This window comes from Tasmannia lanceolata, unplaced genomic scaffold, assembly GCF_043159265.1.
Source record: "Tasmannia lanceolata isolate RefF3 unplaced genomic scaffold, GAP_Taslan_0.1 ptg000007l, whole genome shotgun sequence".
NCBI classification, from domain to species: Eukaryota; Viridiplantae; Streptophyta; class Magnoliopsida; order Canellales; family Winteraceae; genus Tasmannia; species Tasmannia lanceolata.
Window position 1 is genome coordinate 17,971,783 of NW_027518684.1, and position 71,629 is coordinate 18,043,411.

A 71,629-nucleotide genomic window follows, 5' to 3' on the forward strand; every position below is an offset into this window, starting at 1 on the left:
CCCACAAAACATTAAAAACAACAGACCCCATGAATAGGAGATTAGACTCCCACTTCCAAATTCCAAGCCTCAATGTTGATAGATAATGTAATGTATTTGTAGGCCTTCTAGGAAGAATGGTTTGAATATAGGAAAGGTGCGTTGAGGGCGGGAAGTCAATGGGTAGGTTTTATTCTAATTGAATACGTCTTGCTTATAGCTTTTCGATAACAACATGAGCAACGATAAATGCGCCACCTGTCCTTATGATATTTTTGGGGTTGACAGATATGATGAGGTGAGGGTGACGTTAACCACCGACACGTGCCCCTCCCCACCGACACGTGCACCTCACCCACCGACTTCTTTGCTTAAAGACAAAACCATTGACGACGTTTCTCTCTGTGACTCCGCCGAAAGTGGAACGTAACACGAGACACACGCACGAAGACAACAGAGAAATGAGACCATCGTGTGTCCTCGTTGGATTTCAATAATTACCCTCACACGTGTCTTAAGCTTTGTAATTTAAACTAGCTCCTTCAATTTTATAAAATCTCCTAAATGCCCTTGGCTTTAGTAAGTACCCAAGCTTTTTGTACATGGCAGTAGTTACTATAGTTACTTAGTTAGCATGGAAATGCCAGCACTGAGTGAACTTGATGCCCATGATCATCCATGAAGTCTATCATCTTCTGACTCAACTTAATGAGTCACTGGTTCTTCCTCAACTTCTGATTGTTTGTTCTTCGTGGTTTGTCCTGACCCAGCTTCCTGTTTCTCTAGCTCTTCCATGGAGGACGGTGGGCTTTTGAGGGGAGATAGTATGAGTGTCTTCTTCTCTGATTGCCACTCATCAGCAGAGTCCTCGGTGCTAGCATTGAGAATATTATGCTAATTATTTTATAAAATGACCATATTTCAAACTGGCTTTGCTTTTTTCAATTCAAACATTTTTGTACAGTGACGATTTCACCTGGCAACAACTCGGGTTGATTTTTTAGAATTCTTGTTGACCTTTTACCATAAAATCAGGTGGGGGTTTGGGTTGGTTCTAATTCTTGTTTTAGCAAAAGCTCAACTTAACCCAAATTGCACCCCTACCAGGTAATGGCACTTTTAGAATTGTGTATAACATTGAGGGCTCAGTACATTCTCAGGTTTGAAAGGATATAATTTTAATGAGGAATGCTAAACTTTAGGGCACCCTTGCAAAAACCCAACTATATGGGTGCCCCATTGGGTCCATGTCACCCAACTACCTGTAAATTGAATTGGGTGACATGGATCAAATGAGACACCCATTCTTTTGCGTCTTTACAAGGGCACCCTTTAGTTTAGCATTCCTGTATTTTAATATAAAAAGTTTATGTAGACTCCCTTCTAAAGAAAAACAATATAAAAGAAACATAGGGATGTATCTACAAGGTTTGAATGATTATCAACAGAATTTAATACTTATGCCATTGATTAAGTTGATGGGAACTTATGTACAAATATATGTATTTTTAAATAAAGAATCTAAATAAAGTCTTGGGAATATTCTAAATTTTATTATTTGAAGTTTGCTAGTAAGATGAACACAGGGCATGTAGTCATAAGCCGTCCTGGCCTCCATCCCCATCTCGCATCCTTTTTGAAAGGAAATTATGTCACTACAACTACATATATGGGCTTTTATTAGGGTTAAGACAAAAATTAATGCATATTGCTATTACAGAGCTACGAGGATGACACCCTTTTTAAAGATTCCTAGCCGGATTTCCATCGGGTCACGTCCAAAAGCCCTATTTTCTCATAAAATGACAAAAAAATTCCCTTAATTTAGTACACATGGCAGCATTAGAGTGACTGTTTAGGGACAATATGTAATAAAACAAGGGAGATGATATTTTCACCCCCTCTGCAGTACACATTCGCCCCCTTGTAGCGTGAACATGGGCAACTGTAACGCTTTTTGACGTCAAACAACGTTAAAAGAGGGGCGAATGCGCACTGCATGGGGGTGAGAGGTAAGAATACAGCCATTTTTAGAAAAATAAAAGAGGTACGGGAAATGCTAAAATAAAAAACAGGAGTGGAAATATCATTTATCGAGTTTTTATATGTTGTATGACCTTTTAGTCCCATATTATTCAAAAAGTTCTGTACTAACTTATCATTTCTCGCACTTTTTCCTGTTGCATGTGAGAGCAACCACACAGGCTCAGATTTTGTCCTATTCATTTTCACATGCAATAGCCGAGACACGAAATGTCTTCTTCGATGGTCTCTAGCAAATCCCTATTATTATTATTAGGGCGATGATATTTTCAGCCTCATTCGCCCGCTTAAAACGTGAACACCCACTTTAACGCTTTTTGACGACAAATCACATTACGAGTGGCGTGAATGCGTACTAAGGGGGTGAAAATATCATCGCCCTTATTACTATTAGAGGAATTCTAGACTGAAGAGAGCCCTTGCAGAAAAGAGGTGAAAGGGCTCTCCCATTGGCTACACATCACCACCATGCATTAATTACAACTGAAAAGTCAAACATGATGGTGATGTGCAGCCAACGGGGGAAGCCCTTTCACCTCTTTTTGCAAGGGCTCCCTTCAGTTTAGACTTCCTCTTATTTTATTATTATTATTATTAATTAAGGGAAATGATATTTACGCCCCTTTTATCACCGGGGACACTCATTTGCCGGTGTACTTTTCAATCAAAGCCACTGGATTTTTCTGATATAAAGTACATTAGCCTCCTTTTTGGCATTGATACACTGACGCTGGGTGTCCCTGGTGATCAAAAGGGGCGTAAATATAATTTTCGTTAATTAAACGATGTGAAGTTCTAAGATTAAAGTGTTAATGTTAGATTAGACTAATTGAGAAGCCTTTCTAATACGGTAACTGAAATTCAAGGTTATGACTTATGACGCTCTCCGTTGTATTTACTGCAATTATAGCCTATAGAAGCGAGACGCGTGTCCATTCTTTGGCGTAGAAAAAGAAGAACGGTTGAGGTTGAAGAAAGAGATCTTGTACCGGTATAAGTAAAGTAGCACGCGCGAGTACATCGATCATTTCATCTGTGTTAGGTGTCGGAATTGGAGTGGAAGCAAGGAAATCAAAACACGGAAAAAAAGTGGTCAAACAAGTGGGTGTGGGCTCCATTTTGCTATATTTTTCCACGCTCTCATCGTTCCTCAATCTTTTGCTCCTCTTATAACTCTTCTCCCTCCCCCTCCCTCACACTACATGTTAAGATCCCTCTCCTTTCTCCTCTTTTTTTTTTTTGAAATCATCAAAATTTCACCATTTCTCAATCTCCCCAACACCTCCTTTTTCTCAATCTCTGCCCGCTCTCACAAATCTTCTCTTGTGTTTTTTTTTCCTCTGTTGGGACTTGGAATGGGCTTTTTCAATAACCCATAAACAGATTATTCAGTTTACCCATGTCCCAACAATTGTTTTCTCTTCTTCTTCTGAAACTTCTCTTCTTTCCTTTTAGTTTTTCATTTGTTTTCAATTCTTGAGGAGTTTAGGACTACATATCCAGTTTAGATTTGAAAATTTGGATTCCTTTTTCACTTTTGAGGGCCTAATTTTTATCTGGGTCATGTTTTCCCAATTTCTCTTTGTTTTTTTCTTTCTAGGTTTTAATTCTTCTTTTAATTGGTGAGAGCGGGCAGCTGACAGTTTTTTTGAATCATCCTCGGTTGGTTTTTATTTCATTCATCATCTATTTCTTTCTTTCTTTCTTTTCTCCTTTTAATCTTTCAATGTCAGAGTCTACAAGCAGTACCAGGTCCCAAAAGGGGAAGGATAGGGATAGAAAGAAACAAAAGCTGAAGGATCATCATCTTGGCATGGAGAGGCATCCATGGAAGCCCATTTTTGAAGAGGCTTCCACATCCCCAAGCCCCATCCAAACCCAAATCCCACCACCACCTCATCAAAACCCTTTTAATTCCTTCTCTATACCTACTACTACCTCCACCCACCTCCCTACGCCCCCTCCCTCTTCTAGGATAGTATTTCCTTTTGCTTATGATGGGTCATCTCACCCTATACAAATTCCCCATCCACCCGCACCCCTGTTTCATCCACAACAACAGCAACAGCAGCAGCAGCAACAACAAATGATCTCTTTCGAACCTCAAATTGCTTACCCTCAACCCCAATTCCCATTATTCTTCACACCTGCACCAGCATCAGCATCGAATCCTCAGCATCAGGTCCTCCAATACTGGAGTGACGCTCTATGTCTGAGCCCCCGCGGGCAATCTATGATGATGAGCAGGTTAGGAGATACTAATAGTCGGAGATCCGCCTCTTTGGCCTTCCTAAGGCCTCCCACTAAGCTCTACCGAGGGGTTCGGCAGCGCCATTGGGGGAAATGGGTTGCAGAGATCCGCCTCCCGCGCAACCGCACTCGTCTCTGGTTAGGCACCTTTGACACCGCAGAGGATGCTGCACTTGCCTATGATCGTGAGGCCTTCAAGTTGAGAGGCGAGAATGCCCGCCTCAATTTCCCTCATCTCTTCCTCGGCTCCCATAATAATAATAGTAATGCCACTGCTCCCCCTCTTCCTCCTCCTGTAGACAATCCCCAACAAGCATCTACACTGCCTCAAGTGATAGAAGATGATTCCGAAAAGCAACTTCCTGTTCAGGGAGGATCTCAGCCGTCCGATGAATCGGGTTCAGTTGAGATTGCTAGTGAGGGATCTCAGCCACTTGAGACGATGGTTGCGGTGGCAGGAACAAGTCAAGGAGGAGGAGGAGGAGGAGGAGGAGGAGTTCATGAATCATCTGAAATAGTTTGGGGGGATATGGAAGAGGGTTGGTTCAATTCCATAGCAACTGGTTGGGGTCCTGGAAGTCCTGTTTGGGACGACCTTGATGCGAACAACATGTTGTTGCAGGGGACCCATTTTCCTGATTATCATCATCCCATTCCCATACCAAAACCAGAAATGGATTGGTCAGATTCCCAGAAGACACAAGAGATCTTTGCATCCTCCTCTTCTACTTCTACTTCTGCTTCATCTTCTTCGCTCGCCACAAACATCTTTGCGTGGAGAGAATTCTAAGAAGATAACCCATCTAGACCATTGAGTCATTCATGCTCTCTGGTCCATCGGTCTATTTTCCTTCTTCCTACCAATCATCTCTTTCTCTCTCTCTTGAATTTTCTTTCCATGATCTCACTGGTTGCGGATTTTTAAGGTCAGCCGTGATTTCTTATTAGGTGAAAGAGGATTGAAGCCTTCTTCTATTTCCATTTTCCAATTTTCTTGTTTTCCCTTCCAACTCTACTTAGCTAGTAGTCTCACACATTGTTTGGTTGAGTTTTTTTTTTTACAATACCTCAGCCTCACAACACAAAAGGGGTGTCTCCCTTTAAGCTTCCCATTTCATTTCTACTTTTCCTTTTCATTTTCTGCCTTGATCCTTTTCTTTTTCTTGATTCTATTTTTCAAAGAATCGATTCGGTTTTTAGTTTAGTTAGTTAGTTGGCTAGTTGGAGATAGTTACCTTTTAGTGCTGCCTCTTCTGTTCTATACCCATCCTTGAGAAAGATTAGTTGTAGTTGGAATGTAAGATGATGAAGAGGACAGAAGAAAGCCAAGTGAAGACAGTTAATATGTAATGTGATGTAATGTAATGTGGAGGTAGAGACGGTTTTGTGCTCTCTGCCATCCATCTCCTTGGTTTTGTTTTTACTTCTTTTGTACATCTTTTTATCTTCTTGTGGATTGTGTATATGCCACATATGTGATCTATATCTATCTCCTTTAGATTTAGGTAAAAAAATAAAATAGATATGTGCATCTTCTTCTTAACTTCTTTTTCTTACTAAATAAGAAACAATCAGTAAATAAGTAAACCTTAAACTAGGCCTGGGTTAAATTACAAAATATGAGATGGGAGAGGAGAGATGGTGTTTGATAGAGGAATGAAGGTATTTGTGAATATGTATAAGAAGAAGAACCCAAATATCTACCTCAATCCCTATGATCAAAATTCGAACCTGAACTATACTCATTATTGTTAAATTGTTTAACTGGAGCTCAGCAAAGTAAAAACAAATAGGAAATAGGAGAGCCGAAGTGAGTGTTGAGATGCACACAACTTGATTTAAACAGGGGTTACAAGACTTAGTTGATCGCAATAGCACCTCTTATATGCATGAGGATTGCTATGATCAAGTGGCAAACCTAGCCTCCTGAAAGACTAGGGACACCAGCCCACACAGCTCCAGCATGGTAGAAAAGTAACTCCCACTTCTTCGTCAGCTGCTTCTCTTCTCTGTTTTCTGCCAGAGAGCCCCAAGAAGAGGAGAAGAAGAGGAAGGAGGCGTAAAAAAAACCCGCAGCAGCGAAGGAAGGACTGCCCAATTGTCGGATTTCTACCTTGTTGAATCATGATTCTTCCTTTGCTAAATTTTGGTATTTCAGATCTTGTTTTAAATATCATTTGGATGTCCTGAAAGTTCTAAAACAGCAACTTAGATCCATCCGAATCATTTCATGTTCTATTATTTTAAAGATCAGCTTCCAAGCTTTCTTGACAGCCTCAGAATATAGGTAGATGATCTAAATGTTTAAAAACCTGAAAAAAAAATTGACTTCTTTGGTTTGGCCTAGGATATTAAGAATGAAAATTAAGTGAGCAATGCATTTATATTTTTAAATAATGAGCTTTCAAGTTTATAGGGTCCAAAATCTAATCAATGATTCTACGGAGCCTTGAATAGTCAGCTAAGAGTGATCTTCACCCGTCTTAATGTTTTACGTAGAAAGAACATTTCCAGTTGGTTCAAGGTTCGTTGACACGACCGAAGCATACAGAAAGAAGGTGAAGATCACCGTGTCCCTTTGATGAAAACCCTTGAATCCACAAGGAAAAGGATAACAAATTGAAATCATATAATCTATATGTAAAACATAATCCTGGACGACGTGGATGCGTCACATGGCACCCCTTCTATTCCCCATTTCCTTTTCTCTTAGCATTCTGTATCCCATATTTCAATTTTACCAATTTTTTTAAAATTTTCCACAAAATCTATCTCCTAAAATCAGCAAAGTTCACAAGAATATTCATGATTCCTCATCCCGTGTGGCAATCTCCTTGTCTAAAAAGTCTCTAACTAGGCTATTTTCTCTCACTAAAAACGCATACAAACTAAAACCTTGGAGATGTTTCCTATTTTTTCTCTCTTAAAATTTCGGGGAGTGTTTCCTACTCTCTCTCTCTCTCTCATAAACGCATAAAATCTTTGAGAATTGGTTCCTATTTTTTCTCAGCCAACTACTCCCTTTATTCACTTTCCGATGCAAAAAAATCAGCGTTATTCTCCTACCTATCAATTCCCTCTCTTAGATATGTTATCATCTATTTTTTACATATCATCCACCTTTTCTTTTTCACCACGTGCATTGCACGGGTTGCCCACTAGTAGGTTGCCCACTAGTATATGTTATTATTCATTGAAATATCTAACTTGCTATACCACATATGACCTCATATTTATAGATTTTCAATCCTCTCCTATTCAATCTATATCTTACTCATAATGCAACCCCTGATAGCGATAGGATTTTCTAAGGAATCTCTAACTTCGAAAAAAAACAAAGACTCCTAAACAAGAAATCCTAACTAATCAATAAACTATCGTACATCATATTTCCCCCACTTGAATGAAACTCATCCTCAAGTTTAGTTCCGGTTGCTCCTTCGTGAAGGAGGTTGATATCAGCATGGGGAGTACAAATGAGTGTGGTCACAAACAATATTTGTCTCCCTCTGACTTCGAATTGAAGTCCCTTCCCACAGATCAAGTATGAGTGGACGAGTGGTGGGACTTGATTCGACTGAAAATCATGCCTTCGATTAATCTAGGGTAGCTGAGAAATAACATATCATTCACTACGCTCGGTATGAAGCATAGGTTTACTTAGGTAGGGCAAGTCTATATCTATCTTCTCTCTGCTCACAGAAAAAAAAAAAATGAAAGAACGCTACCAAATCCTCGAACTTACACCGAAGTTCTCATAAGTATTGCTCTGTGCCCTAATACAATTCTCGTTCTTCATACAACTGGCGTGTCAATTCTTCTACCTGACATTCTAGTTTGTTGTTTTTGTCTTGAAGATCTTATGTGAGCGGATCTGGAAGCTCACACGAACCCCGTCGAGTGATTCGGGCTCTTTAGGTGTGCTGGATTATGTTAGCAGTGATGCGTACACAATCGTCTCGGGCAATCTTCTGATGTGATCCGACCGTTGGATCGCCACTTTCATTGCATAGCATATTTTTTTGTTATTATTTTGAGGATTATGGACTATTTCTCTGTTTTATTTGAGACCTAGATGTGGGGGATGTCCACGTCATCTAGGGCCACCCTTGCACACACAATTTTTGCCTTTTTCTTTTTGTTTAGTTAGTTTTTTTTATTATGCCCTTATGCTACTAACTTCTTTTCCTTTGTGAATAAGAGTATGACGGTCTTTTCACTTTCATTTAAGTAAGCTAGCAAAGGGATTCACCAAGAATAGAATATAATTGAGAACACAAGAGAAGAAAGCTCTAGATTTTGATGATTTGAGAAAAACTAAGAAAAAGAGGAGCTGACGGCCTCCCCCTCCCAAGACGCCATAGGTGCCTCCCCCCCTCTCTCTCTCTCTCTCTAACGTGGGAGGTTTCTCTCTCTCCGTACCTCTCTTATGTCATTCCTCTCCTCTCTCACCCCTCTCTCTCTCTCTCTCTCTCTCTCTCTCTCTCTCTCTCTCTCTCTCTCTCTCTCTCTCTCTCTCTCTTCTTTTCGATATCTCTCTTTCTTTCCCTCTTATTCTTCTTTCTTTTTCCTTCTACTTTCTTTTCTCCTATCCCTCCTTGGAACCTGTGGGAGCCAGTTTTTTCCCGAGCACGTTAGGGCAGCAGGGGATCACCACATCGGGTTTTATGGGAGTGTTTGTTGATCTGCGTTTCTTGTGAACTAAAGATCGTGGTCCGGATTTCATGAGAAAGAGAAACCCAGAGTCGCCACCTAGGTTAGGGCCTAGGACCTATGTCTGCTCTTCCGATGTAACATCGATGGATACCCGAGTTTCATTGGAGGAGCAGTAGCCAAAGTAGTTCTCTTGCTCTGGGCCTAGAACCCATAATTTTGCTCTGTTTGTTAAGGCATGGTCCTTACAAATACCTGGGTAAGGGTTATGGTTACATTCGGGGAAGGTGTTAGGCACCCCTCATGCCTAGGTAAACCCGGTCTCTTGACTTGATTTGGCATTTTTGAAGAATTTAATCAGAAAACTTATCTTTTTATCATTTGTTTGGATTAGGCTTAATTCCAGAATATAAATAAAATGAATTTTGAAAGGAAAGAAAATAAGCGGTTCAGGTCATTATCCTGATTGAAGTCGTATGTTGTAGTATAAGTCTCGGAAAGATCTCACAGCTGACCACAATCAGGATAACTAAATCAAAGGGAAAAAGACAATATATAAGGGAAAGAAAACTCTAGGTTTATGATTCCCTCCGTTTATCCAACACCGTGGAGCACCAGGGCTCTCGTCTCTGTCTCTTTTGCCTATGGTAGGACTGGAGACAGAGTGGCATGATAAGGAAAGGGAACGTAGCCCTATTTACAAAGAGAGGAGAGGGGTTTACGTTACAGGATCTAGGGTAATAGGTACAAATCCCATAACTACCCTGCACCGATTTTTTGTAACAGAAGTGCAGAAAGCAGGGAAATAAATGTAATTTTACTAGAAAGGGTGTGAGGATTTCTTTTAAGAAATCGGCAGCGTAACGACGCTAGTTGGACGAAGGGGCCTCTAGTTTGCCGAGATTTTAGCAGAACAACGGCGCTATCTGGACAAAGAGGCCTCGAGTTTGCCAAGATTTTAAAACAACGACGCTATCTGGACGAAGGGACCTTGAGTTTGCCGAGATTTCGACAGAATAACGGCGCTATCTAGACGAATTGGCCTCGAGTTTGCAGAGATTTCGGTAGAACAACGGCGCTATCTAGACAAAGAGGCCTCGAGCTTGCTGAGATTTTGGCAAGACGACAATGCTATCTGGACGAAGGGACCTTGAACTTGCCGAGATTTCGATATAACAACGGCGCTATCTAGACAAATTAGCCTCGAGTTTGCCGAGATTTCGGCAGAACAACGGCGCTATTTGGACGAAGGGGCCTCGAGTTTGCCGAGGTTTCGGTAGAACAAAGGCGTTATTTGGACGAAGGGGCCTCGAGTTTGCTGAGATTTCGGCAGACCAACGGCGCTATTATGGAAAAATAGCTCAAAGTTTTGCGAAATTCAACAGAATAACGAGGCTAGTCGAATGATGTAGTTCCGAGTCTTTGGAAATTCGGTATAGTGCCAACGCTCAGTGTGAGCTACCTAAGAATTTCTTTACTTTCTTCTTCTAAAGTACAGAAACTAGGGTTTTCAGAAAATCGGAAGGTAAAAAACCAAGAAAAATCCTTCTAAAAATAACTTCTGAAGTTAAAATCTGATTTGAAAAATTCTTCTGAAAATAACTTCTGAAATTAAAATCTGATTTTACTCTTACCCCTATTTATAAGAAACCGGGGTGGTATTTACGTAAATTGCGAAATTGGAATTTTCCAACTTCGCAATTTGCAAAATCAGCAACATTTTGGAAAATGTGAGTTTTTGTCTTTTTTGATAATTTTGGCAGAATTTCGGCGTGCCGTAACTCCTCCGTTTGGACTCTGAATTGCGCGCAGTCAGATTATTTCAGGGAGATTCTAACGAGTCTAACATCGCTAGCTTTCCGGACATGAAGTGTTTTTGGGTAAAAATGGATGCCTTTGACTCAAAGCTAACTTCTTGGCTGAAATGCCGTGTGAAAACGGGCTTTTTTTGTTGTGCCGTGAAAGGCGAGTACTGTGTAAAGACAGGCTTTTGTCGCATCTCTGGAACAGAAGTCATTTTTTAAAAGTATTTTCCTGTTTCAATAACCTAGAGAGAGATTGAGAGAAAATAATAGTGCTTTAGGACTCGTCATGAGACTCTTCCTTACGACAACCTATCATTAGTTCCACCTTGACAAAATTGGGTGTCTACAGAACCTTCCCATAAATATTATTTTTTGGAGGATTGTTGCAGCCCGGACTTTGGATCACGCCCACGGGCTTCTTCCCCACTCTCTTGGACCTCTTGTTAAGCACGGATTTGAGGTGGAAAGACTGTTGCGTTTTTCCGGTGAGATTTTTCCACCATTTTCGACCCCTTTTGAACCCTTTTTTCTCTTTTGAAACCCATAGAAACTTTACCAATAATTCACTCTATCCTATTTTAGGACTCTACCTTTATTTAGTGAAATTTTGGGGCCCTAGATATTTATGTCTTTGCATGGACAGCAGTTAGACATCCTTAATATAATAAAGTTGAGGCATTTATTTCAATATTTTGCTTTATTCCTATTGTTAATGTAGTAACTTTTTTCATTGTTGGACTATCTTTAATGCTAATTTCGTGATTCCCTATGCTGACATTTATCATAGAATGTTTGCTTATCTGTTTATGGACTTAGTTCGACTACGCGAATGTGAATTTTTGGTCCCTTTGAGCTCCTAAAGTTTCTGGAAGTAATCGTGAGCCTTTCAGGTTTGCAACAAAGTGGTATCAGAACCCAAAGCTCAAGTCTGTCATCTTCAGTCCGCCAAGTGTTCGATAAAAGTTTTGAAAGAGTCCTTCTTTGATTGTAGGTCCTAGTTGACTCATCTAGTGCACACCAAGTGTTCGGTTAAATTCCTGGTAGAGTCTAGATTAGCCAATCTTGTTTGTTTGGGTATATTTAAGTCGTAGGATCTGTCCTAGGATAGTTAATGTCAAACTTGTAGTATAGCTTCGTCATTTTTCTTATTTTGGTGTCCTGGTATGTCTCGGTCTCTATTGGATTGTCATGCACATAGAACACACATCCAAGCTATGGCTTATAGGGCTAATGCTTCACATCATGGGCAAAGCCGAGTCCAACCTCGAGCAGCCTGGGAACTATACACTCAGTCTACGTTGGATAAACACTGGAACATGTTGGCCGGGATGAGAGTTACTCTTAATCGCATTAGCAAACACCTTGGTATTATGTGGTTTGGCCAAGATGCCTACGTCCACGAGCAAGAACATTAATGTCCACGACAGGAAGAACAATGTACAAAGATTACAATGGATTAACCCAAACCTGCAACCCTTTCCTTGCCCTCTCAACCAAGTACGAACGCAGGTAACCCAAGGGAAAACACAAGAGGAACTTTGAGAAAAAAAACTCTTGAGAGAAAACCTAAGAACACTTCTCTCTCTCTCTCTCTCTCTCTCTCTCTCTCTCTTCCCCACCCAACAGCCCTAGCTGTCACCCTTTTGTTCGTGTGATCAAGAGCATCTTTTATTCCTATGTTTTCCTAAAGGGAAACGATATCATCAATCCAATGTTTTGATATTTCTGCTCAAGTCTCTTCTCTTTTAGTTATTAACGAGCTGTCAAAAGGTTATTATAGTTCCCTAAAAGTTCTCCCAAGCCCTTTAAATACTTAAAGACAAGAAACTTGAGCGTAAATATCAAAATATTTGAGCGTTGATATCATTTCCCTTCCTAAAACCCAAAAGAACATGGTTTCTAATTTTTCTTCCTAGCTACTATGGGAAACAAGGCAACTTTCCCAACAATCTCCCACCTTTGCTTGTTTCCAACCACCTAAAGATTTTTCCATTGATGTCGACACCAGTCTATTGTCACTGCAAACCACCATTGGTTTTCCGAAATACTAGGTACACCTTGGTTTTGACTCTTCCTGATTCGATCAACACGGCCAATGCACATGTGTAGCTGCCAACCCATTGACTCACCTAGTCAACCATGGAGAGAGATTTCGATCTGTCCTCCCATCACAGACACTACCATCACCTTCTCACCATCCTCTGCAATCTGGAAACCTGTCTCTGCACCAACTGCGAAATAGACCCTATTTGTGCATGCGCTACCACTCGGTTGTTTTACTAATACCAGTGTATTATATTTTTACCAATAGTTGTTTTAGTAATAACGGTGAAACATTATAAGGGATTTGCTAGGCAAGAGAAAGGAGAAGAGAAGCAGAGCTGCGACACCGATAGCAAATCGCCCAAGAGGCGAAAGCGTTGGAAGTCGCTCGAGAGATGGAGATAGGCGAGCCAAGCGAGTCGGCCAGCATCTCTATCCGAGAAGGAGGGAGTGGGTTGTTCAGGTCGGACACTACCCACTAAGGAAGTCGCCGAGAGAATCCTACAGAAATGAAGGCGACGATGAATGTTTCTGTGGAGGGGCTACTAAAAGAGAGAATCAAAGGATGGCTCAGCCACCCCCTGTAGAAGACGCCGACCATTGTCGAGGGCGAAGTACAATCCGCAATTTTGCTGAAAGCCATTGTTTAGTCAATTTTTGCATGAGAGAAAAACCACCGCAGATTAGTTAAATGAATGAGACAAAATCTGCTAAAAAAAACAACCCGTGTGGCTCCTCTCTCATGCAAAAGTGAGCCGTGAAATGGCTTTCGGCAAAATTGCCTAGCAAATCCCACACTATAAATATATAAACATGGGATTTGCTAGCATCCATCGCAAAACGCATTTTGAGGATGGTCTGTTGCATGTGAGAGCAGCCACGTGAGATGAATAAATGAATGAAGACAGAATATGTTGAAAAGTGAGCCTGTGTGGCTGCTCTCACATACAGCCGACCATCCGCGAAAAGATGGACGCTAGCAAATCCCTATAAACATTAATAGAAAATCGGTGTTATATGTTTGTTTACAAGAGTAAATAGCCCTAGAAACTTCACGGAGTACCCAATTTTTTTCAATTGTTTTTACCAGCAATTTGGAGCTATCTCTAAATGGCATTTATACCAGTGGTCCTTAGAAAATAGTGTAATCAAACACCTATCTCATCTCTCTCTCTCTCTCTAAACAACGATCTTCAAATTTAACTATTTTCTAATCAAGGGGTTAGGATCGCGTGTTTCTATGTGGGACCAATGGTTAAAATGGATCAGTAGATAGACTGGCTAGGCATGTTTACGAGGATGCTCCAAAATGGGGCACACACCATTTGTTCAATTGCCAAACCCTCCATCCGTACTTGCATTCCACGTGCTTGCATTTTATCTATACTCAATAATACTAATTCACGATCATATCTCTCCTAATAACTAATTGTTGTTAGCCAGTGATGATTCCACTTTCTCTGTTTTTCTTTTGTTTTTGTCTAAGAGGAACAACAACAACATGATGGAATTGGAATCCCTCTTTTTCTCCCGCGGAAACAGGCTGTTTAGAATCAACCCACGCGGGTGTCTTTGTCGCCCTCCTCTAAACCCTTGAATAAATGTTGGGAGATGATTCATTCGCACCCCCAGCAGGATAATTCGCACCCTTTTTAACGTGAATTGACGTCAAAAGGCGTTACAGTCTGCCCACAATTCACATTAAAAGCGATGCGTGCGCGCGCTCGTGTGCACGTGTGAGAGAGAGAGAGCTAACTGGTGAGCAAAAGTCGTTGACCTTGGAAATTTTTCCATGAAGACTATTATTTTTTTGATAATTTTCATTAATTCTCTAAATCTAAACGCCCCATAAATGACTAATGATCACATTAATGAGCAATGCAATTTTTTCCATGATCGGCCGAGACATTGAATTTGGGTCATGTCGGCATTGCTTTTATGAGCAACTGGGGTGAACCTTCACTCGTTGCTCCTTGAAGCAACCAAGAGAGGTGGCCCTAAACCATTGACTGTCTCATCATTGCTCTCTGGTTTTGCTTTCCCCCAGCTCATTTTCCATTTCGTGATTTCTCCTAAATGTATTCTTATATGTCTACGCACATATTTTCCCATTTCGTGATTACTCTATGACCCATTTATAATAGAGGAAGTCTAAACTGCACATGGGAGAGCCCTTTCACCTCTTTTTTGCAAGGGCTCCCTTCAGTTTAGACTTCCTTTATTATAAATGGGTCATAGAGTACATCTGTGCCCTTTGAATAATTTTAACACTCCAATTTATAGGCACTAAATAAAGAGTGAGATAATATAAAAGCAATGGTCTTTATTTAGGGGAGTGATCAATCAACCCCCATATATCTTAAATCGACCGCCCTTTCTATCTATCTCGCTCCTCTTTCTCTCTCTAACCCAGAGGAGAGAGAAAGACACATAGGGGGTCGATTTAAGATATTTGGGGGTTCGATTTGTCACTGCCCTTTATTTATCAATAAAGTATTAGTAAATTACAGGTCTTAAAAAATGAACTAAATTAGGGTTCCCACCTTGTTCAACCTAAGTTGGGCATTTTTCTGTCAGCCCAGCAAAAGTTTCATAATATTAAATTTACTAAGTTCATCAAAGCTTAGCATTTCCGAACTACGGAATGGATTAAATGGGCAGAACAAAATTTGCTTAGAGAATTTAGCATAAATTCAAGCCATGCATATTCCATTGGAGTCAGAAATCGGAAAAATAAGCATTGAGGGTCAGATTTGCCGAACGCCATTCTCCACAATGAAAAAAATGCAGAAATGCCACAGAGAATGGTTTATAGAACACTACCTAATTGAATCCCAATTTTTTAAATTAGACCATGAAAATTTTTACCCTAAGGAGCTGTTTGGATATGATGTAAGGAAAATAGTTTTCGGAAGTTTTCCATGGAAGATTAATTTCCAATTGTTTGGCAAGCTCATTTTCCATATATTTTTTCCAAAATAAAATTTTCCTCATTTTTCAAGGAAAACTACAAATGTACGAGACCGTCGAGACCCTAGAAGGTTTTTTTTTTTTCAATGGAATAATTTTCATGGAAAATTTTATTTTCTATAATTTTCTTTTGCCTATATCCGACTAAATCTATGGTAAAAAAAATTCTCAGAAAAAAATTTAATTCATTTTTCATAGAAAAGTTTTTTTTAGAATAAAAAACTTCCACTTTTTCTTAGGAGAATATCAACCTTATTAGACCCTGGATTTTCTTTTCTTTTTGGAATGATAACATGAATTTCTTTTTCTCCTCAGTAAGGTGATTTTTTAGTAATAAAAAATAAGGGAAATGATATATTTGCCTCTTTTCTTCACGAGGCCATCCTCTTGTTCTGTCAAAAGAGTAGTCGAAAGCAAGGTTTAAAATTTCGGTTTCGGTACCGGTTTCGGACCCTGAAAATTTGAAATTTCGGTTGTACAAAAGTCGAAATCAATATTTTATTCAATATTAAATTTTGGTCGAAATTTCGGTGAAATATTAAATTAATTTAAAAAAAAAACAGATTTTTTGGGTCAAATTTCGGAAAAACCGAAATTCCGAAATTTCGTAGAAATAAATGACCATTTCGGTTTTTAGTGGTTTCGGTGTCGGTCTTGGTCGAAATTTAAAACCATGGTCGAAAGTAAGGTTTTATATTTCTACTGAAATCCGAAATTTCAGGTTTCTGTCGAGACCGAAACCGAAATTGGGTAAACTCGAAACGTTACAAAACTTACACCAAAATTTCAATGAAATTTCATTTTCCCCGAAATTCCGGTCCGAAATTTAAGGAATATCACCACAAAATCTGGATTGTATTCATTATTTAATATTATCCAGAAATTTCGGCCAAAATTTAGGTAATTTCGTCCAAATTTTGTACGGGATAAAATATTACGTTAATTTCGATAGATTCGTTCAAAAATTTGAAATTACGGCTGAAATTTCGGTTTCGGAGAGGACCGAAACGCATTCCGGAACCGAAATTTAAAACCTAGGTCAAAAGTACAGTAGAGGAGGCTAGCCCAAGAAGAAAATGGAGGAAATATATCACTTCCCAAAATTGAGAAATTATATGGTGGCCGACCGTCAAATCTGCAAGGGCTAGGTGGCACCTAGCCCTTGATTTTTGATCTAGTCAGTTTTGACCAGATAAAAAATCAAGGGCTAGGTCCACCTAGCCCTTGTTACTTTGACGGTCGGGCATCATATAAAAACTCCCCAAAATTAATGATAAATATTAGTCAATTTGGCAATGAGGGTGGTATGCATGTCTAATGATCATGCTGTCAATTTGATTAGACTTCCATAGTTTACTCCATTTCTATGGGTGACACTCTGAATACGTGATCCTCCTTAACCTCTTCCTCTATAATTCCAAACAACGGGTAACCCTAAAGGTGAGCTACTAATCTTGTGTTGATGATGATGTCGTTGTCCATCCTGTTACTTGGTGATCGTAGCAATCCGACATGCATTATCGATCTCTCTACATGATTTGTACTATCGAATGGATTTGAAATGTGATAGTGCAACACTTTTAACTCGAAAAAGAGTTTATTGATAAGAATCAGAGCATATAAGAGGTCCTTAAAGGGGTTTAAATAGAAGACTAGAAAGATAAACAGGACAATTCTGACTAATCTCTTCAAAGAATAGGAGTGCCTTTATCAAAAGAAAGTAGTGCCTTTTGTCATAAGAAAACAAGAGAGTGGCAATGGTTATTAATCTCTTCAGAGAATACAATATAGGCAGTAAAAGGTAAAGATTAGGTTCAATGAAACATAATGATGGGCATGTCGATGGGGATTTTCCATGTTCCTTCCTTTAAAATTGTAGGATTACATCCGTACCGACAGAATTAGGCAACATAATATTTTCCTTTCTTTTCCAAACATAAGATAATCTTTCAAGATTCACAACACTCTTTTCCTCTCCTTCTCTTCCATCTTAAACTACTAAATCTACGGGAGAGGCCCTCTGCTTTTGTTTTAGAGGTTAAGTTCATAAATGTGATGCGAAATATAGGTTCCTCAACTGCCACACAACTATGACCCTTTAGCCACCCTTTTGTCTACGTCGACTTCCTTTTGGACTTTAGCTTCCAAATTGGGGCCATTCATGTGATAGCTGACCCAGTGAGTTTTTTATGAGCCAGACCAAGTTGGGATTTTATTTGAGAGCCAACAGGTCCATCGAGGCCTAGCAATTTCGCACCATAAATTGTAGCCTAGGTAGGCTAGTCTAAAGTTTAAAAAACAAGACCCATAGTCAAGGATGCTTTAGATTGTACATTAGTAAGTACAACATAGCCCAATGGTTGAGGCTTTGTTTCTCAATGTCAGGTTCGGTCCCAGCATTAGTCCAACATAGGATGCTTTGTATTGTACATTAGCAAGTCCAACATCGAGGATGCTTTATATCGTATTGTACAATATAGTAAAAAGTATACAATCTGTATGCCTCTTACCAAGGCCCTGCTTATCTAACAAAAAGAGAGATATTAATTATTCCTCATGCAAGAAGATTGGCTGATAAACTAGCTAGGGAGGGAGTCTAGCAAAATTTTGTTAATGAGTTTTATACTGTTGGATCAATAAGGGTAAATAATAAAACGGAACTGCAATAATATGAACTTAGATAGAAGCAAAAAGACCAAACTGAGTATAGAATCCTCAAAGATAGAAGTAGAGCTGTTGTATGTCCTCGAATGCTTTACTTAAGACATTATTCAGCCCTATTCCGGTGCAAGGATCTAACGACTGAATCGTCTCCGGGTTCAGCAACTGAGTGTTGGTGTGCACTTACCAAACACTTAAAGGCAAAGCTCCGAGACTCTCTAAACAACACAAATTAGGCTCTACAATATTCTGTTGTGGAACGTAATCTCACAAATTGAACCGTGGACCAATGTGTAGAGGCTTAGTATGTGGACCTTAATCTCACAAGAAAATGGCCGGCTTTTCTCTCAACTTGAAATGTTCTCTCAACTTTTGGTTATATCAAATGCTTCACCTAAGGCACCTATTTATAGGGTCCTAGGAGCAAGCCAAGAGCCTCCATTAATGGATTAAACCAAAGGTCACCACTAATGAGATCACTCAAAGGCAAGAGTCTCCACTAATGAGAGCACTCAAAGGACACCTAGGTTAAGCTAAGAGTCTTCATTAATGGATTAAACCAAAGGCCACCATTAATGAAAGAATTCAAGGGACATCTAGGTTAAGACAAAAGTCACCATTAATGGTGAATATGAAGAGTTTGGCATTCAAAGAGACATAGCCATCATAAACCTGTTAATGTATGCCATTAAATATATTCATTCATCAAACTAATTCATTCATCCATTTATGTCACAACTATTGGAATTTCAATGAATATGAAAAGCCACCATTAAAGCCTCAAGCTTCAGTATTTGAAACTATTCATTGGATTAAAATTCAACATATACTAGCGGCTGTATTTTAAAAAAACTGAATTAATCTACTTTCCTTTGCAAGTTTAGAGCCAGAATTTCACATTCCTTTGCAAGTTTAGAGCCATAATTTCACAGAAAATCAGATAGTGCAGATGAACTATCATTACTTGATCCTTGAATTACATGGACTCAATCTTCTATGATGATTTCACACTTTGCTGGGGAAGACTTTTCCATTTACCATAATCTTTACCATAATTCTTCCCTGGATAACTTATTCTGCATCTTGATTCAAAAAATTAACTAGAGGAGGCAAACGTTATTTTATAACTTTTATAGACCACTTTTCTAAATATACATATGTGTATTTACTAAGGACTCAAGATGAAGCATTTGATAAATTTATTATCTTTAAAGAAGAGATTGAAAATAAAACCGAAAAGAAAGTTAAAAGGATTAGATCAGATAGAGGTGGTGAATTTCACCCTAATGAATTTGTATCCTTCTGTGAGCAAAATGGTATTGTTAGAGAAGTTTCTGCTCCTAATTCTCCTCCTCAAAATGGAGTAGCGGAAAGGAAGAATAGGACCTTACTAGAGATGGTAAATGCTATGCTTTTACATTCTAATTTTGCATTTAGTTTTTTGGGTGAAGCTTTATATACATCTTGTTATATTTATAACAGAATTTTGCATAAGAATAATGATAAATCACCTCATGAGTTATCATATGGTAGAAAACCAAATATTGATTATTTTAAAGTTTGGGGATGTATTGCATATATGTTAGATGCTACTATTAAAAGACCTAAGTTAGGAAGTGAAGCTGTTAAATCTGTTTTCTTGGGTTATGCTACGCATAGTAAAGTTTCTAGATTTCTTAATCTTAAAAACTAATAGTGTTATTGAATCTGTTCATGATATTTGCTTTAAACATTTAACTATTAAAGATGCTGATAAGTTAGAATTAGAAAAAGAACTATAAGTGGATTAGAAATTGATACTGATGTTGTTTATGGTGATTCGTCCATAGTACAAAATGCTAATCATGATCATATTTCTGATAATTTACTTAGTTCGAGTCATGAAAGTAGTTCATCTCATATGCATGAAACTGTTAATGGAGAAAATGATTCTAAGCGTGTATTGAGAAGAAGTAAGAGACGTAGGATTGAAAAAGATCTAGGACCTGGAATATTTACATTCTTATTAGAAGATGATCCTAAATCATTTCAAGAAGCTATGTCTTTACCTGATTCTAAATTATGGAAAATGGCTATGGATGATGAGATCAAATCCATATATGATAATAATACATGGACTCTTGTGGATCTTCCTCCAAATACTAAACACATTAGCTGTAAGTGGGTTTTGAAAAAGAAACTCAAACCTGATGGTAGTATTTAAAAATACAAAGCAAGGTTAGTAGCCAAGGGTTATAGTAAAAAAGAAGGATTAGAATATTTTAAACTATTTTCTCCTGTTACTAAATTTACTTTTATTAGAACTATGTTTGCTATAGCTTCCATTTACAATCTTAAAATACATCAAATGGATGTCAAGACTACATTTCTCAATGGAGATCTTAATGAGGAAATTTACATTCATCAGCCGGAATGGTATGTTTTCAAAGGTCAAGAAAACAAGGTATGCAAACTAAACAAATCTCTTTATGGTCTTAAACAAGCACCTAGACAGTGGTATAAGAAATTCAGAAAAGTGATAAAAAAATTTAGTTTTAAAAGAAGTAAAGTAGAAAGTTGTATTTTTTCTAAGAGCACAAAAGATTTTAATGTGTTGATTACTCTTTATGTTGATGATTTATTGATTTTTAGTTCCAACATAGATTGCATTAATGAGACTAGGAGATATTTGACATTAAAGACTTAGGTCTAGCTAATGTTATTTTAGGAGTTAAAATTATCAGAAGAGATGTCAAATATATTTTAACTCAATCTTATTACATTGAAAATTATTAAGGAAGTTTAATCATTTTGATTGCAAACCTAGTAAGACTCATTTTGATCCCCATTGTAAATTAATATCCAACACTAGGTCTCCTGTAAATAAAAAAGAATATGCTAAAATCATTGGTAGCTTAATGTATGCCATGAATTATGCTAGACTAGACATTGCATGTTCGGTTGGTATGTTAAGTAGATTTACTAGTAATCCAAGTGTTGAACATTAGAATGAAATTAGTAGAGTTCTGAGATATCTAAAACATACCATGAATTATGGCTTGCATTATAATTGTACAACTTCTGTTTTAGAATGCTATAGTGATGCTAATTGGGCTTCTGATAGACTTACTTCTAAGTCAACTAGTGGCTGGTTTTTTACTATGGGTGGTTGCATAATTGCTTTGTGCTTTAAGAAACAGACATGTGTAGCATTATCTCAATAGAGTCTGAATTCATTGCTATGTCTCTTGAATGCAAAGAGATATTTTGGATTAAAAGATTTTTAAGATGTATTCCATTTACAGATTTTACTAAAGGACCAATCACTTTATACTGTGATAATCAAGCAGCAATTTACAACACCATAAATAAAAGAATATCAAATAATAGCAAGCATATTGCTATGGGATATAATAACATACGAAGAGTTGTGAAAAAGGGTAAGTGACACTTCAATACTTACCTACTGATCAAATGTTGGCAGACCCCCTTACTAAACCTTTATCATATCATAAGATCAGTAAAACCATGGGAGGTATGGGGCTATTACCGGTTTAAAGAGATAATAGTGGTTGAAACCCACTCTATCATATTGATGTCAATTGAAGTTTAATACTTTAATTTGAAAATCATGTGCATAAGAGTTCAATGGCACGTTCCTTATGAGTATGCCTTTACAAGTAAGAAAGTGAGAGGCCGCTTTCTATAGATCTCTTCGAATAAATCGTAGAGTACTTGTTAAAACAAGATCAATGCAAGGCCCATTAACGCGCTGTCATTTGAGAGAATCAAGAACCCATGTATAGTATGAATATGTTTCCTTGTGTCTCATATTCAATCCTAAGGTTCAAGCCTAGGCTACTTTTGGACTTACACTATACTTATACCTAGTTTACTTTTAGTTTTGCATTTCATGCCTTGTATAATCATAATTAGTAATAAGTGGGGGATTGTTATATTATACATTATATTATATTACTAATAATGTATTTTATATTATAAATTATATTATATTATTAATAATATATTTTGAAGGGAAAAGTCAAAGTCTTGAGATTTGTCAAAGTTCCCTCCATTATTTTGAAGGGAAAATCAAAATCTTGGGAGTAGTGAAAGTTTCCTCCATTTTTTCATTTTGGAATCGTTTTAAATATTTTGGTGGGAATCATTTGAAATTTGTAGCATCCCACATGGAGATTTAGGATTCAAACTCCTTCACTCCTTCACCTATAAATAGGTGATGAATTCACTCGTCTCATTCAAGTTCTTTGGAGCTCTTTCTCTTTGATAGAGCATCATGAATGAACTTCAAGTAGTAGTAATAATAATAATTATTATATATATATATATATATATATATATATATATATATATATATATAGCTTATATGAGCTTGAGGGCCCAAACACATGGGTCCCACATTTTTTGTGGTGATCCAAACCATTCATTTGCAAGGCCCCATCATAGATAGGGTGTGTACCAAAAATCAGCTCCGTTGGATCATCCTAACCACTCCAAAAGGGGAGGGCAAAAATGGGCAGATTTGTGGCAAACGGTGTCTGTCCATTTTGCCCTCCACTTTTGGATGGGTTAGGATGATCCTATGGAGCTGATTTTTTATACACACCCTATCTATGTAAAGGCCTTTCAAATGAATGCGTTGGATCATCCTAACAATGTGGGCCCACATGTGTTTGGGCCCTCAAGCTCATATAAGCTATATGAGCTTCAAGCTCACAATCATTTTCCTCTCTCTCTCTCTCTCTCTCTATATATATATATATATATATATATATATATATATATATATATATAAGAAGAAGAAAAATGAAGAAAGAAGAAGAAGAAATATAAAGACGGTTAAGCTTAACGGCTATAACTGTCATTTAAACAAAACAGTTTAAATTATAATTGTCGAGATAGTTAACTGTTAAACGGCTATAAACGAAGAGCTGCGCCTCTTCTATAAAGGGTGCAAGTCTCTTCGTGAGAGGGTGTCTTTGCACCGATTCAGAGTCTATAAAAAGACTCGATCCGTGTTTGTTAAGTATCTTCTTCTTCTTATATTCTCTTCTTTCTTTCATATAAGTTTAAAGTTTTTCTAAGTGGGTTATGGTTCGTGAGAATACAAGAAGTGCAGTCTTGTTAAAATTCTCAGTGTTGGGCATTGTATCCTGGAGATAGAAGAGTCCATCTGCAACTATACATGGGAAATTACTATCTTAAAGATAGCTTCTTGGAAGTGCCTTGTCCAACAAATTCATTTGTTCCATTTTCTACATTCTGTTATGTTATTATCTACAACAATGACAAGCATATATAGTTGGTCTGAGAGTCTACAACTCGATTTGCAACCCTTAAGTATGAGAGAGAGATTCATGCTTCGGCTCCAATATAAGTGAAATTAGCTCATGCCAATAAAATTTGGGAGAAGATATTCCCCCCCCCCTTCACGGATAAAATCCACCCCTTTAACGTTTACCGTGAGAATGGTTCACATCTTGATGATAAATTCACCCCCTTTAACGTTTCCCTTTTACCTTTGAAAGTTAACGGATAACGTTAAAGGTGGGGATTTTATCTGTGAAAGGAGGGGGGAATATCATTCCCCTAAAATTTAATAGACCAGGGGTCTTTCTTTTCACATTTATTGTTGCATCCATATATTCACTAAGCCAAAAGCTTTGTAATATCTAAGACCGTCTAACATGTTAGAGCAGCAACCAAGCCTCACTTTTCAGCAGATTTTGTCTTCATTTTTGAACTGGCTACTCAGACATGCAACAGACCAAATGCCTTCTGCGATTGACGCTAGCAAATCCCATATTATAATAGAGAGAAAAAATAAAAAACTCCATTACCATTATGATTTCTCAAACCTCCTCCGCCACCAGTTGCACCGGGTTCACCTTTGGACGCCCCATTTGAATAAGGCTCTTGTTATTCAATGAAATGATAAGTTAATTCTATACAAAGCACACTCCCATAATTATAGATTCTCTCTTCCTTCTTCCCTCATTTCCTAATCTTAATCAAATTCCTCTTCAAAAGTCTATTCAAATTACACCTCCTTAAGATATGGATATAATAAGATAAAGATAGTTGTTTTTTTTAATCAATCTCATTCATCTCCTTTTTAATTAATTCCCTCATCTCACCTTTCCTAACTCACCATTGACTACTACAAATTAAAGAGTTACGAAATTCCAATCGTTTCACCGTATATTGATAATGGCACAACTCACTTTTGTTAGAACCAGTGATTTTCCAAGAACCCAACAAGGTGACATACTCAATACAATTAGCAGATCCATATATAAAAAAACCGTTTGGGCGTCCTTCCAACAACAAACAATTTCCATAGGGCTTCGTTCCCACTCTGCCTCGTTTTCTTGATTTGGTCTCTTTTCTCTCCACTGGGTCGGACTTCGGATCCTAAGCCCAACACCAGAAGGAGGACGACGATGGCCAAAAACAAACAAAAAAGGACCAAAATCAACTTGGGTTTCCACTCCTAACCCCAATTTGTAGTTTCAACGAAGTCCTTCAGATTATCTGAAGAGCACAATTTGGCCCGGCCGGGATCCGATCCGATCTGATCCGATTTAAAGTCGGGCATTCAGATGGGAATGCCGAAAAAATGACCAATTCCGAGGAAGAAGAAGAAGAGGAAGAATGCTTCTTCGAGTCTCTAGATCGGATCCTCTCATCTTCTTCAGCTTCCTCCGACAACGAAGAAGAAAAAGATTATTATTCAATGGCCTCCCCTGTCTATGATGTCTGGATTTCAGAACCCTCCTCTGTTGAAGAACGTCGCAATCGCCTCCTCTTAGATTTAGGCCTCAGCGGCGATAAAACCCTTTCTAGGTTAAAGTCCAATAATACCTGGGATTCAGAGATCGGCCGAAAAAGATGTGAAAAACAACAGAAACAACATAATAGAGAAGATAGATCAAACCACTCCTCCAATGGTTCCAATTCGGTGGTCATCACACGATCCAGGTCGTCTGATGGGGTCACAGATTCCAACCTACGCAATCATCACTGTAATTCTTCTTCCTTTACTCCTTCAATTCCAATTCATTCAATTCAATCAGATGCCACACCTACCAATCACACTGTACATGATCATAACCATCATGCCCATCATGCCGTCCTTGTTTCTAACCATGGAAGTAACAACAATGTAGCTTCACCTAGTAAGCCACCTAGTGGGAAATTGTCTAGGAGGGTAGAGGAAATTAAACCCGAGTCTCCGAACCCCTTGAATTCTCCTGTTGTTGTTGTTTTGAGTAGTTCCAGTATCAATGATGGCACTGTAGTCGTGGATGGGGACCCGGACCTGGACCCGTCTCAGTTATGCACGATCAAGAATCTTGACAATGGGAAGGAGTTTGTAGTCAATGAGCTTGGAAAGGATGGAAACTGGAACAAGCTCAGGGAAGTTGAGACTGGGCGGCAGCTCACCAGGGAGGAATTTGAGATGTGCGTCGGGCATTCCCCTATTGTTCAGGAACTGATGCGAAGACAGAATGTGGAGGAATCAGGTGGGAAGAAAGATGATGTACAATCTGGTGGAAATAGTGCTACTACGTCAAAATCGAAGAAGAAAGGGGGGTGGTTGAAGAGCATAAGGAATGTTGCTAGCACTATGACAGGGCATAGGGAAAGACGGAGCAGTGATGAGAAGGATACTTCTTCAGATAAGGGCGGGAGGAGGTCGAGTTCCGCCACGGATGATAGCCAGGATGTTCTGTTTCATACCCCAGAAAGGACGAAAGTTCGGCATTATGGAAAGTCTTGCAAAGAGCTCACCGCGCTTTACATGAGTCAAGAGATTCAAGCCCACAATGGATCCATTTGGAGCATCAAGTTTAGTTTGGATGGGCGGTATCTTGCAACTGCTGGAGAGGACTGTGCGATCCATGTCTGGCAGGTTGTGGAATCTGAGAGAAAGGGGGATTTGTTGACAGAGAAACTGGAGGATGGAAATTCGAATCCTTTCTTTGCAGTTAATGGGTCACCTGAACTGACATTGCTGTCGTCAAACATGGACAGCCATTTGGACAAGAAGAAAAGAGGGAAGGCTTCTTATAATAAGAAAATTATGAACTCGGACCATGTTGTGATACCAGAGAATGTATTTGCACTTACAGAGAAGCCCATCTGCTCTTTCCAAGGGCACCTTGCTGATGTGCTTGATCTCTCGTGGTCTGAATCTCAGGTTAGTCAATACACTACTTTTCCATAGAAATGGTGCCGTTCCTTTTGCTGTTTCACAACCCATACTTTATATTGATATTGAGCAAAAGTGGTGATTTCTCTGAAACTCACCCTGCAAATCAAATATATTTTAGTTACTTGATGTATCTGGCAGATCATAATCTAGATTGATGCCATGTCGTAGGACTTGCCCATATATATAATTTGTTCTTGTCTTCTTTCCTTCCATGACAGCTAATACTAATGAATCCAAGTTTGTGCCGTTTCTTCACCTGACTTCCAATTATTGTCTCTTTTCAAATGAGGTATGCATAGATGTATTAACATCGACCCTGTAAAGTCGAATCAGCAGTTTTTTCTATCTTAAAGTCCCCACTTAGTTTATAAGCTCACGCTACTGAGCTCGGTAACAGGGTTTTAAGTATTAACGTCATGACTTATAGGTTTTAAGTAATCCCTTGCTGTAGTTGAAACGTAATGAGCTTCCTATTTTTCTTTTTGTCTTTTCATCAAGCTGACGTCATCTGCTAGTCTAATTCTAAGGCTGAGAGAGTACACAGTAGATACAGGTTTTCATTGGTAATTTCTCTTGAAATTATAATAGGAACTTCCTTTAATCATCGTCAGCTTCGAATTAGGTAGAGGAGAAGCCCCTTTTAATGAGGCTGGCTTCCTAAATTGATACAATGGAGGAGGTGGAGTTTGATGAGGTTTTGAAGCATAATGTAGTACGAACATTTGAACTGCCAAGATAGGACATTCCTCACTGTAATCATCGATTGGATGATTGGGGAGGCCGTTCATCTTGGTTGATTGAGAGAAAAGGCACTTCTGGTGTCAAGCTGGGAAATTCCACTAATGGTCTATTGGAGTAAGCCTGGACTAGCTGGTGATTTAGAAGAAGAGCTTTTGGGGAGAGAAACTTAGGTCATGATTAGTCAAAATCGTGAATCGTGATTACATAATTACAAAAGTCAACATAATACTTACTCCACAAAAAAAATGAACCACTAATGCAAGGAAAAGAAATAACTCTAGCAACACCCAAACTGACGCATGACGAACATTCTAGCAACTCAAATAATAATCAATGTGAAACTAGGACCATCTTAACATTCTCAGCAATAGTCTGTTGAATCCGAAGCAAACATATTCTAATTCTATAAGTTTCACATCAAAAAACAAGAAAACTCACCAATTTGGTAGCATTACAGCATCAATCATCTAGCACCGCACCAGATGAGCCTTATAACATCCCTTCATAGGAATAATCTCAAGCATAACACCAAGGAAGAAGAAATCTCATTCTCATGTAAAAATTAATTCTAATTTCCAGAAATATATAACATTATACAACCCTAAATTTAGCAAAAACTCATATCCAGTCATTGATCTTCAACTCTAGGATGCTAAACACAAACTTAGAAATTAATTAGAAGTAACTTCAAATAGAAGTAAACCTAAAACCCTAGTAAAAACAAAATTCTGTTGTATCACTGATTAATTTATTCATAAAGTTCCCAAAATAAGTAATAAAAATTCCATGAACCTTTCTCTTATTATCTTAATCCCTTTACAACGCTTAAGTGATAGGCCTGCTTCCTTTCACTCAGGCAAAACTTAACAGAAACTTTAACATGCCCTACTTTAAGATTTGTTTTTTCATAAAATTCGTAAACTTCCCCTTAGAAGTAATAAACACTTAGACAATTTGTAAGCTATGCATTCTCTATTCTTTTCAATCTTGCGCAGATGATGGTGCGTTTGGATCACCCAATAACCCTAGAAATTAATCAAGTACTAAAATACTCTTAGATACCGACTAGTTTCTTATGAAACCTAAATCAAAACATAGACGGCATTCTATCCTTCTACTTCCCTGTTTCATTTGGCTAGTATCATTCTTAGGACTTAGCCTTTGAACCAAGGCTAGCAAAGGATTTGATGCAAAAACTATGCTTCTGCATTTTTTTATTATCTTGATATTATGATAAAAGTTTCCTTTTTTAATTATCAACAAGGAGAAGCTTGTTTAAGGGATTGTCATCCCTAATTGAGTGAAGAAGGGATGTGAAATTTGATGCGGTTTAGAAATAGATCACAGATACAAATATTTGGATCGCCAAGTCTTCTTACCAGTTACCATAGTAAGGACAAGAAACCCCAAAAGAAATATCTTACAAATTACAATAAGATGAACTAGAACAGAACTTAATACTTTTTGTGCATCAGGAAGAAACAAAACAAGAAAACACATCACACTTAGCAATTCATATTCTAATGTCTTTCATAAAATTCATCAATTCATCTATATAATGGATAACTCTCCCCACCTTTGTATCCTCTAACCGAGTCTCTCTTAACACAAACAAACTTATAAATCAAACAAATATCTTCTGAAGACAAAATATAGGTGAAAAGTCCTAAAACAATTAAGAAACCTCACAAAGATTGACACTTCTAGAGGAAAAAAGACCTGTTAAGCGTAAAATCGGGAATCCCCCGAGACCTTGACACGTGGCAAAGGCGTGCCTTCTGGATCCCATGTCTTTGTCCCCCCCGCCTAAAGACATGCGCCGTCGCAAGATGTGAAAAAGGGACTTTCCATAGGCGTGGTGCAATAATCACCCCTCCACCAATGAGACTATCACACACAGTACTCATACCGAATTACAGTACATGATCTCCTCTCCCTATAAAAGACCCCATGCCAGGATCCTCGGGGCCTAGACCACTACTTCATCTTCAACCTCTGGAACTCTCAGATAAGCTCTCACTTGTTATTTCTATCATTTGGCTTTAACTGTGGTACCGATATATGACTTGAGTGTCGGAGTGGCTTCCTAGAGACAAAGCTCCGGGACCCCTAACGCTTTCTCTGTAAATGTAGATCACAGATTGGAGCTCTACCAACCCTTGGATAAGGGAACTGGATTTCGACATCATCAAATTGGCGCCATCCGTGGGACCTTTCTTAGGTCTAACTGGAAGTTAGCTAAGAACTCCGACCCGCATCCGACTGATAGAGTTGTAAGGGCATTTGAAGCTTCGTTTGTAGTTGGCATGCACTTGGGATTTGACAGGCTCGCCTCGGTAGATCGGTCCGTCTGTGGATTCTTGGAGGAAACAATAAGAGTCCGGGGAGAAATCGACCTCCTACTGACCTTTTGTACCTTCCCTATCAACCGTGGAGTTAGGGAACCGTGCATGCTATGTAGCAACTCTCGAAGGTACCAACCGGGTCAAGGAATCTCTCCCCATCAAAGCCCCCGACATCTGCGACAAAGCCCAGGTAATCAGAAATGAACCAATAGAAGATCTCACTCAGATTCTACTGTTTGAAGGGGACAAGGGGCGAACAATATAGATTGGCTCTCTCCTCTCAAGTAACTCCAGAACCGAGCTAGTCAATTTCTTAAAAGCTAATCCGGATGTGTTCGTCTGGCTTCCGATATGCCAGGTACCTCCATGGAAGTATCTGTTCATAAACTCAGTGTTGACCCAACCTTCAAGCCGGTCAAGCAGAGCAAGCGGAACTTCAGCCCTGAGAGACATAATCAAATTAAAGAAGAGGTTGACAAGCTCCTCCGCGCGGGGTTCATCAGGGAAATTCATTATCCGGAATGGTTGGCCAACGTGGTTATGGCCAATAAGGCAAGCTTCAAATGGCAGATCTGTGTCGATTTCACCGACCTCAAATTCGCTTGCTAGAAGGACCATTACCCCCTATCTCGGATAGACCTCATAATCGACGCGACCTCCGGCCATGAGATGCTGAGCTTCATGGACGCCTTCTCCAGTTATAACCAAATTCAGATGTCCAGACCTGACGTCCCTAAGACCTCGTTCATTACCGAACAAGGACTCTTTAGGTACCGAATGATTCCCTTTGGATCAAAGAATGTAGGGGCCACCTATTAAAGGTTAGTCAACAAGCTATTTAAAGATCAGATTGGTCGGAATATGGAAGCTTATGTGGACGACGTGCCCGTTAAGAGTCTGAAGGCCTCTTGGCATATCTCCGACCTTGAAAGAGACATTTTCTGTGCTACGCCAATACTGTATGAAGCTGAACCCAACTAAATGCGCCTTTGGAGTTACCTTGGGTAAGTTTCTTGGTTTCATGGTTAGCTATCGAGGGATTGTGGTGAATCTAGAAAAAATCAGAGCCGTGTTTGACATGGCTCCGCCGATGATGATCACCGAAGTCTAGAGGCTCATGGGACGAATCGCTACTTTGAACAGATTTATGTCAAGGTTGGCTGGGAGATGCCTCCCCTTTTTCAAAGTACTCAGAAATATGAAGGACTTCAAGTGGACGCAAGAATGCCACACATCCTTTGAGCAGCTCAAAATGTACCTCTTGTCACCACCTTTGACTACGAAACTCGTCTAGAGAGAAGAGCTCTACCTTTACTTGGCCGTAAGCCCGGTCGTTGTAACTGCGGTCTTGGTCCGCTGGGAAGACAAGTATGAGCAGCCAGTGTACTATGTCACCTGAGTTCTCCACGATGCAGAAACAAGATATCAAAAAATAGAAAAGTTCGTCTTCGCATTAATGGTTGGAGCCCGAAAGCTACGATCGTACTTCCGGGCCCACATTATAGTCGCCCTCACCTACCAACCCCTCCGGAAGATCCTCGAAAGACCAGATACCTCATGAAGGTTGATTAATTTGGGGATTGAGATAGGAGAGTTTGACATCCAGATCAAACCCCGCTTGGCTATCAAGTCACATAAAATTTAAGGAAAAAACGATAAAAATAAAAGTATTTAAAAATATATAAATACATAAAATTTAAGGAAAAATATAAAATAAAAATATCGTAAAAATATCGGGATAATATCGTGATATTTTTTGATAAAAATAAAAATATCGCTATATTTTTAAAATATTGGGATTATTTCGGGATTTTATCGTTTTATCAAAATATCGTGATAAAAACACTATATTTTGAAAATATTGGAGATATTTGTGACATAGGTAACAAGTACTAGAGGATTTTGTTGTGGAATGTATGGTATCACCCGAAGTTCCCTGGGGGAGGCTCTGATGAGCAGAGAATCAGAAAAGGTGTACCCCTGGATGCTCTATGTCGACGGGGCCACCAATGCAGGGGGAAGCAGAGTTGGGATAGTCTTGGCCGGTCCAACAAATTCCTCGTGGAATATGCCCTACGACTAGAATTCAGGACTTCCAACAATGAAGCAAAGTATGAAGCACTCCTTGACGGCCTTGCCCTTGCCTCTAAGCTAGGGACGGATCACCTGAAAGTCCACTGCAACTCACAACTTATCGTGGGAAAGATCAACGGCCTCTATGAAGCGAAAGAGCCTCGAATGTTGAAATACTTAGAGAAGGTGCAAGGAAAAATTTCAAGTTTTGAAGAGGTCGAGATAGTCTAGATCATAGAAGCAGGAAACACCTAGGGTAGGTGGGAAACGCGTTTCCGAAACGGGTACGAAACGCTTTTTGGAAAATGGGGAAATGCCTGTGAAACGCCTGAAACGTATGTGAAACGTTTGTGAAACGCGTTTCTTAGAATTTAATACTTTTAAAGGGTATATTTAAACCCCCTTTAGTTTTCTGTGAACAACCCTATCTAGTTTAAAGATAAATACAGTAAAGAGGGTTGTCCTTATCAATAAATGTGTAACCATCACATTTATGTGTTTCACTAGCGTTTCCTTTAGATTTCACGTACGTTTCACTAGCGTTTCCTTTAGGTTTCCCAAACGTTTCCCTTGCGTTTCACATGCGTTTCTCTATCGTTTCCCATTTCTCGTTTCCCCTTTGATTTTTTTCATGCGTTACACGTTTCCGTTTCACGTACCATTTCCCGTTTCCGTTTCCCGAACTGGCAACTATGGTCTAGATACCAAGATCCCTCAATGCTACAGCTGACTGCTTGTCAAAGATGGCAACGTTCGATGTATTGAGCCCCTTTACAGTCTATACGGAGGTCCTCCAACACCCGAGCATCTATAGAAAAGAGGTCATTGAACTCGATGACCAACCAAGCTGGATGATCCCATACTTCAATATCTGAAGGACCGTACCTTGCCCCAAGAATGAAAGGAGGCCGAGAGGTTGGTTGCCCAAGCCGCTCAATACGTCTACGATGGGAAGAACCTCTATAAATGTTTTTACTCTTGCTTAAAGTGCCTCTGCCCCCCACTGACTTACTATGCCTTAATGGTGGTTCATGAGGGGATCTGTCGTGATCACTTGGGGGGCCCAGAAGATCCTAAGACACGGCCATTTCTGGTCGACCATCCTCCAGGGCGGACACTCAAGAATTTGTCAAAAGATGCAAACAATGCCAGAAGTTCGCCTAAAAAACACACCTGTCGGCAAGCAATACACACCGATCTCCTGTCCCATTCCGTTTTCTATGTGGGGAATGGATCTTTTAGGTCCCTTCCCCCATCTAGCGGGAAGCGCAACATGCTCTACGTGGCAATAGATTACTTTACCAAGCGGGTGGAGGCTAATTCCGTGGCAAAAACAAATTCTAAGGCAACGGAAGAGTTCTTCTACCATGATATAGTGTGCAGATTCGGGATACCCAAAGTCCTAATTACAGACAAGGGCACTTAATTCGCTAACACCCAATTCAGAAGCTTCTGTGAAAAGCTCGCCATCGAGTAGCGCTTCACATTAGTTGGATATCCCCAAGCGAATGGCCAAGTCGAAGTCACGAACCGAACTCTTCTTCGAAGTATCAAGAAGCGCCTTGAAGGCGTCAAAAAGTCATGGGCGGATGAAGTGCCCAATGTGCTCTGGGCTTACAGAACAATGCCCCGAACCGCCATGAGAGAATCGCCGTTCAGCCTAGCCTTCGGGGTAGAAGCCGTGATCCCAGTGGCAATCAGCATCCTGTCCTTCAGAATTGAAAACTATGATGAAAGTGAAAACTCCGAACTCCTGAGAAATGACCTTGATTTGATAGAAGAAAAAATGGAAAGAGCCCGAGTCCACACCGCCGCTTTACCAACAAAGGGTCGCCTGATACTATAATTCCAGAATGAAAGAGAGGGCTCTTAAGGTTGGGGGCCTCGTCCTCCGATGGTCGGAAGTCTCCGACCCCAAGAACTCCAGAAAGCTCGTCCCAGGGTGGGAGGGACCTTACAAGGTCTCCCGGATTCTCCGACCAGGCTCTTATAACTTGGAAGACTTGAACGGGACTCTGATCCCCCGCACTTGGATCATGGAAATTTTGAGGAAATATTGTCACTTTGTCTCTGAATTGCGTCTCCAAAATCTTCCGAAGATCTCCAAGAAAGCTTGGATCCCACCTCTTAATGTAGGAGATGCCAAAGCTCGACGATAACTCCCTAAGATCTCCACGAAAGCTTGGATCCTACCTCTTAAGGTAGGAGACGATATCTCCCAAAGATCTTCACGAAAGCTCGGATCCCACCTCTTAAGGTAGGATATGCTGAGGCTCGACCATAGCTCCCAAAGATCTCTACGAAAGCTCGGATCCCACCTCTCAAGGTAGGAGATGCCGATGCTCGACGATATCTCCCTAAGATCAACACGAAAGCTCGGATCCCACCTTTTTGGGTAGGAGATGCTGATGCTCGACGATATCTCCCTAAGATCTTCACGAAAGCTCGGATCCCATCTCTTATGGTGAGAGATGCCGGGCTCGGTGATATCTCTCGAAGATCTCTACGAAAGCTTGGTTCCTACCTCTTAATGTAGGAGATGCCGAAGCTCGATGATATCTTCTGAAGATCTCCACAAAAGCTCAGATCCCACCTCTATAGGTAGGAGATGCCGAAGCTCTTCCTATCTCCCGAAGATCTCCATGGAAGCTCCAAGGATAAAAGTGCCAAAGGACAAAGCTCGGATCTTGCCTTTTAAGGCCAGCCATCACATAGCTCTTCCTATCTCCCGATGCTCCACCCTGACTACTTACAAGTGGCAAAGGAAGAAAGCTCAAATCCTACCTCCTAAGATCAAAAGTTTGGAAACACCCTTATCTCTGGGTCAAGTCTCCGAAGGATCACTAAAGTATAGTAGAGCACCAAAGAAAATAGACCATGACAGAAGAGAGAGATCACTTCATCTAAAAGATTAGTCTTATAGGGGGCTCCAAGGCCATTTACATCATTGTCAAACTCCACTAGCTAAGTATATCGAGTCAGAAAGGACAAACGACTCAAATTACATCAAGTACAGACATAGAAGGAATGATCAGAAGAAAAGCCCTGGAAGACATCAAAATACATGAATGCCTGAGCTCTGCAGACAGCATGAATGCTCCTGTGATGGCTGGGTCGAAGGTGAAACTGACCCACTGGAGATTTGCTATGAAGGAGCTTCATGAGCGTAAGATACCATTTACTGTCCACTGGAGCCAGAGATTGAGGAAGGAGGAGAAGAGGATGTGGAAAATAATATGGATGGTGGCCCCTAAGGGTCAGCTTGCGCTCCAGTTCCTTCGAGAAGCTCTCCCTCTACCGATTTCTCCTTTCCTTCCACTGCCTGCTCCTCTTCTTCCAATTCCACGCCTGGGGGAGGACTCAACTCTTTTACCTAGAAATTCGGATCGATCCTTAGAACTTGGTCCCGGCAAGTAGTATAGCTCCGAACCTCCATAGGCAGGCTTTGGTAAGCGACGACGATTACGAAATCCTCCAATTTCTTGAACTCCTCGACCGCCCGAGCTCCGATCTGCTCGCTCTCCCCCAAGGCCTCGGACAATTTTCTCTGGCCTCCTCCGTGAGCCTCTTGGCCGTCTCTACCTCAAACACTTAGGCATTTGATCCGGTCTTCGTCGGCCTTCATTGGCCTTCGTCCTATCCATCAAGGCCTAGTTCTTTTTATCCAAGCCGGCAATCTTCTCTCTCAGGCAGGTGTTCTCCGCACAGAACTCGAGCATGCGATCAGAAAGTCCGGCCTCGTAATCACTAACCTGCAAGAAAGATAAACCAGATAAAAAATCCTGAAGTGTTACGCAGGGTAATAGACCTTGAATGAACAATATTTACCTATTTCAATTGACGAAGTTACCCCTTGGCGTGATGACCAGGGAAAGGCATCGAACTACTGTCGCGTCGTTCGGAAGCACCCCCAAAAGTAGCCATACCTCTAGCCCTTCAACTTGATGCTCAACCAGCTGATTAGTGAATGGTTTTTATATTGAATCCATCTATTTATAGTATATACTGAATCTGGCTACGGGAATACTTCACTAACATTGAGAGAGCATGGATTTAATCTCCTAACACAATTTAGCAGGCTCATTTTTCGTCTTTTCTGGTTGTATCTGTTCTTATTTCATGCAGTGATCCACTCTCTGTTTTGATCCCATCCCAGTTTCTGTTGGTGCTCACTTTCGACTACCTCTATCGTGCCTCGTGCCACATGTATTTTTCAAAGCATTTTCTATATAATAACTGTGCAAATGACTATTTAGCCTGGGATTCTGTAATGTTATTATGATTCTGGCAGGTGAAATCATTTATTAGGTTTTCTGATCATTTGGGATATTTTGTACTTTTCAGTATCTGCTTTCATCCTCAATGGACAAAACAGTTAGGCTCTGGCACATGTCTAGCAATTCTTGTTTGAAAACGTTCTCACACAGTGATTTTGGTAAGTAAAACAAGTTTTGATATATGGTGGCTTCTTTATGCTATAATAACTGTATAAAAAATTAATAAAGTACACAAAAAGCTTCTGAATCAGTTTGAATCATTCAGGACCCTTTTGGCTTGAGTACTTGACTGCTTCGAGAGGGCTCGTACTTAGGGCCCTCATTGAAGGTTGAGGAAGGTTTTTTTTTGCCGACTTTTCAAACCTTGTCTCTCCCTTTTAAATTTTACAATTGTTCTGGATTTGATGTCTGATGCTTGAAGCTTTTAATTTCTCATGGTCATAATTTGGCTTTATTTGCTAATCATGTTCTGCTATTTTCGGGATTTTCCTTTATGTAGTAACGTGCATCCAGTTCAACCCTGTTGATGATAGATACTTCATCAGTGGATCCCTAGATGCTAAGGTCCGCATATGGAGCATTCCAGATCGCTACGTTGTCCATTGGAATGATCTACATGAAATGGTCACTGCTGTTTGCTATACACCAGATGGCCAGGTCTGCTCATTCTTCGCGACATTACTTTCTTCGTCTTCATAATTTCTGGATATACGCCACTTACTCATTTTCCTCAAGTATTCTTTTTGAAATGCCATCTGTTGCTCAAGCATTTCTATTATTTGGCTGTATGAAGGGTGCGCTAGTTGGTTCACACAAGGGGAGCTGCTGTCTATACAACACAACTGGTATGCGGCATGATATTTTCTTTTGTCTCTCTGTCCTTGTCAGTTCCCAGTTCTCTTATTTGAACTTTTGGCAGTTTTAGCTGATTATGTCAATGCTACTTGAAACTAGTTTCTCGAAGAAAACGGTATCTTTGTTGTAATTTCCATTGTTCAGGCCCTGTTCATTTCAGATTCTGACAACCGATGATGGGTGACCCAACCGATTATTGGCCCAAAATTATGTTTAATTTTGGGCAAATAATCGGTTAGGGCCCTCACTATCAGTTGTCAGAATCTGAATGAGCAGGGCCTCAATGTTTCGAAAGACGATTATTGTGTTACTCGTTTCATGGATTGTGGCTAGAGTGTCGTCTTAGCTGGACTTTCGGCTAAACAAGTGAATTCATGCCCACACATGAGCATGAATAGATGCATATATAAATCGGAGCTTCAAGTGATTTTAGAGTTTCACTAGACATCTTCATTTGTCTTCTCCTTTGATCTGATAGATAGAAATGTGATCCGTGATATTGGGGACAGGGGGAGAACCCTCCGTTAGTTATGCCCTAGGTTTGGGATGGTGCTAGTTTCTTGGATGGTGCAGTCTGTAGCCCATCACCAAAATATTGCTACATGTCGGAATGTTGTAGATAGCAGGTTCTGCAACAAAAGTAAGGGCGCTAGTCGACTCCCTACTTAAGGAAATAAAAGGAGACGTATAATGAATATAAATTTGAAAAAGAAAAACAGGTGAAATATGACTGCCGTCAGAGGAGATTGATGTGTGCTGTCGCTTCTTAAATTACAGCTCTCTTTTCATTGGGAAACAACGTGGTTGTTTGTCCCGTAGTGATAGAGATGAGTTTTCATGCAACTCGGGTGAGTCATTGATCGATTCCCTTGCCTTGCAAGGTGCTCAACAAGTCCTTGTGTCTACTTTTGAAGCGGGCCCTCTAGAATCCATTCGTTGATAGTTGAACTAGATCGCATCGTGGCGATTGAAGATTTTGGAAAAGAGTGTCAGATATAAAGTTCTAATTCTAGTTTTGAATTGACATCTGAGGCGCCAAATTATTTTTCATCATTTAAGAATACCGTCATTTGTGTTACTCTCTAGTTGATGCCCCTTTTCCTGATGATTGTTCTTTCCATGGTTTTAAATTTCCCTGAAACGACCGAAATGTTTCCGTTTCCATCCCCGCCAAAACGAAATCTACATGAATTCCTTGCATGTCATTATTTCCATCGATATTCCCGAAAGTTGACTGAAATTCGACCGTGTTCGCAACAAATTTCACATGCATGAAAAAGAGAATCACACACATAAAATATATTGGGATCAAATTTTCCTCTTGCGAGAAGAGGTTTTATTAATTTTGGTAGAAATCGTACACTTCCGGATTTATTGGTCGTCAATTACATTTCTTGAAGAAAGAAACTACCCCTGATTATCCATCAAGAGGCTCCCCATCTAAATATAACTATTCGTTAATTATCCTCCAGAAAGATCTAATTTTTGTGAAAAGATCCTTTCGGGTAGAATTTCTTCATCTTCCCTTTGGGAGCTGTCATCTTTATCATCATTCTCCTGGAGGAGAAAGGTCTTCTCCCTTTAGGGAGTCTCTAGGAAGAGATCCTAAAGGGATTTTCTTTCGTCTTCCTTTTAGGGAACCTTCATCTTTATCATCTTTCTCCTAAATGAGAAAGGTCATCTCCCTTTAGGGATTCTCTGGGAAGAGATCCTAAAGAGACCTTTAGAGAGTCTCTGGAAAGAGATTCTAAAGGGATTTTCCGTCTTCCTATGGGGGAACCTTCATCTTTATCATCTTTTTTCTGGAAAAGAAAGGTCTTCTCCCTTTAGGGAAAATGGACTTTTAGAGTCTCTGGAAAGATATTCTAAAATGATTTTCTTCTTTCTCCCAAAGGAGAAAGGTCTTCCTTCTTTTGGGGAAACCGCCGTCTTTATCGTCTTTCTCCCGGAAGAGAAAAGTCTTCTCCCTTTAGGGAATCTCTGGGAAGAGATCTTAAAGGGACCTTTAGAAAGTCTCTGGAAGAGATTCTAAGGGGATCTTCTTCATCCTTGAAAGAAAAAGGTCTTCTTCCGCAGAGAAAATTTGCAAAAGAAAGAAAGAAGAAAAAAAGAAATTGTTAGCCAAATCTTTTCTCTCCTCTTTCTTTTGTTTCTCCTTTCATGTAGTTTTTTTTTCTCCCAAAAGATCCGATCCCTTTGCTAAAGGATCTTCGCTCTATGTATAGAATTCTCTTGATGTGGTTGGTAATTGTCACTTCACCTCTTATCTCTAAACTTCACGATCTTCACTTCCCTTTGTGGGGAGTTACGTAAGTTCTTCCTTTTTTGAGAAGTGGATGACTCTTTCTTTCCTTCACGAGAGTTATTTTATTCCGTAAAATTTAGGGATTTATTTTCCCTTAGTCTTGGGCTCCTTTTTTTGTTTTCTTTTTCTTTAACTTTATATTTGTCCTTTTACTTTAGGGAATAACGTGATGCGTAACCAACCATTTTCTCTCTCTTCTTATTTTACTTAGTGATTTTACCATTATCTCCTTTTTATAAAATTTTGAGTCCACCAGACCGCAATTCCCGAAATTCGACCAAAATTCTTGAAATGGTCGGAACGACAAAAAATAGGAAGGCATTATGATTTGCATTTCATTTCATTTCATCAATGTACATAATGATATTTGGTAGGCAACAATGTAACATCATTGAACTGCACAACTAAGTAACAGTATCTTATGCCTGATCGGCATGGGACCAACACGTCACTCGGTGGTCAATGTGATTAAGCCATTATGGATTGTTTTCTTGCTCATGTGTTGGTTTCTAAGTATGTACATGTCCTTATTCTAGTATTTCCTAAAGTTTCATCTTAAAATTTCATCATTTGAATATGTTTCCATACGTTTTCATGATTTTACTATATTTCCACTGAAATTTCTATTGTTTCCGTTTTCTTGCCGACCGAAACCAAAACCAAAACTGAAATTTAAAACCCTGGTTCATTCAACATCTCAAACATTCAAGATGAAGTGGCATAGTTACTATCCGATGGAGGCGTGATGACCGAGATGTGGGTTTAATTTACTTAGTTCCTCATACTCACAATCTTCAGAGACAGAAAAGTCGCCATCTTCATTGGGGCCGCTAGATTGTAAGACGGTGGGCCATTGATGGGTGACTTTAAAGAATTTCAAATCGGTTCTTTTGCTGTAGGTCCATATACTTATTTAATCTATAATATATACTAACCATGTTTCTTTTCCATTGTCATTAGCTTTTTTTCCCAAAAATATCTTTGTGGAAAACCTTTTCCTCTAGAAATCAGTTGATATATATCATAACCATACCTAGAATGGGTGGGGCCTATCACTCCGCCCAAACCCCCATGCATCCGCGCGGGCGGGGGGGCTACTAAAAAACCATGCAGAGTGGGGCCCACTATTTTATCCCTTATTGATGGGTGGGGTCCACCATCTCTACCCAAACCCATGCATTAGGGTGGGACCCACCATTGTACAACCACGCATAGCATGGGCCCGGAATACTAGTATTATATATATATATAAAGAGAGAGAGAGAGAGAGAGAGAGAGAGAGAGAGAGAGAGGAAAGTGTTCCTAAGCTATAGCTTAGATAAGCTTATCTAACTATAGCTCAAAAACACATGTGGCCCCACATTTTTTGGGGATCCAAAGCATTCATTTGGAAGGCCCTTCCATGGATAGGGTGTGTACCAAAAATCAGCTCTATAGGATCATCCTAACCCTGCCATCTGTTGAGGGAAAAATTGGGCAGAAACATGGGCACACAGTGTCTGTCCATTTTCCACTCCACCTTTGATTGGGTTAGGATGATCCTATAGGGCTGATTTTTGGTACACACTCTATCCATGGAAGGGCCTTCCAAATGAATGCTTTGGACCCCCTAAAAAATGTGGGGCCACATGTGTTTTGGAGCTATAGCTTATCTAGCTTAGATAAGCTATAGCTTAGGAACACTTTCCTCACACACACACACACACACACACACACACACACACACACACACACATATATATATATATATATATATATATAACAGCAAATTAGAGATAATAATAAAATGACTTTATTTATTTTCCATCCAAATCTATTAATTTAAATAGAAACTACCATGATTATGTATTCAATACCATAATATGAATTGTTTGCCAACAAACTTGTCTCGTACTAATCATTCATTTTTCTTCCAATCCCATGCATCTTAGATAATAATCTTAAAAATAATAAAAGACAAGTAATATCAATTCTCTAAGTCTCCAATATCAAATGAAAAATATCAATTATAAAAAATTGATGATAAGTCTTAGTTGTTTTCCTCGTTATCACCTTTCCCCTCCATAACGTAAGTAATGCCCTCAAGGACATGCATTGTGCTTCACTAAGTGCACAAACTAACATGCATTCCTTGAAGGTGGAAAGAAAGAAAAACTACGTTGCAGTGTTAATATTTATTTGCATATTTATCTGGGGACAACTTGTCCCATCGGGTTGTACTTTGATTATTCTTGAATCAAAATTGTTACCTTTCAAAAAAAATATTTATCTACATATTCATTTTATAATAGTTAATGCACATGCAATCACTATAAAAAAAAGTAGTCATGGAAAAAAAGAACTTTTAATCTCACGATCCCCAGCTACTAATCTCAGCTAAAGAAGGTGACATGACCACTTCTAATTTCGGCCAAAGAAGTTGAGATGCAATACCCACGTACTTCTAATCTCAGTGTGGAAAAAAAAGAGAAAGGTGACTTTTGACAATCATTCTCTACATCTGTTTTGCTCTTTTTTCTGCGTGAAAATGAAAAATCAAAAAACTCGGGAAGAACATGTTTTGCAATTCTTACCTAGGACGTTCATTACTCCAAAATCTGCCATTTGGGTGGTAAAAGTGTGGTTTTTCGAAGCGAACACAATCATTTTAGGCGATACGCATTCCCCTGTTTCTGCTCATTTTATCGACTTATAAATAGGGACAAAGATAAAGCTTTTCTGAACGAAGATAAAGTGCACATGTTGACTTGTAGTCCCTGTGGAACTACCAGTAACTCCAAAAGCTTAAGCTGTTGGAGAAGGTGTTATTAAATCTTTTGTACTTTAACAATCCCCCCTCACATGTGGCCCCTCCTTTCTAGGGTTGGTCTACACTTTGCACATGTGGCCCCTCTTTTGGGCTTGGCCATTGCATGTGGATATTTGCTATCAAGGAGGTTTGAACTTAGCACCTTTGGCTCTGATACCATGTTAGAAATGGAGCTAGGGTAAGAAGAGAGGAAGAAGAAGAGGAGTAGAGAAGATGGGAAGTCTCAACTAGGGAGATCTTCATGTAAATGATGTATATATAGGTCCAGATAGGGCATCCAATGTACAAAGACTACAATACCCCTAACACTACAAGTAATACCTAAACTACTCTTACATGTTATTCAACATATATATATATATATATATATATATATATATATATATATATATATATATATATAGAGAGAGAGAGAGAGAGAGAGAGAGAGAGAGAGAGAGGATTTACCAAAAAAGAAAGAACAAAATAGAGGAAAGGTGGTAGCACGCGCACACAGCGTGGGAGAGATGGAATGGAAGAACTCTTCTTCTTTTTCTTTCCCTTAGGATCTTAGCTCGGACCATGTTGAGTTGTGGAGATAAGGTGAGAGGAAGAAGAAGAGGAATGGAGAGGATGGAGAGTCTTCACTAAGGAGCTCTCTATTGAATATGATGTATATATAGGCCCAACTAGGGCAACATGATACAAAGACTATAATACCCTCTAACATACACGTAATGACTACAATGCTCTTCAACACTCTTCAACAATTATTAATCATTGTGTGTTATGCCTAGTTGATGTTGAGTTTGTTGACCATTTTTATTGTACTGCATCTTGGCCTCTTTAGAGTTAGTTTGGTTTGGTTCTCCCTGGTCATATCACTTCACTATTCATGCTTGAATCGTGGGTGGTTTTACTCCTTGACCTTCTAGAGATAAAGTTTTCTTTGGAGCATGTTCTCTTGGGTTGTTTGGAAGGAATGGAACAATTGAGTTTTCAAAGGTGTATCAAAGAGACTGCATAGTTTGCATAGACAAATTTTCTTTGTGATTTTCCAATGGGCACGATCCTTTAGAGGAATTATGGTGCCCACTCATGGATTTTGCAGAATTTACAAGGAGGTTCCATGACCCAGGTGAGAGCCTTCCTTGTAAGTTGAAATTGAACTTCAACAGCTTGAATCTTGATTAACTGGTATTGGAACTCTCCTAAGGAGTGTAGATAGAGAGACGTTATGGGCCTTTTCAAAACCTATAGGACTGAAGGATACTAACGAGGAGGAGGTTTAGACCCTTCTTCATTTTTTTAGGCTCTTGGAGCAGACTCAACTTAGCCATATTATCATCAAGAGAGAATACCTCGATGTAGTAAGGTGGGTCAGTGACGGCGTCAGTATCCTGTAGTGATTGACAGACGCTATGTAGGAGATTGTGGACATGGTTTGGAGGGACAAGTCATTGAGTTTCGACACATTTGGCAGTCGGCCAACTGCAATGCAGATTTACTCTCTCTTTCGAGAGTAAACATGGAGTCAATATTATTACATGATCATTTTCCTCTTTGGGGATGTATCGGCTTCTAGACTGCGTGCTTGTGCTGCTTTTTCTTCTATTGTATTTTCATAGGAAGTATTTTCTCTTTTTTTCCTCTCTTTTTTGCTTTGGATCACTTCTGTTTTGATCATTTCGGCCATGGGGTCTTGCCCTTTAATAAAATTTCATCGTCAATTAAAAAAAAAGATATTGTCTACTTTAACGACTCTTGGCCTCAATTTTCTTTTCTCATTCTTTCAGATAATAAGCTGCATCAGAAAAATCAAATCAATCTGCAAAACAAGAAGAAATCCCATGTCAAGAAAATAACCGGTTTCCAGGTACAAAAGTTGCCCATACAATTTAAAAGCATTACAATTCTTTAGATGTGCTTTATCTTTCGTTTTCATGTTGCATTTCATTAGTTGTCATCTTTATGCAGGATGCTTCGAGTGTTCAGATGGACTCTAAGCTTACCATACTCTTTTTTTTTCTGTATTAATTTTATTAAACAGTTTGCACCAGGGAGTTCGTCCGAAGTTCTTGTAACATCTGCAGATTCACGCGTACGTGTCATTGATGGTGTTGATCTGGTTCACAAATTCAAAGGTATTAATCAAAACTTACATGTAATACTCATAGATAGATATAAACTTCACTCTTTGTTCCATTTCCATGGATGTGCTATCTCTGTCTGAGGATCCCACTAATCACAAAATGTTTCATCTGCTAAATTTTCTTAGGGATACTATTTATTCAATCCAAGGTTTTAATTTTGGTTTCGGCTAAAATTTCAGCCGAAATCCTGAACATTTGGTCGAAATTTGGTAGACCTCATCGAAATTCCGATTTTTTCTCCTGAAATTTCGACTGAAATTACCGAAAATTCAGCCGAAATTTTGGTTGTACTTCCGTAGAGAAATAAAATATTAATATTCTATTCAAGTTTCAACCGAAATTTCGTACGTTTCGGGAATTTCGGTTTCGGAACGTTTCGATTTCGGTGTTGACCGAAATCCGAAATTTCGGATTTCGGTCGAAATTTAAAACCTTGATTCAATGTCGACCGAAATTTGGTACGTTTCGGGAATTTCGGTTTCGGAACGTTTCGATTTCGGTGTTGACCGAAATCCGAAATTTCGGATTTCGGTCGAAATTTAAAACCTTGATTCAATGTCTCGGGAACTTGCCAGTTGCTCCGTATTATTTGGAAAGAAATCTACATAGATGGTAAATAATGCAAGAAATTACCAATAGTTCGAATTCAAGTATTTATAATTTTAGATTCTGTTATGTTGATGCTTTTCAGTTGGGTGATATGAAAAAAAATGTTTCTATTGTTTAATACCAGTTTGCATCAGTTTTGTATTGGATGATATGTATCTCTTTATTGAATGTCTTATACAGAATCTTTTGATGCAAATTTCAAAAATTTCAACCCTTGTTTTACTTTCTAGAAGAAATTTTAATGCCTGAACCTTTAAGTGGTCCAATAGTAGACGGTTAAGGACAAAAACCTGTCTAGGATAAGTTGCATGGATGGTTTTTGTTTTGCTGAACTGTTTCTGCTTTTCTAGTTAATCAATAATGTCCCAAAAAAGAGAAAGAGATAAAGTAACAAATGATGTACCCATGGAATTGGCAACAAATCAGTGAATATTCAAAACATGTGAGAAGTTAGTAAGTTACCTAATTGTTTGTCAAGGAAACCATTTCCCAAAAAAAAAAAAAAAAAAAAAAAATCAAGGCATTGCCACTTAGGACGAAGAGTGATACTATGTTCCTATATTCACAAATAGCTGTGTAACCTATGACTGAAATTCTGGCTGTGATATGCTGCTGAACAGGCTGGAGATCCATTAAGTAGAAAATGCCACAGGCCCTCTCTTTGCCAAAAAGAGGGAATTTTGGGCACTTGAGGCTAGGAAATAGGAAGTGACTGGAAACATTAATTGACCCCAATGGAGTAGATATGCATACCTTTTCTTTTCTGAAAAGAAAAACATATGTTGTTACATTGATACAACATGTTTGGGTGTCCCACACAGGCTCAAGGTATCGAGCAAGGCAATGTTGAAAAAGCGAAACATTCTGCATGCCATACATAGAGTAGTGTCATAAAATATGAATATAAATTCGTAAGTTATAAGAGGACAAATATATAGAAAAACTACCTCTGCATAGAGGTTTAACATTTTCATATACCGTACTAAAAACAGCCATTGATGTACCCAGACACTAAAAAATTAGAGCTCATGTGGAAGGCCTGTGATTAATGACATACAGCAGGATCCTTCCTAGAAGGCAGCATAGCTGACATCATGATGGACAATGTGGTTCCTCGTGTAAGGGGCTAATCATTAGGTGTATTATTTGATTTGTCCAAAAAATACCAAATGAAGGGAAAAACTAATTATGCTTTTTTAGTTTTTTCTTGATGGCCTTCTTATTATGTGTCCTACAACAATTTTCTTAAAAGGTGGACTTTTGATTAAGAGTAAAGATAGTGATGGAAACCATGCGTGGCACCAATGATAATTTAATTGGCAGTTGACTCAGCTTTTGTCTACCATGTGTAGTGAATTACTGGGCTGCTCCAATGAGATAGTTATATCTTTCATTCACTTCTTGTCATGGGCATGATTTGGGGACAGCAGAAACTGGTTCTTCTCAAATTCTAAATGTCAGAGCAATCTTTTTTTCTCACAACAGTCAGTATTGCAAATAAAGAACGCAGGGTAAAATTGTCACAGTAACCAAATTCTTCAACACTTTCTAAGAAAAATTCTGTTTCAGAGCAGAACTGTATATATAAAGTTACTGAGAATCATTATGTTTCTCGAAAGTGAAATAAGTTGGACTCAATCCTCTAGAAGCTCAACTATAATCTCATGCTTGGTTACAGACCCAACCACATTTTTGGGTAATGTTGAAATTGAAAAAGAAAAAAAGAACTCTCAATTGTTTCAATATAAGGATAAACTAACAGTTCTCTATTTTTCATGTGGAGTGGTAAAGTCCAAGGAGCAGTCAATGAGAAAGATCTAGATTTCAGAAATCGAAAATTTGATTTATTGCAGCTGACTTTCGAATTTGTTGACCCGGTTATTGTCTGAATAGTGGTGTTTCAAATTAGAACCACAGAGATCTATTGGATGGTTTGACTGCTTTGGGGCCACAAGCAGGTCTAGTTATGAACATTTAAATAAATCAAACTTGTCTAAATTCTGAAGATGACCTGGTTCTGTCTAATCAATTCATGTGTTGCACAGATCTTTTTTCTCTTATATTTTTTTATGGCTCTATGGATCATGAAGAAATCCTTAAAAGAGTAGTTCTGAATTCACATAAATATCAAATTCCAAGTTAATGGATGTATAAGATGATTAATATGATTATTGCAAGACTCTAGCTTTAGATTGTGAGGTTTCAACCCCCAAAAATTGAAACTTTTCAATGGAACTGCAGACTAGCATTTCTCCATGTCAACTAACAACAAGAAATTTCCTTGTGATTGAGCCAATTTACTGTAGAAATGTGGTGGCAACTTTTGTTGGTTTCACAAATCTTGCTTCTTGTTCTTTAGTATTCATAGAGACTCTCACTAGTTGGGTTTTTTCAAGAGAAGTTTCCTGTAGCATTTCCCTGAACAACATACCATCTTTGTCTGACACAAATGTTAAAAGCCTTGCACTTGACATTGAAATGGGCATTCCAAGCCAAGCTTCAAGTTGACCAGAAAGTCTTCAAAGATTTATCTGAATAAGTACATTCCAAACAATTGTTTATTATCCCCAACTGGAGCTTCACTGCTTACATTTTGTCTACAAGGAATTCTGATTTGCACTTTCCATTGCATGGAGAAGCATTTTACAGTTTCTCTCGTCATCCATTTCATTCAGAAATTTACATTAGCTGGCTATGTGCAAGGTCTCTGGCCATTTGTTTCTAATTTTGAATCAATTGAGGAAGAATCTTACTGGTGCAAATGAATGGCAAGCTAATTTTTTCTATGATTCGTAAGCTGATACGGATACTTGTTGTTGCTGTTCCTTGCAGGGTTTCGCAACACAAGCAGCCAAATCTCTGCTTCGTTGACTACAAACGGAAAGTATGTGGTGTGTGCTAGCGAGGACTCACATGTGTATGTGTGGAGATATGATGGTGATTCCCGGCCTACTAGCAGAAGCAAAGGTATCACCATCACACGATCTTACGAACATTTTCACTGTCGAGATGTATCAGTGGCCATTCCATGGCCTGGCATCCGCACGCTAAGCCTGCAGGACACTTGTAACCGCAATCCAAATGAAATTTCTACCGCAGACCTCCTGGCAACGTCAGTGGATGAGGTTAACGGGCATGAGGGGTCACCATTGACATATGGCTGCAGTGGTGGTAGCCCATTTCAGAGTGGTACCCTTCCCAATTCAAACAGCAATTACTTGTCTGATAGGGTTTTGGGGGGGACATCATGGCCTGAGGAAAAGATGCTGTTGGCGAGTGAAAAGCGGGTCTCTCAGGGCAATGGCATTTTTTGTAGTGGGAGATCAGCCTGGGGCATGGTCATTGTGACTGCTGGTCTTGGAGGTGAAATCAGAATATTTCAAAATTTTGGCTTGCCAGTTCGGATTTGAGGGCGACCGACCAGCAACTTGGTTATAATTAAGAGAAAGAAACATCAAATTATTCATGGATCTCCAGTATTTGTTCCCTTTGATGAATTACGGTAACAAGCAGTACGAGCTACAAGGTACATCGGCCAAAGTTTACGTGAATCGTTTACCTGTAACTATTCAATATCAAGTGCTTGCTACTGCCCCCAACATGTACCATCTGCTTCCTTCGGGGTACGATATTTTTTGTGTATAGATCGATGAAATATATGGTGAGGATTATAATATTCACTGAGTTCCATCCCTTGCTTCCATTCGCATGCAATTGGAATTGTAGTAGTAAGTCCATGCAAAAGATATTCAATTTCAATGGATTCAACTCTAGCAGAAATCATTATGGGATTTCTAGCAACAAGTAGTAGCCTGAATCCCAGAATTTGTTTAAACAAAATTACGTGTAACTGATCAAATGATAAAAAGGTTTCCTTATTTGTGGAACACCTTTGACACCTTCCATGCAACAATCGTGTGGGCCTACTATTATCCAAATGAGAGATAGTTCATGAATAAACATCCATAAAAGTTGGAGTCTTAAGAGCTGAAATAAAATAGATTCAAATCCTTTTTTTTAGATTCAAATCCTTGGAAATACTGAAAGTCAGGATCAGCAGTGTCATGAATGGGCATACAAACACATAAAGGTGGTACAATTATAGTTCCACTCTTGATATTTGATCCAACAGCTCAAAAAGTGAGCTGCTGTTTAGATCAAATATCAAGATGGGATGATGAGGAAATGGATGAGCTGTTGGCTATAGGGGATGTCTTCGGAATAATGTTTTTGACGATGATTTGGAAGCCACAAAAATTTTGTTTCGGTAAATGGCTATTAGGGATTTGAAAGAACTAACGAAGGTTGGTATTGAGAAGGAAGGTGATGAAAAGGGGGATGAGAGTACTAACCCTGAATGAATGGCCTTCCGGCCCCGGAGAAGAAAAAAAAAAGAAGATGAAAAGGAGGCCGAGGGGAGTAACCCTGAATAAAAGGCCTTCCGGCCCCGGAAAAAAAAAAGGGAAAAAAAAAACAAGAAGAGAACGTGGAGAAGAAAAAAGAGAGAGGAAAAAAGGAGAGAATAGTAAATGAATAGACAGAGAAATGCAGGAAAAAGGAAATTAGAACTCAGTAAGAACTCTTCAATCTTGCGCGTTTGGTGGTATTTAGGTTCGTTTCTCGTCAGGGAGTATCAAAATTGGGTTTATAGGTCTTCTAGGGTTAAATCCCTTTCATATTCTTGTAGGATTTCTATAGTTTAATAGCACTGTGAATTGCCTGTCACTATCCAAAAATTGTCATTTTTCCATAGTTATAGATTGAGAGATTCGTTCTTTCGCTCAGGCTTTCCTAGCTGGATATTTTAACTTTGCTATATCTTCCTGGAAGTTTCTCTTTTCATCTGGAATTCTAAAGATCCTGGAGGCAGGTTTGGTAGTTTCAGATGATTCAATCAGCTTGAAGTTTCAAGAGGTTTTGTTTAGGAGTACTTTAACTATTCGCAGTCTCGAAAAAGATACGGGTGATAGTCTTAGAATATGGCTATAGAAGATGTAAAGAATGCATTCTGCAAAATAGAGGAAAGGAATACATGGTTTCTAGTGTAATTTTTGGTTATTTTGGTTACTTTTTTAATTGGTCTCAGGTATGCCCGTGCCAATTCACCTTAATATTTTGTATTGCAGGCTGTGACTCCTGGTCCCGATTGCTATCTGAATATTAATGAAATATGTCACTTTTCAAAAAAAAAGAAGAAGATGGGATGATAAGTACGTGTTTGTACGTCCACTCATCATAAAATTTCTCGCATCAACCCCACCCACACACACACAAGAAAAAAACGAAAAAGAAAAAAGAAGACATTCATTGGATGCAATGATCTAAAACTCAATCGATCGAGTTGCCGTTCAAAAAAACAAAAAATTACAACTCAATAAATCAAGTGTGGTGATCAAAACACTAGATTTTCCCTTTCATCAACCCTATGTGTGGAAGATCTAGGAACAATTTCCTTGCCTTGAAAGATAATCAATGTACAAGTATGGATAGGTGTTGCTTGGATGAAAGATAAATCTGAAGGAAAGATTAGTGCCATTGTTCATGAGCGGCGATCATTCATCCAAAAGTCACTGTAACCAAACAATCCAAACCCATCCAATCCCTCAATGACCAAAGGTCCTCCTCTAGTTGCACATTAAGATCGTTGTCAGACTGGGGTGAATTCTAGACAGTCTACCACGATGCTGATGTACTTTGGATAGGTTTAATCAGAGCATCTCATGGGAATTCTAATACAAATGCTTCTCATTGTATTATTCATTTTCCATGTTATTCCATATAGCGTGCTGGCTCATGAAAGAGAAGATAATAAGTAGAAGGAAACCAAAAACTTGTAAATATATTCAGATACAAACAGGCACAAGAATGACATCACATCACCCAACAACTTGTGGAAACAGAGATGGAGAGACCCAATTCCTATCCCTATGCCTATACTTGTGTTTATACTAGAATCCACCCTTTAACAAGCGATAGTAATACAAGCCTAAAAACACACAACCCCTACACACCTACTTGCGCCAGAATCAGTGAGGCCTGAAGCCAAAAACTAAAAACAGTAGCTTCAAACAGTGATAGTTGTTTCTCTCTAAAAAAAAAACCTAAGGACAGATAGCCAGAGGCTCCCCACAGTACAAACAACAGCACCAACGACATGTGTCTGTCTTCTTCTCTCTAAAAAAACAGGGAGAAAACTAGTTTCCTTGTGGAGGATCATCTAATGGCGGTTTGACATCAGGAGAGACGAAGAGAGGGAGATCATCCCAATTCCAGTATCCCGTCATTGTCGTGTCGAGGAAATTATTGCCTGTGGGGGTTGTCCATGGAGACAATTGAGTGTTGAATTGGAAATGGGTGTCCTTCCCACTGTCAAACACAAAGTTATTCCCAGCGTTGTTTCTCGGGTAATTGAATAGATTGGAGCGTGTTTCTAAAGAGAGATCGTTATTGAAGGAGGAACTTATGGTTGCGAGCGAAGGAAATTGGGGCACTGGAGGGAGAGAAGCCATGAAACTGTTGTTGATAAAATCATGATGTTGTGTTGATGGTTGTGGCTGTAGTAGTTGTGGGTGGAGAAGAGAACGGTATAGGCTTGGCGAGATGTCTTTCTGATCAGCAAATGTAAGAGGCAATTGCTGTGTCTGAATTCCCATGTGGGTGTTACTAGGAATGATGGTAGTGGTGGTGGTGGTGGTGGTGGTGGTGGAAGAGGTCTTGAGGCGCTTGTTCTTGCGTCCCCCACCGATAGGGACATTGCGAAGGGTTCCACCTTTGGTCCAGTGCCTCCTACAAGCCTTGCAGAAATGGCGAGGCTGCGATCGATTATAGTTGTTGTAGTAACAGAACTTGGTGTTAGTCGAATCGCATCTTGGGCATCTCAGAGGAGGAGATTGTTGCTGCTGCTGCTGCTGTTGTTGTTTTGATTGAGGCGGCTTCGGAAGTTCTAGACCTCCGTTTTGCAGCAACAAGTTCTGCTCCAAGTAATCAATACCCAACACCACCTTTATTAGATCTAACCATATTTAATCAGTTCAAGACAAGAGATTACAGAAGAAGAGATGGAAATATGAATATTTGCTCAGATCCCAATTAATATAAAGAGAAATTAAACAGAAGAGGAAAAGAAAGATTTTTCATTACCTGGGTCCAATCGAGGCCGTCACCAGAGACCTGTTTAGAACTGAGACCCATGTCAGGCACAAAAAAAGGAGAAGAAGAAGTGATGAGATTCCTAGCCCTTGGAGCGAGGGAGGCGAAGAATAAGAAGACAGATGAATCTGAAGAAGAGAAGGAAGATGAGGTTTTTGAGCTTAAGCCAGAAGGCGTAGCATTGGTGCTGGTATTTTAAAAGGAAAGCTTCTGCTGGTGTTGTTATTATTGAAGAGTAGAGGGAGATGGACACCGGAAGAGTAACAAGCATATCGATGATAAACTTAAACAGGTGGTGAGCTGAAGAATCTAAAATTGCCCTGCTCTCTCTCTCTCTCTCTCTCTCTCTCTCTCTCTCTCTCTCTCTATACCTTGGCCTTCAGTTGATACTACTAGCCCCTGCTATGCCCATTCACATCATTTTATAGAGAGAGAGAACAGCAGACTTCGGCATTAAGGCAAAGATACAGAACAGAACAGGCAACAAACACGTGGACATAATAGACAATAATGCTGCTATCATTTTCCTTTCTGCACTCCCATTCAAAAGCTTTTTATCAAATGGTTGAGATTGGTTGATAGCAGCAATTTTCAGGTTGGTAAGCAATCAAAGGTGAGGCCCACTCGATGGAGATTCCAGATCGACTGTGGTAAGAGCTTCATGTAAAGTAGGGTCGGCATCACTTTGGAGAAAAATCATAGTTAAAGATACTTGATTACGTATGTGATTTCACTTGTTGATCAATTAATTGATTAATGAAATGTTGAAAAGAGTAGGGTCCAAATAGACAAGGACGAGTAGGTATACTAGGATCCATGGTTGCCATTTGCTGGTCAGTGCGATACAACCAGAGAGAGAGAGAGAGATGTTAGGTAGGAATTGGAAATGCAAGTTATATTTAAGTAGAAAAATGACTGAATAAGAGGGAGGTCCTCATCTTGTATTTCCAATAGTCTAATATGTCCACCATCTCTGTCAGTCAATCCATAATTCTCTCTTTCAACACTTAGAAAAATTGCAGGGAATAAAATGTTTGATTCCACATTTGACTAATCAATTAACATAAGCACCTTTTTTCCCTAGCAGCCATAAGGCCCAAAACTCTATGTTAATGAAAACTAATAAACTATTAAAACATGGTTTCCCGTTAGGTTTTGAGCTCATTGTTTCACCAAGACCAATCCCTTGGTTCCTTGTACTACCATCCATGTATCATCCTTTTTCTTTGTAACTGTGAAATCAAAATTTCTTAGGCGACCGTTCGTTTTCGAAATTGAGTAACAATTGTGACTCCAAAACTTATTATTACACTAAATTAGATGTAAATAAGTTACAAATATTTATTTATTTATATGATTTGCTAGGCAATTTCAGGGAAAGCCATTTCGGGGATGGCTTTTGCACAAGAGAAGAGCAACCTCGGATGAATTAAAGGAATAAGACAAAATCTTCTAAAATGTGAGCCAGTGTGGCTTTTTTATCTTGCAAAAGCTGGTTGTGAAATGGCTTATGGTATATGCTACAGAATTTTTTGGAAAGGCATTTCCCGGCTGACTCTTGCATGACAGTAAAACCCAATTAATACTATTTGTTGGTTTAGGTAATCTGAACTCCAATCTGAGAGGGACAGGTGGTGACCGGAGTCAAGACCGACCGCCAGCGAGAAGCCGCTGTGCGGCACACAACCAATCGCAGTGCTCGGCTAGCTAGAGTGAGGAATCTCGGAGCTCAACAAAAGTCCTGGCTTACGGCTATACGGCGAAAGATCCCCAACCTGTGATTGCCAGAAAACCATGCGAGCTCAATACTGACAACCATGATGGCCATCGCGTTGCTAACCCACCATTCTAGGAACCTCCGCCTATAAAAGGAAAACTCCAAGTTTGATTCGTAGGTAATCCGGATACGCATAACCAACCCCTTGCACCTCGGACTCCCGACCTCTTCCTTTCCTGCTCAATTTGTATGGTTGTCTCGTCTTACTTAAGCATTGGAGGGTTTTCATTGAGTTCGGACTCAGAGCATTCTTGACCGTTGTTAGAATAAGCCTATATGCCTATGGGCATTTTAGTCATTGTAGTTATTGTACAGCTTTTATTATATTAATAAAAGGGTGAGGGGGAGATACCCAACTCACACACTTCCTTTCTAATCTCTTTTGCAACATGGTATCAGAGCCCTAGGGCTTCTGATCCCTAGGGAAACCTTTACCCTCTATCTTCTCCATCAACCCTAACCCTAAACCCTCCCCCTTCTCCCTCTCTCTCACCTAACCCTAACCCTAACCTAACCCTAATCCGCTATAGTACTGCTACAGTACCGCTACAGTGCTGCTATAGTACCGCTACAGTGCTGCTACATTACCGCTACAATGCTGCTACAGTACCGCTACAGTACAACCCTAATCTATTATACCCTATAAAACCCTCTTTTACACCCTAATCTATTTTATGGTCTTTCGTTTCATTATTTTTCTTTGCTCAATGTGCTGATCTTCTTTAATCCTCTTCTCCATTTCTCTTTCAGCATCTTCCTGGTTCTTTATGGGTTTCTCTTACTCAAGTCCTGCACCTTTGACATCGTCATATGACTCTTTCTATTGATTAGTTGGCTCTGCCTATCTTTCTCTCCTTTCTATTTGCTGTTGTCGTTGGTAGTGGTTTCTTTGTTCGTCTATATTCGTTGTCGTCATGGATCCTCCCGTCATTGTTGATCTCTCCTTTGGCATGACCACTGATGCCAGTGCCTCTACCACAACCTCGGCCCCTTCTTCTTCTTCTTCTCACTTGGCACCTGTGAAAAATTCTTACCCACAGTTGAATATTGCCAAGTTTGATGGAACCAACTATTTAGCGTGGAAGGTTGCGATTGAGACTTACCTATTTGGGCGAGGCAAAATCTGTTTCCTTCGTGAGGATCCTCCTTCGCCTAAGGATCTTACGTATACTCGCTGGGAGCAGGAAGATGCATTGATACAGAGTCTTCTATGGCAGAGTATGACTCCTGATATTTATTCTACTATGATTCTTCTTCCGACTGCGAAGGGGATCTGGGATCATACTGCAGTGACGTATTCTGGGATTGAGAACGTCACTCGTATATGTTCCACTTACTCTGAGTGGATACAGCTCCGTCGTGACGACATGTCTCTTGAAACTCATTACGGGAAGTTCATCTCTTTATGTCAGCAGCTTGATGTCTTTCTATCACTCACTTCTGATATTAATGTTCTCCGACGTCAATGGGAACATATTCGAGTGGTGCACTATCTTGAGAGCCTAGGCCCATAGTTTACCCATCTGCGCCATCAGATTCTTGGTTATGGGAACATTCCTTTGTTGCGCGAGACTTACTTCCGAGCTCAGCAGTGCGTTAGAGAGACTCCCTCCCGACCTACTTCTGACCGTTCGGCTCTTGCAGCATATGATGGTGGTGGTGGTACTCGTCCTTCTCGGGGTGGTGGTTCTTTTTCACGAGCTCGTGGCAGTGGTGGCGGTCGTGTTGGGAGTGGGCGTGGCCATCCTTATTGCACCCACTGCCAGCGAGATGGCCATGTCGTTGAGACTTGTTACACATTGCACCCCGAGCTCAGGCCGCCTCGATCAGCTCACCTCAACAATTCTGTCCCATCTGACTCAGTCATCTCTGCCCCTGCCTTGCCACCTGCTGATGACTCATTCTCCTTTACGCGGGCAGACTATGAGGAGCTCCAGCACCTCCGACAGAGTGCTTCACAGGCCACTGCGGGCTTTGCCCAGCCAGGTAGTTCACATACTACATTACTTTCTAGCTCCGGTTCCTGGATCATTGACTCAGAAGCCTCGAACTATATGACTGGTAACTCATCACAGCTCTCTTCTTTTCGCAGTTTTTCATCTGCTTTTCAGTCAATTACTTTAGCTGATGGTTCCACTACCCCTATCACTGGTATTGGTACCACATGTCCTTCACCTAATCTTCTGCTATCTTCAGTATTGTGTGTACCTAAATCTCCTTTTAGTTTATGATATGTTAGTCAAATTACGAAAAAACTTTCTTGCTCTATCTCATTCTTTCCATCTTACTGTCTTTTTCAAGATCTTTCAACTCGGAGGACGATTGGATCGGGTCGTGAGGTGGATGGCATGTACCGTCTTAATTGTAGCCCCTCTTCGTCAGCTTTACACAGTTCAGTGGATGCCTTTCAGTGACACTGTCGACTGGGTAACCCATCACTTCAGCGCCTCCGAGCGACATCCTTAGTTCCCTCTTCTGTCTCTCCATTTCATTGTCAGTCTTGTGAACTCGGGAAGCATCATAGAGTGTCTTTCCCTTCTCGAGTTGTCACTAGAGTAGATAGTTTATTTTAGCTCGTTCATTGTGATGTATGGGGACCTTCTAGGGTCGCGTCGAATAATGGATTTCAGTATTTTGCTATTTTTATTGATGATTACTCTCGAATGACTTGGCTGTATCTATTGAAAGACTGCTCCCAGGTCTTCTTTGCATTTCAAAATTTCATAATGAAATAAAAAACCAGTTTAGTTGCAGTCTTAAATGCCTGCGTACTGATAATGTACGTGAGTTTTTTCTGGTACTGGTGGCTTTCAGGATTATCTCTCCTCTCATGGCATTATCCATCAATCCTCTTGTGTATACACCTCGCAGCAAAATTGTGTCGTAGAAAGAAAACAACGCTATCTACTTGAGGTGGCTCACACTCTCCTCTTCCAGATGCATGTTCCTAAAACCTACTAGTCTGACGCCTGCTTGTTTCCTCTCCAATCGTCTTCCATCTTCAGTGCTTCATGGGGATTATCCATTTCACATTGTTTATCCACATCAGGATTCATTCCCTCTTATGCCCCGTGTCTTTGTCTGCGTTTGTTTTGTCCATCATTTGGAACCTGGCCGCGACAAGCTTGACCCTCGGTCAGAACGATATGTTTTTCTGGGTTACTCTCGCACCCAGAAAGGAAATTGTTGCTATAGTCTGTGTCTACGCCGTTGGTATGTATCAGCTGATGTGACCTTTTTTGAATCAGAATCATTCTTTGGCTCTACCTCCGTTCCTCATGTTGTCAGAACGGAACCTGATGTGACCATTTCTCTTCTTGTTCCTTCCCCTCTTCCTCCGACTTCCTTAGCACCTTCTCCTACTTGCCCTACTGGACATGTTGATTTGTGTGCTCCTAGGGTAGATCGTCCCCCTACTAAAGTCCAATATCAACGTCGTCAACAACAGGCACAACTTCCTCACACCGACAAATCGTCTTTACAGGCAGAGATCTCTTTACCCTCTCATCAAGTACCTTCATCTCCTGTAGTTGTTTCTGACTCTCCTATTGCTTCACGTACTCATTCTCATTCTACTGCTCACCCCATTTCTAATTTTGTCTCTTATGATCGTCTAACTCTTCCTTTCAAAAGCTTTGTCTTGTCTGTGTCTTCTGCTGTGTTACCACAGTCTCTGGATGAGGCTCTTCATCACCCAGGATGGCGAGCTGCAATGGATCTTGAAATGGGAGCTCTGCATTCTAATCACACATAGTTTCTCTACCTGCTGGTGCTCGTCCTGTAGGATGCCGTTGGGTGTTCCCCATTAAATATCTACCTAATGGCATCGTTGATCGATTGAAAGCTCGTCTGGTGGCCAAGGGCTACACTCAGACATTCGGTGTCGACTAACATGAGACGTTTTTCCCAGTGGCGAAGATTCCTTCCGTTTGGGTTCTCCTCTCCCTTGCAGTCAATAATGGATGGCATCTCCACCGGTTAGATGTGAAAAATGCTTTTCTGCATGGCGACCTCCTTAAAGAGGTGTATATGGAGCAACCACTAGGTTATGTTGCTCATGGGGAGTTGTCCTCATCAGTCTGTCTCCTCAGAAAAGCAATTTATGGGTTGAAGCAATCGTCGTGTGCATGGTTTGGCAGATTTAGCGAGGCAGTTATGAGGTTTGGCCTCAAGCAGTGTGGTGTGGATCACTCAGTATTCAGTCATCAGTCCTCAGTCCTCAGCAGGATGCATTATGTTAATTGTATATGTCGATGACATCATTATTACAGGGAGTGACTTAGGGGCAATTTGGAAACTGAAAGCCTTCCTTCACAAAGAGTTCACGACAAAGGACCTGAGACGTCTCAGATATTTTCTTGGGATAGAGGTTGCATATTCTTCTAGTGGTTTGTCTCTATCACAGAGGAAGTACGTTCTGGATTTGTTAGAAGAGACAGAAAATCTTGGTGTGAAACCTGTAGCTGCACCCATGGATCCAAATGTGAAGCTGGTTCCAGAAGAGGGTGCGTTGTTGAAGGATCCTGGTAGGTATAGAAGACTTGTGGGCAAACTTATATACCTTACGGTTACTCGTCCTGATATATCCTATGCCGTTGGGGTGATTAGCCAGTACATGACCTCTCCTCGTACTTCGCATTGGAATGCAGTGGTTCAAATACTCAAATATCTGAAAGGTACACCAGGAAAAGGATTATTATTCAAAAGACATGGTCATACACGAATTGAGGGGTTCTCAGATGCTGATTGGGCTGATTCCCTGCGGATAGGAGATTGACTACTGGGTATTGTACCTTTGTTAGAGGTAACCTAGTTTCATGGAAAAGTAAGAAACAGGATGTCATTGCAAAATCAAGTGCAGAGGCAGAATACAGAGTCATGGCACATACTACAACTGAGATTATTTGGTTGAGATCACTCCTAGCTGAGATTGGTATTGTGTTTCCTTCGCCGTTCAGTTGTATTGTGACAACAGAGCAGCTATCTATATTGCGACGAATCCAGTTTTTCATGAGAGAACAAAGCATGTTGAAGTTGACTGTCATTTCATTCGTCAGAGAATCTAGAACAGTTGTATTTACTCGTTTTGCAGAACAATTGGCTGACATGTTTACCAAACCATTAAATAAATCAAAATTGAATGACATATGTAACAAGCTAGGAATGTACAATTTATACATTCCAGGTTGAGGGGGAGTGTTAGAATAAGCTTATATGCCTATGGGCATTTTAGTCATTGTAGTTATTATACAACTTTTATTATATTAATAAAAGGGTGAGGGGGAGACCCAACTCACACACTTTCTCTCTAATCTCTTTTGCAACAACTGTGTTAAGCGCAGGTCCTCCAACCGAGCCAAACACCCCTCTGTCACAGCTAGGCAACCCATCCAAGCATACCAAATCCAAGATCCAAGCGGCAACACTATTAAAACCAATTTAGTTGGGAAAAATGTTTCCCAAGAAAAAAAATTCTTGGAAAAAAGCGAATGACGATGGAAAGAAACGTATACATTATAGAGGGATATGCTAGGGACTGTAGTAGAAAAGCATTTCGCGGCTGGCTGTAGCATGAGAGAGCAGCCATCTTAGATGAATTAAGTGAACAAGACAAAATCTGCTGAAAAGTGAGCCTGTGTGGCTGCTGTCTCATGCAAAAGTGAGCAATTCGTAATGGCTTTTTACGGAAAAATCCCTAATATTTGACAAGTAGATTCAATAAGTTGAATAATATGGCCTTTTTAAAGTTGATATCTTTATCAAGTAGAGAAATGCATGTGCATGGATCGTCTATTGTCCTCAATCCAACGTGTTCGAGTCATCATTCAACATAGCAAACAGTAACATTCACTAAGACATACTCGGTCCATCTCTATCGTTTAATATTCTATATTTTTAAGAGTAAAGTTAGGATGGCGTAAGGAGGAAGCAATGAATCTTTGGGAGTGGAATGAATTCAATAGAAGGCCTCTTGTTCTATATCTCACCTCCTAATTTTCTATTGTTGAATGTTGGTTTGGTATGTGTTTCACGCACCATTTGGGTCCTTTTCATTCATTTCCTTTATGAGATCTGACTCCTCTTTTATAGGTGGCAGAGACCCCTACTTTTTTAGAGGGAATCCCATGCACTTTGTTGATTTCTTAATGGCGAAGCTCCAAACGCTTCTTCATTTTTGTTGATTTCTTAATGGCAAAGCTCCAAACACTTCATCTTCCACTTGCTGGGACGGACTTCATTATTCTTTTTAAAGTAGATGAAACCCTGCCCTCCTCCCTAGGGGTGTAAATGGATCCAGACGGTCCGATGGACCATCCGAATCCGAACTTTAATGAACAGGATATAAGCATATCAAGAGGGTCCATGGGCATATTTCGGATTCCAAATCATATGATCCAAAAATTTTCAGATCGGATCTAGACATGCTGCGAAAGTCTTTAGGGACAGTCACGATCCGAAATCATCTTACAGAAATACCCTCAAAATCATTACAACATCAATGTTAAGTGGGGGTATTCTCGTCAAAATAGCCATATTCTTTTAGTAGTTATCGGTTTCCATCTTTATTAAACGAAATCTCCTTTTTCCTTTTCGAAATAAATCTTCTCTTCCTTCCCGTGTAAGTAACGCTTCCCCATTTGTGGAACGAACATCTCATCTTCCTATCGGTAACCCTAACCCATCTACCCCATTGACATTAATGTTCTGTCCCTAGTCATTGCTCTCACCCTCTAGCCATTGCTCTCACCCTCGCCATCGCCCCAACCTTGCCTTCCCAGCATCCAAGCAGTAAGCACGGAAAACTCATGCTAAGTTTTTGGTTTATATTATCTTCTCAGAATATTGGGTAGTGGATACATATTTTTTTCCTTGTTTTTAGTCACTTCTTTGAAGTCGATCACTGCTTTTCATTATGGTGGACTGACATTCTAGCTCTTTTTAAAAAAATTAATTGTGTACTCAGTTTGCTAGGACATAATAGGACACTCCGATGGACAGTCCGATTTAAAATGGATCGTGATCGTGACATGGAAAGTAGGATCCGAAGAACAATCCGAATCCGATCCGACCGATAAGGAATTTGAATGGATCGTGATTGTGACATAGGTGGATCCGATCCGAAGTGGATCCGTTGACACCCCTACTCCTCCCGTCTCTATGGGTTGTAAGCTCACCATGACGCCTTCCCCCTTTTAAAAATATAACTCTTGGGGAGTTCCCTGTTGATGTATACATGGGTTCACTTAGACAATCAAAGCATTGGCCAAGTTGCCTTTCACATGCCATGTGTTTGCATCGATGAGGTAACACTTGTCAATCATCTAAACAAACAAACTGTTGACCCATAATGAATAATCGATTATGAGATGTTGTAATGCATAAGAGAAGATAAGGGAGCTAGGAAGATACACGGCCAAAGCGGGCGCCCGTGAAGAGTTAAGGGAAATGATATATGCGCCAAGGTGTTTCAATAAACAAGCGCCCAACTTGTTTGTCGTGTAGTATTTTAAAGGGATTTCAGAGGATATTATTGTTCTCAAAAAACTCTTTAAACCCTTTAAATACTACACAACAAACAAGTGGAGCGCATGTTTATTGAAACACTTGGCGCAGATATCATTTCCCTAAAATAAACCTGACTTCCCATACCCATGGTAAATAGCCTCGGAATGGATTTGGCATAAATACAAAATCACACCATTGAGACAAACTTAACTGACTAATAAATAGACTTTTGTCCAGTGAATGTGAACCACCAATAATATTGCTTTTAACGATCACATTTTAGGCACATTAATTGGATGGTTAGGATCATCCAAATGGGGAGATCTGTTGGTGATTTTCAAAATAAGTAGTGTTTTTTTTCAAAAGAGTAATGCTATGGAGACCGAGAGTTCGACAGAGAAGGGGATTGAACAAATGAGTTTTCTCCACAAACATCAAAGTAATGTAGGCCCACCCTTAGAAATAGGAAAATCCGCAAAACGAAAACCTTTTTGTACACATGGTGAGTTCTCGTTCTTGGGCTTTCCATGGGTCATACTCTCAATCTCCACATCATTTTCCTTTTGAAAATGATTTTTGAAACAAATGATTTTATTTTGGGAAAAGGAAAATTATTGTTTTGAAAGAGAGAGAAAAAGGCTTGTGGGAGACTAAAAAGTTTAGTCTCGCATTAGAAAAGTAGGGGGTAAAAAGTATCCTCTACTTTTTCTTTTTTAAATTCAATGTTTTGCAAATGGTGGACCAATGGACTGTCCACGCATACGCGGCATGGGCCGTAGGGCACTACTGGTGATTTTTGGCACACTTTGCAAATACTCATCGTCACAATGAGCAATTGGAGCGCTTAAATTTTTCGAGATTTGGTCACCGCTATTATATCAAAATCAGTATGATCGGATGGTGATCCCGAGCAGATCCGATCTAGACAGTAGGATTGTGCTCGGATGTGCTCCAATGGCTAGTGCTCGAACAGGTGTGATTTGGAGCATAGAATCATGTGATAATAATGGTTAGTGTTTGATCAGGTGCGATATGGATCATCAGATCGCGACTAGTCGCATATCAACAATCAAAGGCTGACCGGGTGTGATACAAGCTACAAATTGGCGATCGGTCATGATCTAATGGTATTTGGGGGAGGACAGAGGTTTAGTAAACCTAACCGTCACCCCAAAGCCGATTTGGACCATTGGCGCTATCTAACATCCAAATATGCAATCCATGTTGATCAGGTGTCAAGAAAGAGTGCATTTCAACATGAAACGACACCAGAAAGTCTATAAATAGACCAGAAACACATCATTTGTGTAGAAAATCTGAGATTTCTTTGTGGGAATCACATTCTAGTGATTTTCAAAGCCTTCTCCCTCTTAAAGATTTTGAAATTCTATTTCCTTTTTCTTTCTGCCTGGTTATCTATTTTTTGCAAAAACAAAAATCACTATATCATATACTTGCAAAATCCAAGGGTGTTTTGGGTTTGTTTCCGCTTGTGCGTAGCATTAACAAACATCAATAGATCCTATCTATTGGGCTTCATTTTAGCTTGGAGGCGAACTTGCAGATCCCCTTTGCATACTGGATGGGTGAGTATCGTCTTTTAAGGCAACTTTGTAACGAGCATTGAAGTATCATTTTCTTCTACATCTCCACCAAGGTTCATCGTCCCCAACACATTTTCTCCAACAAGATCTTCCTACCATGGCCAACAAATGGCAGGCACGACTAGATGTATGATTAAAGTGGAAAATAGGTCTTCACATTAGATGTTTGAAAGACCATTCTTTGGAGATTTAGGATCATCTAATCAAATTAATTTCTATTTTTTGGCTTGTGAATGGGAGTGTCCACCTTGATGAATGGATCAAATTTTGTCCTCTTCTCTATTTTTATTGCATTTCATTTTTCATCGATTAAGTTAGAATTTATTTGAAAAGCTATGCTATGCATCACATGGAAGGAGGGTGATCGAATAATGTTCAACCCAAGGGGCACAAGTGGCCAACCATCTTTGAAGAAGAGCCACCAACTCAACTACCCAATTCAATTGGAGAAACCACCCACGTAGCCCTTCTCTTTGAGGCTCCATCAGCATTCAGCAGAAAGAGCCTCTAATTAATTGGAGCTTGGGGGAAGGATTCTCGTAGCAGTCCGTTTTCCTTAAAGAGGAAGTCATAGATTGTGTGATCATTTTGAATAAAAGATTGAAAATATTTTGAGAACAAGAAGAGAGATTTGAAAGGAAATACATGAGGAAGGGAACTGCTAACCGATCTCGCTGCAATGTTTGCATATTTGTACTATCACACGTGATAAAGACGAAGGTGTTAGTTGCATGTATATGGACATTTTTTTTTTTTTTTTGAGAAACATGTATATATGAACATATATGGTCCGAAAAAAGAATGAATACAATCGTATCTATAGCAACTAAATTGTATCTACATCATCCAAGTAGGAAGAGAGTCCTACACGGCCATCGATATTATCTGAAACCTTCACTCAAATTTGGGGTGAGTGATGAACTTTCACCTTTGTCTCAAACCACTTAAAGCAACATGTGTAAAGGCTCTTAGTTGAGCCATCTGCAATTTAATCTCGACTGTCAATCAAAAGAACTTATAAGGCTCCCTGAGCGACATGCACGCGGGTGAAGCAATATTCAACTCCAATGTGCTTAGTGTAAGTGTTCTCACAGTTAGGAACACAAAAACTAGATATCTTGGGTGAACAGCATTAAGAAAATCAGTTTACATGCATAGTCAGTTTCGGGAAACATAAACATATAACTATAGTCAAGGGTCATGGTTAGTTATGCTTGCCATCAGCCGGATCACTTGTAGGTTTCTTGACGGCCCCTATGCTTCTCCATTCCCATGGCTGAAGATTTGGAATTCCCTAGTGCCAACTAGGATTCAAGCTTTCTTTAGGATTCGATTGAGTCATATCTGTTTCTATGTTTATCCTCTCGAGTGTTATATAATAAATACTCATTTGGCTTGACTGCGTAAGAAATCAAAGATTAACGGAAAATCTTTGATTTTATCAGGTGGCGTATGAGAAAACCCACACAAGTGTATCATCTATCCAAATGTCACCATATTCACTGGCGAGATATCAAACAAAAATTGAAGAAAAAAGGTAGGGTCCATCAGTAACATCCTCTCCTCTATGTATATATCCTGTCTTATCCTTTATAAAGGGAAATGATATATTTGCCCCTCTTTCTTACTTGGGACAGCCCAATTTAGTGTAAAACAGTAATCATAAATGCACTAGAGTGGCCTGTCCCAAGTAACAAATGGGGACCAATGTCTCTGGGATTTCTAAAATATGAAATGACATAAGTTATTTTGGTACACATGACAATATTGTGATGATCTGGCATTACGGGACAATGTTTTGTATGTCTTAATCAATCTTCATTGGGTTCATGTCTCTCTCTCTCTCTCTCTCTCTCTCTCTCTCTCTCTCTCCAAAACCCATAACTGTGGGGAGACTACAACCTTGGGTGGCGAGCCAAAAATATCCATTGATGGATTACTACCCATACAAATATCAAAACGAAATCCAAATGAGAAAAGCCCATTGGAGCATTGGAGTTGACATGGCATTTTTCCCAACCCATAAAAATCTACAATCTTATCCTCTCTCTCTCTCTCTCTCTCTCTCTCTCGTGCTACTATTTCATTCCTATAAATCCTTCCTGACTCTTAAGCAACACCTTCAATTCCCACCATATCCATCTCTCTCTTAGTTAGAAAATTTGTCAGCTTCCATGGCTTTGCAAGCCTCTCTCTTGTCTTCAGCTCTCACCATCCACAAAGAGGTGCGTTTCTGTGAGTGTGGGACAACCCATCAAATATTTGCTTTACTTTTTCTTGTTCTAACCAATAAACCCAATTTGATTTGCATTTTCTTGCAGGCCAAACTGAATTCATCAGCTAAGGACACATCTTTCTTGGGAATTTCGCTTTCTGACCATCTCCGATCCGACTTTACTCCTCTGGCCATCAAGAGCAAGGTATGATGATTTGCAGGCCAAAATTCTAGTCCCTTTCTCTCTGATATTAACATTGCTAAGAGGATCTCTTGCACTTGGGTCCTTCAATTTTAGCCAATTCTCAACTCAACTAAGCCTTTGTCCCAAACTAGTTGGGGTTGGCTAATGAATCCTTTAGAAAATTTTCATGAAGAAGGTGAAAGAATCTACCCGGCTCAAATTCATAAATTCTAGTCCTTTTTTTCCTGATATTAGCATTGCTAAGAGAGTCTATTTTCATTTGGGTCCTTCAATTTTGGCCAAACTAATTCATAGTCGTGGGTTGATGATGATAAGCTTAAGATATCAAAGTTAATTCTCATTCATAACATAAATGCATCATCTTTGTAAGCTCAAGCATGACTCACCTTATTCAATTAATGTTGTACATTGAATTTCTAATGATTTTTGTGTTTGTATGTTCATTTGTAATGGGTTCTCTGTTGTTTGGTTGTTTGTTTATTCTCTTATTGTCTATGTGCTGAAATTGCAGAGGAACTTGAGCAGAAGGAAGTTAGCTGTTGCAGTAAGAGCAGAAACAGCGGTTACAACTCCAGCGATCAACAATGCCACAGCCGAAAAGAAGAAAACACTGAGGAAAGGAACTGTTGTGATCACTGGAGCATCCTCTGGTTTGGGTCTTGCAACCGCCAAGGCTCTGGCGGAGTCCGGGAAATGGCACATTATAATGGCTTGTAGAGACTTTCTCAAGACCGAGAGGGCAGCTCAGTCAGTGGGCATGGCCAAGGAGAACTACACCATAATGCACCTAGACCTTGCCTCCCTCGACAGCGTCAGGCAGTTTGTGGACAACTTGAGGCGGTCGGAGATGCCACTCGATGTTCTCGTCTGCAATGCTGCTGTGTATTTGCCAACAGCCAAAGAACCAACCTTCACAGCTGAAGGGTTTGAATTGAGTGTGGGGACTAACCATCTTGGCCACTTCCTCCTTGCTCGGTTGCTGCTTGACGACATGAAGAAATCTGATTATCCCTCGAAGCGTCTCATCATAGTCGGCTCCATAACAGGTGCCTTTCTGAAGTCAAACTAGAATCAGCAATATTCATGTCAATCAGGTCCTCCTTCAGTTCATTTTGATCAAATGGATCACTGTATAGAACTTCTAGAGTCAATCATCACCTAGTTGTCAAAGTTTTACCTTGGCCAAACCCGGGTTTTGTCCTACCAAGTCAATCAAAAACTCCTTTTTTTTTTATGAAGATAAGTAGATAACAATTTTATTAAATAATAATGGTTGACATGTGCACTTCAGACGTAAGGGTTGCCCCATATAAAATGATTTGATAGAAGCTCCTAATTTGGCTAAGCGATCAGCCAAATCATTGGCACTTCTAGGAAACTTCTCCTGGGTTTTGTCCTACCAAGTCAATCAAGAACTCCTGTTAACTTCCCTGAGCCATTAGCTTTCCCCAAATTAATGAAAAATTGACTGCATCAATTATTAATACACTCAAGTATATGTAATGTTTGATGTCTGCAAGCAGCAACTGGTTGTTTTATTTCATGGTTTAAGCGTTAAATCTGACTTTGGTGGATTAGGGAACACAAACACATTGGCCGGAAATGTGCCTCCAAAGGCAAACCTGGGTGACCTGCGGGGACTGGCGGGTGGCTTGAATGGGCTGAACAGCTCAGCCATGATAGATGGAGGGGACTTTGATGGAGCCAAGGCCTACAAGGATAGTAAGGTGTGCAATATGCTTACAATGCAGGAGTTCCACAGACGTTACCACGAGGATACCGGCATCACATTTGCGTCCCTCTACCCAGGCTGCATTGCCACCACCGGCTTGTTTAGGGAGCACATCCCCTTGTTCAGGCTCCTCTTCCCACCCTTCCAGAAGTATATCACAAAGGGCTATGTCTCTGAGGAGGATGCCGGCAAAAGACTCGCTCAGGTTCGAAAAACAACACTTACTACACAGCAAATTCTTTGAATTGAAAACAATTATTAAAATTAATGTACTTTTGGTCTGTTTTAATCTTTTGAAAAACCTGCATAATTAAAAAACTACTTGAATTTTTTAATCAAATTCGAATTTTATGAACTAAACACAATGTTTCTGGTTTAGCCATGAATTTAATGAATAATTCATGATTTTTTCCTAACTCTTCCCAAACAATTCTTGATTTTTTCCAACGTTTGACTTGGCTGAATTATTCCAGAATCCAAACTTTGTAACTATGCTTATACAATTAACCACGCATTATGAAATGGAAGCCAAACCGTTATTGCTAACTCATTTGATTGGATTTTGGTTCAGGTGGTAAGCGACCAGAGCCTGACTAAATCAGGTGTTTACTGGAGTTGGAACAAGGACTCTGCATCTTTCGAGAATCAGCTGTCACAGGAAGCTAGGGATGCCGAGAAAGCTCGGAAAGTCTGGGAGGTTACTGAGAAGCTTGTTGGACTCGCTTGAAGAGTTGAAGGAGTGCCCGTGCCCACTGATACGATCCTCTTGCCGTTCATAGATAAGTTCGAGTGTGCGCATAACGAATGTGGCGACATGTATGCAGGTCTCTTTCAGGAAGAAAAAGAAGTTTTGTATTACTCAGACAATAAATCTTCGCATCACTTTTGCAGAAGTACAATATGATATGGCCAGAACTAAATAAAATCAGTAAATCTAAACTATGGATAGATAGGTACTTACCCTGCAATGGATCGAGATCAAACAACCTGAAAAGGGTCAACTGAATCACCAGTGTCTAATAAATATCTGAACAACTTAAACGTGAATTACCTGAGCAAAGGCATCCTTTAAGAATCTTTTAAGTTCCATTTTTGTCTTTTCAACAAGATATTGATCAACCGCTTAGTAAACCAGAGGGAATGAGTCATACTAAGTTGGAGGCAAACTAAGTTGGTCCTTTCTGTTAGGAGATTCATTTCATTTCCTCATTGAGGCACCAGTCTAAGGTCAATTAAGGAACTAGAGAGATTACATTCAAGCCATCAAAAGCCTCAAACAGCAAGATGGAGGGGGACATAGGACTCCAACAAGGGTGGAATTGTTTGATGCAATGGAGAAGCAGGCATAACCAAAGTTAGACACAGATATATCAAACTTCCTAAAATTTGAAATCTCTCTTCTTCGATTTCCCTTTTCTCGCAACATGAGTTTCTTCGTATTCATACATGCAATACAATTCAAACATTAGTTATTGTCTCAATTCCAAAATGTATTGCAACAACCATATCCAGCACAATTCCTCTTGCTTGGCTGACAAAACATTGTCCAAAACTTTCAACTCTTTCGATTTTATAGTGGAAGCTGTCTAGTCTTGTGTGCCACTGCCAACCACCTTCAAGGAAACAAGCATCAGAATTTTTCCAACTCTAACAAAATATTCAAAATGCAATACATGATATGAAAAACAGATAAGATCCCGAATCAGTGTCACATTGATGGATTTGGAGTCAGCTGACAAAGTCCAATACATATGTGCGTGTGGTTCCAAGCAAGGTCCTGGAAATGAGCATTTCTTATTTTTCTTTAAGAACCTTTTACAAAAAAAAAGAAAAAAAAAAGAAAACAAAGAATAGACAAAGCAATTGGTTTCAGTTTGTAGATGACAAATAAACCATTAAGGAAAACGAACAACAGAAAAAACTTCATTTGATGGGTTTATTTGATACAAACTACAAAGGTTTCTCAGGGCTCCTTCCACTGTTGCTTTCGGAAGTCAATGATGCCAGATGTCTCAACATCAGTAGGGATGCTAAGGAAAAATATTACTATGAAGCTTATAAGTAATGATAACAACTGAGAATGGGAAATGATAAAGCACCTTGAAAAGCTGTGCATAGATTGAATGCCTGCCTCCAGCTCCTCTTCATCCGCTCTTTCTCCTCTTCCTCCAAATCACCCTAATTTTTGCTCTTATCAACAGGTTCTTCTGAAATTGGAGACAAGATGGAAGGTAGAATGTAACTAATGGGAAATCATATTTGAATTAATCGACTTCAACAGAAATACATCTTTCCTTCAAAGCACTCCCAAAATAATAGAACAACAACTAGATATGCTTAAAAGTATTTAAACCATAGCAGTCGGAAACTCCTTGGGCAGGTGGGAAACTCGTTTCCCCTAAAACACGTTTCGGAAAGGTGGGAAATGCATTTCCCCTAAAAGGCGGGAAACTCGTTTCCGAAATGCATGAGAAACATATAAGAAACTTATATGAAACATGTGAGAAATGTATGGAAAAACAGTAGAAAACATATGTGAAACGTGTGGGAAATATGTGAGAGACTTATGAAAATCATTTAAAAAACACACACACACACACAAAAATGTGGAATAGACATTAAAAAGGAAAACAACAGCGTATACCGTAATAAAAACTAAAAGTAAGAAATATCCAAATAGAAATTTGAACTTAACAAAATTTAAATCTACAAAACCTTTTTTTGTTTTTGAAAAGTGACATATATATTGATACCATGAAAAGTACAATGGGGACAAGAAGTCCCTAGGACCATTACATAGTATCTAAATAGGCAGGGCATACCCTGAACTACCAGAGAGCATTGGGACTATCGATCCTATACATTTAATAAAATAAAAAAACCTGTGTATCTCGGCCAACTTTAAGACATCCTCCAGGGCATCCCACCATTCCTTCCTTCTTTTTGAGAAATAAGATTCCCCAAATGTATCATACGTAACAACCTATTTATCTAAGATTCATTCTATTCCTTTGTCCTCTTTACTTCCTCCATCGTTCATGCGTCTAGAGCCCAAATACACAGAAATCTCTATCAGGATACCAAAAACAAGTGAACAGCCTGATCCTTAACTTAAGACTGTCATGCGCATTCATTTAGTTCCACCATTAAAATCCTAATATCCAACTCCAGTTCCATGTCCTCAGGCCAAAACTCCGAGGCAAATTGTAGAGAAGGAACCTCTTCCACCGGGTTCTTCCGGATAGCTATGGTCTCTGCTATTTTTTGAATACAAAGGGTTCGCTTTTCCTCCCATTCAAACCACCTCAATTTATCGGAATATTCCAACCAGTGTTGGAAAAAAGGAAGCTTGTACATCAGTGTACAAATCTTCTTTAAGTTGGGTGTACCTGTTAGAGGGAAGAACTCTTCAGAAGTGAGTTTGTAGTCCTCCTGAAACTGCTTCCACTGACTCTTGATAATCATTTTGACTTGTTCTGGAATAGTGGGGGCTGTCACCGAAGCTTTTGCAGTATTGTATCGCAGACTACGAACCCATTGACGATGTTGGAACCATTCCGTATACTCTGGAATCTCTCTCCGTAGTCTCTTATAGGTACGAGGACCAGAGGAAGAAGAGGAAGGATCGGCCATTTTCTTTACCACAGTAAAAAGGAACTTACCTTTTGCCGAAGAATACAAACAGACTTAGAAAGTGACCTATTCTCCCATTAATAAACCTATATTAAGCAATAGCCGTATCTTCGCATCCAAGGGCCCACAACCTCTTTTCGATAGATCCAGATATTATAAATTACGTTCCTTCCCGAAGAAGGCAAATCCCATCATGGCCAAAAAAGCGGCCACCGCCAGAAAAGCCCACACCATACCATATACCAACACACGAAAGTCTACCTTTTTCATTTTATAATAAATAGGCATAATTAATAAAATCCTAAATTACTCAACCCTCCCATATAACAGAAAATATGACTAAGAGAGGGCTTGCCAAGTGATTCCAAGGGGGGCCCAGCAACTTTTTCTATTATCTTGGGTAGAAACCCCCTACGAAATTTTGCATCAGACAGATTTATCTGGGGTTTCTTCACTCAACTTTCAAAACCACTTTCAGGAAAGGATGTGATGGTTTTTTTCCTGTCAAAACCTAGATATTTCCTTAATCCTGCAAAACATCCTTTCTTTGACCAAATACGAAATGGCTGACATACCTTGAGTGGTTCCCAGCCAGAGGTTTCTTAAGCTTTAACCCATTTCCCGTACTAGGTCGGTAGTCCTGGCCGCAGGTAGGAGGCCATGTTGACATTGAAGGAGATTTGAAATTCAAATTCAAAAGGTGGGGCCCCGAGGGTACAACAACTCCCCGGCCAAGATTTTCTGGTGGAGGAGCCAACGGGCGTTCCATTGCTAGCACAGAGATTTCCAGATCTTGAGAGGCTCTCAGACTCTGAGTGTCAAAGCCTTATAGGGTAGACAATGAGCTCCTACTACCCAAAGAATCAATTCCAATCGTGTAGACTTGTCCGGAGACTTGAATTTGAATGGAGGTAGTAAAAAATTCCATCTCGGAGCAAGGATTTTAGCAGAGACAAAGGTCATATACTGATTATGGTTCCCTTCCATTTTTACTTCTAGAACTTGACCGAAAAGATTACCTAGAGCTTGAACCGATGATG

General features: G+C 39.7%; 5 protein-coding genes across 5 annotated transcripts; 4 read left to right on the forward strand and 1 right to left on the reverse strand.

The window, feature by feature from the left end:
* Positions 1–3,236: 3,236 nt before the first annotated feature.
* Positions 3,237–5,816, forward strand: LOC143881103 (uncharacterized). The gene has a single exon (XM_077384099.1). It carries the CDS (start codon positions 3,749–3,751, stop codon positions 5,060–5,062), a length of 1,314 nt encoding a protein of 437 aa, XP_077240214.1. The 5' UTR covers positions 3,237–3,748; the 3' UTR covers positions 5,063–5,816.
* An 18,795-nt stretch (positions 5,817–24,611) lies between these two features.
* On the forward strand, positions 24,612–48,559 carry LOC143882153 (uncharacterized). The gene is made up of 7 exons (XM_077385597.1): positions 24,612–26,607; positions 36,126–36,216; positions 36,558–36,715; positions 36,852–36,903; positions 43,803–43,882; positions 44,057–44,150; positions 47,601–48,559. Exons 1-7 carry the CDS (start codon positions 25,024–25,026, stop codon positions 48,176–48,178), a joined length of 2,637 nt encoding a protein of 878 aa, XP_077241712.1. The 5' UTR covers positions 24,612–25,023; the 3' UTR covers positions 48,179–48,559.
* A 2,022-nt stretch (positions 48,560–50,581) lies between these two features.
* LOC143882154 (uncharacterized) lies at positions 50,582–52,318 on the reverse strand. Its single transcript, XM_077385598.1, has 2 exons — positions 51,909–52,318; positions 50,582–51,739 (listed from the first exon to the last, which is right to left on the reverse strand). Exons 1-2 carry the CDS (start codon positions 51,957–51,959, stop codon positions 50,963–50,965), a joined length of 828 nt encoding a protein of 275 aa, XP_077241713.1. The 5' UTR covers positions 51,960–52,318; the 3' UTR covers positions 50,582–50,962.
* On the forward strand, positions 51,958–57,448 carry LOC143880638 (uncharacterized). The gene is made up of 6 exons (XM_077383616.1): positions 51,958–52,107; positions 54,576–55,145; positions 55,230–55,889; positions 55,996–56,121; positions 56,509–56,637; positions 56,744–57,448. Exons 1-6 carry the CDS (start codon positions 51,958–51,960, stop codon positions 57,446–57,448), a joined length of 2,340 nt encoding a protein of 779 aa, XP_077239731.1.
* A 7,425-nt stretch (positions 57,449–64,873) lies between these two features.
* Positions 64,874–67,849, forward strand: LOC143882156 (protochlorophyllide reductase-like). Its single transcript, XM_077385599.1, has 5 exons — positions 64,874–65,029; positions 65,126–65,224; positions 65,736–66,270; positions 66,803–67,161; positions 67,528–67,849. Exons 1-5 carry the CDS (start codon positions 64,979–64,981, stop codon positions 67,681–67,683), a joined length of 1,200 nt encoding a protein of 399 aa, XP_077241714.1. The 5' UTR covers positions 64,874–64,978; the 3' UTR covers positions 67,684–67,849.
* The last annotated feature ends 3,780 nt before the right edge of the window (positions 67,850–71,629 follow it).

Bases quoted from the DNA above. Each gene is read 5' to 3' on its own strand.
- LOC143882154 (XM_077385598.1), bottom strand. From the start codon at position 51,959: ATGGGTCTCAGTTCTAAACAGGTCTCTGGTGACGGCCTCGATTGGACC. The intron at 51,740-51,908 runs GTAATGAAAAAT...TACTTGGAGCAG, and splicing joins ACGGCCTCGATTGGACCCAG to AACTTGTTGCTGCAAAACGG.
- LOC143881103 (XM_077384099.1), top strand. From the start codon at position 3,749: ATGTCAGAGTCTACAAGCAGTACCAGGTCCCAAAAGGGGAAGGATAGG.
- LOC143882153 (XM_077385597.1), top strand. From the start codon at position 25,024: ATGACCAATTCCGAGGAAGAAGAAGAAGAGGAAGAATGCTTCTTCGAG. The intron at 26,608-36,125 runs GTTAGTCAATAC...TGTACTTTTCAG, and splicing joins TCTCGTGGTCTGAATCTCAG to TATCTGCTTTCATCCTCAAT. The intron at 43,883-44,056 runs GTACAAAAGTTG...TTTATTAAACAG, and splicing joins AGAAAATAACCGGTTTCCAG to TTTGCACCAGGGAGTTCGTC.
- LOC143882156 (XM_077385599.1), top strand. From the start codon at position 64,979: ATGGCTTTGCAAGCCTCTCTCTTGTCTTCAGCTCTCACCATCCACAAA. The intron at 65,030-65,125 runs GTGCGTTTCTGT...ATTTTCTTGCAG, and splicing joins CTCTCACCATCCACAAAGAG to GCCAAACTGAATTCATCAGC. The intron at 66,271-66,802 runs GTGCCTTTCTGA...TTGGTGGATTAG, and splicing joins CATAGTCGGCTCCATAACAG to GGAACACAAACACATTGGCC.
- LOC143880638 (XM_077383616.1), top strand. From the start codon at position 51,958: ATGTCAGGCACAAAAAAAGGAGAAGAAGAAGTGATGAGATTCCTAGCC. The intron at 52,108-54,575 runs GTATTTTAAAAG...TGTCGTTGGTAG, and splicing joins AAGGCGTAGCATTGGTGCTG to TGGTTTCTTTGTTCGTCTAT. The intron at 56,638-56,743 runs GTTCCTAAAACC...TATCCACATCAG, and splicing joins CTCTCCTCTTCCAGATGCAT to GATTCATTCCCTCTTATGCC.